Below are 53,227 nucleotides of genomic sequence, written 5' to 3'. Positions count from 1 at the left end.
GCACGGTATCTGGATTAACTCATTATTTCAACCCTTGAATGTTGGGTAATTTCTTTAGGTAGAAAGCCACGCCAGTTTACATGGGTAGGATGCTCGTTATCTGATTTAAGCAATCAGATTTCATACAATTAGCCCCTCCAGGTGAAACCTTAAAGAAACATGTAGCAGGATTTACCTGAATGGATTATTAGATTAAATGACTACACAATACAAATTGTGTGTGTGTGATTTGGATTTTTAACGTAGTTTTAACATAAGTATGATAGTTTGTAGCGATATCTAGCACTGGGGCATCATACTGCAGACACGTAGCATGATGTCCCACCCAGTCACATTATCCTGACACCAAGCCGACCAGTCCTAACACTAAACTAATAATGCTGAGCGCCAAGCGATGCAGCTGTTAGTACCATTTTTGTAAGTCTTTGTTATGACTCGGCGGGGGCATCGAACCCACGACCTCCCGCATCTGGGGCAGACGCTCTAACCATTAGGCAACCGGAGTGGTCCATTTTTCATGAGAAAAAGTACGTTTTAATGAATAGCATCTCTCCTTCATACAACAATAGCATTCATGGTGATGATCACCCTTGAGAAGAAAGCTACGTTCTTCATAGAATTGCACTGTTCTTCAAAACAAGGTTATTTTCTCAAGAACGTTTTGCATGGGCATGGCAAGGCACATTTTTGTGAAGAAAGTTACTTTCTTCAGCCTTTCAAGATTACACTTTTTCATGGAAACAATAGCTTAGACAAGTTCTGTAAACAATTATTCTTGCAACAAAATGCATCATTCATCCCGCGGTTTTTCACGAAGGAAGTAACATTTGTCTGATTATAAAACATCTTACTGTTTCTGGGTATATTTAGGTTGGACTGTCAAAATGTTTTGCATTTGCAATGCAGTTTTCCTACAGTATATGAAATATATGAAGCTTTCCATAATCAGTGAGAAGTTTGTACGATGTCATTATTTTATAAAGTTGTCTATAAATCACTTTAGTAACATCAAAGATCAATGATCAAACTTACCTAATTATTTTTATTAAAATAATCAATAAAATGACACGGAGAAAAAGTTTACAATCGAAATAGTTGTTTCAATACCATTCACGAAAATCTTGCCATATGGAGCAGAATTTATAGCTTCGAACTGAAATAGGGGATGAAATAAACAAAATGAGCGATTTAAAACTGAACTAAACACAGATATGGGTATAAACAGCATTGCATTACATATTGCAATTGATGAAATTTGAAATATTCTGAGTGGTTATAAAAACAGCTTAAATTAATTGGATGATAAACTAGTACTGGAAGTATACATGTGTTTTCTCATTATATCTGGACTTGATATTTATAAAACAAATAGAGCCCGTGCTTTATCACATTACGCTGAATGCAAGTTAAACAACAACTAAACAGCAATATGTAGTTTAAATAACGTAATTGTTCTTCTGTGCAACTATTATAAACTTAAACATTAAAAATGTAGGTAGTACTGAATTATAAATTGTATTTGCTGCAAATGTAATTAAAAAGGTAATTTTCCCTTCAATGTTTTATGGAGTGAATTATGGTGTAACATTTCAAAAAGTGACCTCGCTTTATTGGATAAAACTCTGAGGTATTTTGCCAAACATTTACAAGGTTTTCCAATACATACAAGATCAGAGATTGCCCTGGGAATGCTAGGATGGATATCAGCGCAGTCCGAAACTGATAGAAGAAAATTGATGTTTTTACACAGATTGTGTTTGATGCCTAACAATGTACATACTAAACGTGTGTTTAACGTTGCGTTATTTCACTTCATTTTGAGCGGATGCATGTCAAGCTGCGGGTTAATTTCAAATTTATATTATACCTCAAAGAAGTTTGACTTGCTCGGGTATCTAACTGATTATTTGCATCATTCTGAAATTCCAGATAAACATAATTGGAAAGAAATTGTAAGGTCAAAAATTGTTGGTCTTGAAAATAGCCTCTGGAGATTTCGTATGTCTAATCAAGCAGATTTTGATAGATTCTCTTCGATACACGAATACTTACGACCTGCCTCAGTGTGGCAGTCGGCTAAAACCAGACAACACACTAAGGTATTTACATATGTAGCTAAACTATGGGCTGCTGTTCCACAAACACAGCTTGATATGTGTATTAGATGTGGGAATGTTTATACAGACTTGATACTTCATTGTTGTGTTAGTTGTCCTTATATGTCGAACTTTCGAAATTCTTTCTGGGATTTCCTTACTGATAAATTTCCCCTGAGCCTGCACATTACGTTATTTAATGCAGAAGATGAGCTGCAACTACAATATCTTTTAGGTAAAAGGTTACCATCAGGAGTAATCGACAAAGAAAACTCCAAACTATTCGTCCTGTATGCAGCATACTTTGTCATGCAGTGTGCAGCTATCTTCTGTAAATAAGGTACTGAAACTTGCAACTTATGAGTTGACGAACACTTTGTTGATTGATATTGTGTAAGAATTTATATTCTAATATAGAATTTTATTTTTTATTTTTTTAAATATTTATTGATTGTATTCAGATGATTTATTCTTATATCATGTAATCTTCCATGGAAGGAAATAAAGATGATGATGATGATGAACTATTATAAACTTAAACATTAAAATTGTAGGTAGTACTGAATTATAAATTGTATTTGATTAATAGGATAATCGGTTTGTTTTGCTTGTTAAAGCCCATTAAAGAATCTTACGACCATGAGACCAATCTAAAACTTGTTTCGATGAACATGAGACGCATTTGATCTGGAAAATAGCAATATTATAGTCTGCAAATTAGTAAACCTTCCACTTTGGATAATAGTTTGATGTCATTACCATTTCGTGACGGCAAAGGATAAACTATTTCGTATCTTTAATAGCGTACAGGTAGCAACAGTTGCAGTATTATAAGAAGATAATCGCTTCAATTAGTTGTTCCAAATGATGCAAAATACAATAACAAATACATGACAACCTATTGAATAATGAATTAAAGACGATAAGTAAAATGAAAACCCTCTAGACTCTCTCAAAGAAACATCTAGAAGTGTTGGACCTAACAGCATGATTGTACATGATAGATGATTCATGTCGCTGGTAATAAAGATTAAAAGAATCACTTATCACGATATTTCCCTACACTTGGACAGATACGTAATATATGGGAAGGTTAATATTTTGCACAGGCGATAATGACTCAAAAGACCAGGACAAACAACGAAAAATTACAGGAATAATATTACATTTATTTACATATAACGCTAATAATGCACACACTGAAGCATTCCCACTAACATTACCTTTCGTGACGATATAAAATTATTAAATAAAATGAGATTAATATAAACTGATTTTCAAGTCCTGTTATTCAGCTCTCTTTTAAATGTACGGTTCTGTCATTGTACTACATTAGGAACGCAGTCAATTTTCCACTTGCATGATGGTTTGAATATAACTCCACAGTTATGGCCATAACATTACACAACTTTTCATCCATACGTCACCCTCGACTTCTATCTCTGACTGACTGACTCCTCTATATTTCGAAAACTCAATGATGTATGTATGACAACTTGCTTTCCACGCAGCACGTGTATCTGGCAGGTACATATTTTTGTCCTCAAAATCGCAATTTCAGTATAATTCAGTGAGTATAACCTATGTTCACTCTTGGCAACATGTTACAACATCAATAAATTAGTTGCTAACAATTTGGGAAGAAGACTTATTAATGGCAACCATTTCTTGAGGTAGTGGTAAGTTTTTAAGTTGAATGTTGAATACATGTTTATGACGTTCAAGGTTTACGAAATCCAGCGTCTGTGAGAACAAGACAAATATAGCAAGGAATAATGATTTTTTTTTTAATCTGTGAAAGTTAAGGCTGGTAGGGATAAGGCGCAAAACGGTTACGAAGAATCTAGTTTATTTCATACGGAAATACAGTTTGGAATACTATTTGGAGTTCCAAACCCTGACATATCACTGTCCCATATATTCCTTTGTTCTATATTAGGAATTGAAATGTAATATCATACTGGCACAATTGTCTGATGTGCATTGTGAGTAGGATAGTATTGACATTACTTAATAATTGATTATGGTATATAAAGGGTAGTTCTGTGGAGAAAAAGTAGATTAATGGAGTTACTTTCTTATATTACTACATCACAAGCGAAAAGATTATTAATGTGTTATACAGATATTATAATTAATTCACCAGGAATTATTTTAAAGGGAATATAATTGCTGTGTTAAAAAAAAGAATAGAAAACCTGCTCCAGAAAACGTATTTTAATTCAGCAATATAAAAAAATTTATTACCGTTGAGAGAGTGCCCAATATATTGTATTCAATCACATGGGTATAAATTTAAGTAACAATTTACAGTAAAAACAAAAGTACACCGAGATGAATAATGTTTGTGGTTATGACATCTGTATGATATGCCATTATTTATGGCTTGATCTGAGAAGCAAACATGTTATCATACTGAACGGAATGGGGTATAAATTAACCAAATGGTCTGTCAGGAAAAAAACCTGCAGGCAAACAGAAAAGGAAACAAATAGGTAACCAAATGTATATTATTTTGTGTCTGTTATTCATGTAAGTATTAAGCACAACTATGTTATTGACCATGTATAATGTTGCACAGTGTCATAGATGCAGTAAGAATGGTACAAATGAGCCAGACGGTATGAGAACGTGTGCTATATGTTACAGGCAAAGCCCTAATAATTTTAAGTCCTGAATAAAATTCAGTACAAGTACAGGATTAATCCAAAAACTGACGGCGATGATATGTTTGTGGTAGATTGTAACACGTTGAAGTGCCAACAGTCTTTTGTTTAATTATAGTAAAATAATTCCAGGTTTGAATTCACTATAAATTCCAGTGAATGTCTCTATCCAAGAATTTTATCAGAGCACTTTTGTATTTACAAAGCAAAAATTTAATTAAATTCAATAATTCGAAGAAATATATTTTCCAGCCCAAAAATGACATACTGGACACAACATATAATACAACTTAAAAGTGCAAGGTCTAAAAGCACGACTTACAAATCCTCTCAGTTACAAGATTATATAGTTCTCTACTTTACCACAGGTCACAATTAACATTTTCTAAAACAAAACATTACCTAATGGAACATAACCTTCTAGAATGATCCTGATGTTTACAAAATAAAAACCATAACCTGACTTATGTAAGATACACTAATGAAATTTCAAAACCTTGTTCTAGACCAAACTAAACATATTTACTTCTATTAATAATAATTCTGATTGTAAACCCATATACAAAGAGAATAATTTAGCTATGTATCAGTTGTTTACACAGAATCAAATTTAAAAAGATAAATTCAGGTCAAGCAAAAATGAACTCTTTTGTTGACAAGGTCAAATCCAACATATAATGTTACATTACAATAACATGTAATGAAATAAAACAAAATTAAAATAAAACTAACAATCAAAGTAACTTAAATATTAAAACAAAATAGATTATTCTGCTAACGTTGAGGCCCCCCCCCCTCCAAAAAAAAAGCAACCAACCTAACCAAGATATCAGTCAGTTGTAGAAATTACATACTATTCCTGTTCTTAATAGGACAAAAATGTAATCCAGTCATACAACACCTTTGTGAGAATGTTCGAATAGTGAATATTTTATATTAAAGACGCAATGCCTATTTCAGATTGTAAACTGTGTCTGAGGAAGCCACAGCATTGCGTGTGGTAATGAGGAAACAAAAATAGCTGGAAAAATTCAAGGAAAATTAAAAAATAAACAAGAACAACTTTTAATGCTGTTAGAATATCGGCTTAGTTACAAGGTGGTGGAGAACGACCGTAAGGTCGAACATAGACATATAGAAGTGTGTCTATTTTGTCCACAAGTCAAATTTTGTCATCGTAACAACTTAATGCAACCTTATTTATTGCAATGTCATATATTTCATCATGGGATGGAGGATCTAATCAAAAGCATTGCTTAGTGGTTTAAAGTTTGGAATTCTATGCAGTCCTTATGCATATATAGTTTTGAATCTTTTTTATTGACTGATGTTTATTATTGCTATGCACATATGCACACACGCACGCATTCAACTGAAAATAAATGACCCCCCGATGTCCAGTACAGCAGCCAAGATGTCCATCTTGAACATCTTGTTGTCGCTACCCCTCCTGAAAGGAATGTCATATAGTCGCGGGGCTTTCGCGGAAAGATTTCTCTTGACGTCTAGTTAAATTCAAAATGCACAATGCGTACTAATCAACGTATACAACAGAGACAGTCCGTACGTTTCAACAGTACTATAAGATGATATAGTTGAATTTAGAAAGGATGATATAATTATTGAAAGAGATTCCAGTTTAGCTATTGATTCTTGCAGAGATACGTATAATTTCATAGCAATACAAATTCAAAGTCCAAGGCAAGCAGTTCCTAATCCATGTGGAGAGCATAACTTCATTGATATTTGGAAGGATTCAGTCTGGCATTCAGAGATTTATTTAAAATAAAGCCAGCCTAATTAAACATGATAGACGTCATTTTTGTTTAAAGCAGATATCGATTTTACATTTGAGAATGAATCTTGCACAGAAGTAGGATATAGAACCGATCGCTCCCTAGTACGGAATATGATAACTTTCTCAACCAAAAATATGTGAGAAAAGCAACAAGTGTTCGGAAATTAAATAACTCTTATTGCAGGATCAAGAATTTGTTACTGCAGTCAGAACGACACATCGTTGCTGTAAAAATCAATACACTTGTCACGAACATATTCTAAGATGAATTTTTGCATTTATTATCGATTACGTTTGGAGGCCATACTTTTGGAAATTATAGGGTAGATTCAAACCAGCTGGATAAAATTGTTAATAAAGAAACCAATCTTATCTCTAAAAAGTTACCAATTTTAGAGAAAAAAGAGCAATTGATGGTACTTCAAAGAAAAGAAAGCTAGAAGGTGTATATATATATATATATATATATATATATATATATATATATATATATATATATATATATATATATATATATATATATATGTGTGTGTGTGTGTGTGTGTGTGTGTGTGTGTGTGTGTGTGTGTGATATATGGAGCTTTAACAATTTTTCAGTCATGTCGCTACGATGTCTGCATTGTGGCATTTTATAGTGATGTAAAGCACTGAGACATCATGCGGCAAACATGTAGCATGATGTCCCACCCATTCATATAATTCTGACACCAGGCCGACCAGTCCTAACACTAACCTCTTAATGACGAGGGCCTTAGCGAGGCAGCTGTTAGTACCATTTTTGTAAGTCTTTGGTATGACTCGGTCGGGGTTCGAACCCTATAAACTCAATACTCAAAGCTTAACTTAGAAATCAAGTATTATTTGAAAGAAATATAAATATATTACCAAAATATATATTCATAAAAACATTCTGGAACAGATGAATTTCAATCTTTTTCAAATTACGTATTAATTCTTAAACTGGAAATTACACAAAGAGATTTATTAGAGGGGCCACTCTCTTTTCCAGAAGCAATCAAATAATAAACGTCCAAAACCAGATGTATTTAGAATGGAATTATTATTGCAGTGTTCATGAAATCACATTTATCACTTCTTAAAAAGCAATACCTTTTTCTTACATTTCCTCCGTAGTATTCCTTTTATGTTTCTGATAATAATATTATATCATAAATAACAGTAAATGAGTCAAGCGTAGTCTGTGTCTCCAAACCCGATATAAGGCTTTTTTTTTTCTTTTGGCAACATTCCTTTCAATATATTGAGCCTAGATACCTACACCTTTGTATTTCACTTGTCCTTTCACTTTGAACTATTGGAATGCATACATAAAGTTGAAATGCACGTCATCGTAATACTGGGTTTATGATACCAATCAAAAGGTAAGTTCTACAACTAGTATTGGGTTAGTTTTGAACTACACTTTTAACATATTACTGACAAGATTATTGGGAGGAAACAGAATCTAAGTGCCTTTCGAAAGGGCATATGCGGCAACCGACACATGTTGGCTTTGCCTGGTATCGAGACCGCGCTACCCTTGGAATACGAGTACGACAATATACCAGCTGAGCTATCACGACTTCGTAAAGATAAAGAATTGTAAAAGAGACTTTAGGAGGGTAAAACTGTCCCAAGTAACATAAACATAAAATATTCCAGGACATAATATAGAAGCTGAAGATATTAAAATCAAAACAAAATACAGAGATAAAATGCTGAACTTCTTTAAATGTGGTATAAACCTTTCTTACATACATCTCATAACAAAAGTCAGTGTTTTCTCTGCTGGTACATCATTATGAGGTATCAGTTTAATTCACGATGATCGAGATTCACCCTGCAAGAGATTTGTATTAATCAGGCGTGTGTATCCTGTACGTGATTGGCATAAGACCATCTCATCTCTGCGATTTTGTTCACATCTTCACCATCGTTAGTCTTAATTTCCTCTTTTCAGATATAATGATACAAACATAAGAAAATCTAAGAGAGAAAAAAAATGCATTAGTTATATATAATTAACGTAGATGAACATGAAAGATGTCTCATAGATACGCAACTTCCAATTTGAGAATTCGCATACGAGAGCGCTACTTTTATTGTAAAGTAAGGCGTAATTGTGCGAAACGTGATACTTAATTTTTGTATTCATTATTTTTGTACAATATGTAATAATTGTTATGTAATGTATCAAATAACTTACAAGAAGTTTCAACTACTATGTTTTCTGCGACTGCGTGTCTCCCAAATCTTGATAATTTGAAAATCAGTCTTATTAGTAAGAAAAGAATCCATGTAATACGGATGCAGGAAACATTAAAGGAAACGTAAAAATTACTGATCTGAATTCAATGCCAATGATTTGGTCACTTTTGCAATTTACTTCTTTTACTAAGTAGGCCAAGTGATTAAGCTGTTTCTAGTATTATAAATTTTTTTGCAAAATATGTAATCACCGTGTAGTATATCAATACATTTGCTTGTTCGTTTTGTCAGTTTTTGTTCACACATCACGGCAATATCACATTCTAATAGATCAAGTAAATTACTGACACGTAATGCAGGGGATAATTCGCCTGACGTTTCAAGTAAGATTATTGAGACTTTGTCATGCATGAATAGATGTATACATCAGTCATATTGCAACAGTCATTTGTGACATTTGAACTAACATAATTCTATACAGTAAATAACACATGTACAATAATCAAACCTGCTTCGTAAAGATAAAGAATTGTAAGAGATACTGTAGTAGCGTTTGACCTTCCAAAGAAATATACGCATATAACATTCCAATATATAATATACAAGCTGAAGCTGCTAAAATTCAATAAAAAAACAAAAGTAAAACAAGAGATGGACTTCTCCAAATGCAGTATGAACAGTTTTATTGTACAACGCATTCAAAAGTTCGATATGCAGGGCCGACAAGAGGGGAGGGTCCTGGAACGACAAGAGGGGAGGGACCCGGGGATGTAGCGCGGGGCGAACAACACTTTTTAATTTTATAAAAGAAACATACTGTTGGAACAAGAACTATGATAGGCCCGGGTGTTTCTTACTCTAGGGCCCGTGACCGTTCTCTACGGCCCTGCAAAGATGTTATCTGGTGGTGTAGCATCACAAGGTGTCGTAACTTAATTCATGCTGATCGAGGTTTACCCTACTAGAGATATGCATTAGGCACGTGTGTGTTTCCTGTACTTTGAAGTTGGCACAAGACCGTCTCATTTCTACGATTTTGTTCTACATAACACTTCCGACCGATAGGATTCATCTTCGGACGCTTGTTTGTGGAGTTTTCGTTCTATATTTTGCCAGTACCGCCATGTCTGCCAATTCTGATCGTCGGGTAATTCTGCGCATCGATACGTCATTTCTGTAAACATTGGGTCACGTGCTATTTTGGGTCAAAAATCCATTTTGCATCCAGAAAGAACAATCGTACATTAATTAAGAAAAGTGATATTCATAAAGTGTACAAAAATATCCCACATTTAGACTCTAAATGCACATACAAATGTGATTTCTAAATGGCAACGTGAAAACCAACTCCATGACCTTCTTGAACCTGTAACCCAGAAAATGCGATTTACTATGCATCTTTTAGAATAATACAAATAAATACATTATATAAAAGATAGAAATGTGTACCTTAAAACAAAACTGTATTTTAATCCAAGTTTCCAATTTTGCAAGAAGTTGTCCCACACGTACAAAATCGTCTGCTACCTAACGTGTCTACTTGCCGCTAGAACACAAATTATCAACAAATTCCCCGGCCTATAGTCTGTTTCTAAATTCTGTAGTAATTTTTCCCCATCAACAAGACGTTGTAATCACATTACATCATATTCATTGTTGTTTCTCTTCCACGTAATAGCTTATTTTTCATAAAATGTTGAACTTTACTAACTTTTTTACAACATCGGTTTAGTTTGCTTAATACCTCTTGCCATTTATTGGCATTTTTACGTTGAATTTGTAAAACAAGCTATAAACCTGACCTAATTACTCGACTGAACTGCTTACAGAAACAGTCCAAAGTAATATATTTCATTTCTGTAGCCCAAATGGATAAACATGACATCTTTTTAAAGCTATGCGCAGAATAGGCCGATATATCGCGAGTCAGGAAAACGGGGGGTGGGGAGTATCCTCTGTGTCCAAAATTGATATTATTTTGAACAGAATATTCTGGTGACCATTGCATCTTTTAAAATGGTAAGCATTGCTGTATTTTATTTTAGTCAATCGCTCGAATTCCGTATGCGTTTTGCTTAAATATTGGAAACGAAAACCTTAGGTGCGCAGAAATGCCCGACAGCAGTGTATATCTAGAACATGCCGATTCATATAATATGTAATTTCGGTTCATCAGCAAGTTACTGCAGCGCTACTTTGTCTGCTTGCTTTGCTCTTTCTTAACCGTAATATCATTGTGGCTAGGTAGGCAAAAGTGTATATTTGTTTTCCAGATTCTATGGGCAAAACATGGTTTGTATCATCTAGTTTATTAACGATTTGTAAAATTAAGGCCTCTCAAGTCTTTCAGTGTGGAATGTAAATCTCTGAAAAGCTGATGGTATTTTTTTGCTTGCAAGATTTCGATGTGGTTCAAAGATATGGTGTAATTAATTTCTGCCGTAAAAATGGAGGCTTTATATCCAGGTAATCGGCTCGAGATGGTGCCACTGGGTCTTTGAGTGACTCCTGTTAACATTGAACAAATATCGAACATCAATCGGAACCTCAGCTGTAGTATATAATATTCGCACACCATTTTAAGTTTTTTTCCTTACACCCTTTCAAGCTAACTGAGCATAACAAAACGTTTCATTTAATAAGGATGAAGAAACCAAGATACAAGAAGGCATCTGAGTCTTGTTACAGTTATCTTCGTTTATTTATTTTAATGTAAAAAAAAGTTATATATGCAATAAGATTTTATCCACTTTATTTTCTTTTTATCCTAAAATGGGCGTTATCTTCGTAAACCTATCTATTACTATAAATGCGTGACCGATTGTTCTAGAGTGCTCGCCTTTACCAATGACTGCCATCACAAATCACTCTTCGTAGGTTCTAGTCTAATGCTCAATCTAGTGGGCATGCGAGACAGCTCGCCAGTAGCTTCCCTTGGGTCTATAGTTCTTAACGAGGTTTTCCGAAGTTTTTCCTCCACCATTTATTGTGGCCGCCAAGTATAGTCTATCTTGCGCTGAGAAATGGCGTTAAACTTCAAAACAACACGAACAACTATCAAGGTCAATATATCTAGCACGTGCATTCCAACGAAATCCGCAACTTTTTCTTATTTGAAGATAACGGTGTTTTGTACATGATATATGTCTAGACCTATCAATCACGTATATTGGACTCTATTTCGATTTCTTATTTATACAAGAAAAGAAAGCAAGCTGCATATTAGATAAATCAAAGAGTGCAACAGTTCCAATATCAAACTTTTGTCAAACTTTGTCAAGGTACCGTATTTCATTTGTCAACGATCAGGATATACAGTATATGCCATCTTCCCGTCTATCTAGTCTTTCTCCATTGACCTTTTCACATCAGAAAGGTTTGTTCCGAGATTGTAATGATGACGAAAACAAGACACAATAAGGAAAAGCTGCGTCGTGTCAGAAGCTTTTAAATCCATGTAATTGATCTAGCGTTACAACCTTTCATGTAAAACACAACAACAACCCACTTGTTTTCTTATAGTGACATGACTTAAACCTTTGTACAGCAAAAAATCTGGACATTTCTTGTGCAATAGTTAGGAAATCAAAGATTTGACGAAGTAAATTTCAAAACCCGATATGCCATATAATCAATTGCATACGCCTTTGGACTTTTATACGTCTTTACTAATTAAAATTATTGACCCAAAGTGTTTCCATATTGTAACTAAAATTGTGTTTGCAATGTGACTCTAAGGGTAAAAAGCGTTAGGTTACTGTCTTATGTCGAATGTCTAACTATGAAATGCGAACCCACTGATGAAAATCCCACGCAAAATCTGTCAGGTTTTATCTGTTGCTTTTAAAACCGAGCCATTTCTGGGATTAGTGTCAAGTTATTGATCTGTGCTGCTTCTGTGGAATACTTGGATGAAGTTATGTATTTTGTCGCTTTACATGTGTAATTGACAAAGGCCGTCTTTAGATTGTTTTAAATGTCCACGGTAGGAATATCTAAGCAGATCTGATATTACTGGCCTGCAAATCATAATATTTCTCGTTTATTTAACACTGCTAACTCAAGTCACAAGACCGTGTTAAGTGCAGCTTTAATGGGGTTACCATAGCAACCGCTTCCCGTCAGAATGCGTGGATGGACGTCAGAGTATATAATAACAGCATTTATGTTGCGATAAGAACTGACTACAATCAGAATTAGACAGGCACTGAGCTGACCACGCAGCTGTTATTGTACGTGAGACCAAGGGCTTAGGAGAACCGTTTACGGTCAAATTGAGGATAAAAGAGAGAGTGAAGTGGCACCAAGGTTGTTCAAGTAAAAGTGTAGCTTACAATATTGAAGAAAAGATTTTTCTATAAACAACTGAAGGCTAAATTAAAGAATGTGCACACAAACATTTTACATCAAATTGGTAGTGGTGGCCAGTTTGTACACAGCATGGACCGCACCTGTCAACGAGAAAAACATAGGTATGTATATAATATTGTTTTCAATTAACACGTTTTAGCACATTTAAGCTAAATTGCTATCAGCTCAAGAAAAGAAGAAACATAATCATGAACATATACTATTATATCATAACATGCTGACATGAACTTTCATGAATATCAAATCACAGCAAGACATCTATCATCCAAAGTCATTATTATTATTATTATTATTATTATTATTATTATTATTATTATTATAGGGTATATAAATGAATTTATATAAGAGTAGTGAGCTAAGATCTACATGTACACAAAATGTGCAAATGAAGTAAATTGCTTGTTCTTATTAAATAACAAACAAGAAGGTTTCTATCCAATTAGAAGGACCACCATTGAAAATTCTTACCAGCACAGAATGTATTATTTTCCTATTTAAGAAATCAAACATCGCCGATGAAATTTGATTTGAAATTTTCGTTTCTCTAGCTTGATTGTTCTCGATTGTTTTTTACATGGGCGAAGAAGCAGGGTTTTCCTGGGTAGTAATAAACGACTTTATTTATATACAAAATCTATTACATTGGTCAGTCGTGATACATTTTCCTCTCACTACGTCAGCATTTTCAAGATAGGGCATTCGGGCAATTTAAATGTGAACTTCGAAGTATTTATCACCCCTGTGATAAGAAGCACTATCGAAAAATGTGCGCACAAAATTGATCATTTCCGTCATTAACTGTACACGACTTACTGCTGTTTCTCTGAAATATAAGCACATTTAATGACAAGATGTGAGACAACAATGTCGCAGCAACTTTGGAACTGCGTAAAGTGGCATTAAAAGTGTTGATACTGCCGTTTTATTAGTTGCTATTTTGACTGTTAATACAGCTAAATAGATAGATAGATAGATACTAAAGCGTTCTAAGGCTGGGGTGGGGGGAGGACCGTTTGCCCTGAGCACCAGATGTCTTGGGGCGCCAAAACATTTAATTGCAAAAAAATCTTTTGCGGGGTCATCATCGTCTCCACGGGCGCCATTTACTATTAGTAAACAGACATACAGATAAACATGCATACATACATACATACATACATACATACATACATACATACATATGTCACAGACGAGGGAAAGTTACGAAAGTATGAAATTTCGTGTATTTTTAACCTGGTCATGAAAGGTAATGCCAATAGCGACAACAACAGTTGCTATGTAACCGCATGCAAACGTGTCCTATTTTTAAAAAAATCGAATATCGCCGATGCAATTGGATTTGAAATTTTTGCTTCATTAGCTTGATTGGTGTCTTGCAGTTGATGTTGTTTCTTCATGCGATTAACACTTTTTGTACCTAATTGATTGGATTTTAGGAATAAACTAATTCGGGCAAATAAAATAAACTTTCAGAACCGACCTTATTGCTAATTTTACTACAGCATTTAATGCCTGCTTGATTAATCTAACTGATCTGTCTCTCCGTTGACGAAACATTTTGGTAGTCTTCAAAATTATATTCCATTAAAGAATCGGTATTCCAAATGCATAATTAACTTCTAGCAGAAATACACGTTATGTGTATATATAAATGGAGTTTGCTCTGATACTATCCGTTTTATCGGGATATTGTTGTTCCAGTAATCATCGATAATATCGTCTCGCTTTCTGACAAATCAGATGATTGGTCGGGTGGTTAGGTTTAACGGTACATTTAACACACGACTGGTATGATGACGAGGAAATGGGAGCTTAAATATCTTTGCAAATGACACACCGAGGCAGCCGACCCGAATCCAGAATGGCCTGGACGGACTTTGAACCCACGACCCTTGGATTACGAAGATGACGCTCTAGCAACTTTGTTACCACTGCATGAGAATGCAATATTGTCCACTATTTCGATCATGAGCGTTCGAAGTCAACAGTCCATACCGAGTAGTTATACAAAACATGTACAAAGCAACGTAGAAAAGACTGCTGTTTATGTTTAACGACCCACGTGTTTTCTCCGAAACATACACGTATCTTTGAAGATGATATAATAATGAACTTCGTATAGATGTTAGTCGACACTTGTTTCATACACAAGGAATTTTAGTGAAAGATAATATAATCATGTGAATTTTATTTTCAACGAGTCTATGCAAACTTGCGACGTGTAAGTGACATCTTATTATTCTTTAAATAATGAAAGATTTCATTGTGGGCATATATTTTAATTTCCTGTAGACGCCTCTTGTGATTTAAAAAGCTTTTGGTGTTGCAGAATGAAACAGTTTCTAGGTCGTTCAATACAACCGTCGAAGTATGGTGTCCTGAGCAAACAGCCCTATATATAACGCCTGCAATTGTTACTGAATAATTTGGATGAGCGTGTGCTATCATTGTCTCAACATCTAAATCTTCATTGTGTAGACGTTTTTGTTTTACACAAAAATGCTGAGCCTTCCATCTGACAAAACATGTTTCATATTGTATCATATACATTCTATACTGTGAAATTTATCATATCAAGTGAAATTATTTGACGTCAGATGTACAATTTCGTACATTTTTTTAAATGTAATCTATACAACATTTTTAGCATTTCGGGCTTTTTTATTTAAAAAATTGCATTTTATTCACTCGCACCAGTTTTGAAGAAAGCAGCGGCAGAACTGATCCATTCCAGCACAAATTCGTACGCTTTTCATTTACTGATGAAAGTTCAATCTCTTGGTCGACGACGAGGGAATGAGTAAATTAATTTCTCCGTAACTGTACTTCTTTTTTCTTTTGTTGTTACATAACAATGCGTAGGGATAATTCGATACAGTTCAGCCGCTTCATTTTGTGGGAGACTAGCAATTGGGTCTACGATCCATTATGATAAAGGAATCCGTATACGTCTTGCATTGATAATGCCAGACGTATAACGCTGATGAGAGATATTCCGTTCACTCCACCACCAATGTTAATATAGCATTTGTTTTAAGCAAAGTTGCAGTAGATGTCAAATCCCCAAGAGACCCGGGGATGGGACGGGGAACAAGCTTTTTCATAACCTTAGCGGTGCAAGTGCGGTGAACGTAACATTTCATATGGCCCACTTTTTCGATCATTAGTTACGGACAACTCTATCTAGTTTGCATTATCTTCAAAGGCCTCTACTTAGAGTACACTGCGGAAAATATTATCAGTAAATGAAATAAGGCATTGTACTGTTATTCCTTTTCTATTCACAATTGAATATATATCGAATCAGATCGGAATATCGAAAAATAATGCCGATTTGTTTTGAAATGAACGGTTATAATCTACAGATGTTTTCTAGATTTAAAAAACATTTTTCCGAAGAGAGATTTCTGAATAAGTGCTGAAGGAAAGCTGTATAGTGATAAATATCTGAGGTATGAATGAACTGGGCAAGATTTTGTTTCAATCCAATATGCAGCAACCAGTTGCCAATTATTGTATTTCGGGACCGCGAAGTGAGCTGAAGAGAAAGAGAGAGAGTGTGTTCAAGCCGTCTGGATATTATTTTTCTAATATAAAATTAAAAGTCTATTGCGCCATGTTCCACCCAACCACGTGTGTCTGTATGTGTGTGTGTGTTTGTTTGTATGTATGTATGTATATATATATATATATATATATATATATATATATATATATATATATATATATATATATATATATATATATACATACATACATACATACATACATACATACATACATATATATATATATATATATATATATATATATATATATATATATATATATATATATATATATATATATATATATATATATATATATATATATATATATATATATATATCAGATGCAGTCTTTGCTACGGACCATGCTTTTAAAATGTCTTAGTTTCAGAAAGGTTCACATATTTTATGTATGTTGTACATACCACAAGCGTTTTTTTTTCTTCATCGGATTACTTGATGAAAGTAAATTTGGTGACATTCAAACTAGCTGTTAGAATAAGTGTTCTCGCCTAATGCCTCCGACGGAAACCTGTAAGGTGTTGTGCAATCTTGCTATCATGTATTGTAGTGAAAGGTATATACCAAATATATGACTTATTGGTTAGAAAAAGATAGATGGTATGCTTCGTTCCGCGCCGACTTTTCATATATGTTATTTGCCCAAACGTTATATTCCACCTAATTGCATCAGCTGAAGAAACAGATCCAGTCAGAATGCTCGTTACATTTACACTTGGAGTTACTTTGAAATAATCGTATCTGCTTCAGTAGATAACAACATATATTGGATGTAAGTGTTTCCAGTTTAAGCTTTCCACCCGTAAGAGTTAAATCACGTGGACTGCTTGCAAATCGTCAGTAGTCATGGGGAACAATATGGTCACAAGGAATTTAACATTGTGCCGCCCTTTTGGAAATATGACCCATGGCAAAAAGGAAAATATAATCTTGAAAACGTCCATATGTTCAACAATGGGGAATCGAGAGGAATTTGAACGTATGACCATATGGGGTCTATGGGAATTTACTAATAATATTCATAGGCTGAATATCTTGGAATCAATAGATTTATCCAGTCACACCTACATATGATATTACATCAGACCTAGAACGCATCCGGCCCTTATTAAAGCAGTTTGCGCATGCGTTACTTAAAACAACAATTAAAACAAAGAAAACAAAGCATTACCTTTCTCCCGCCAACCCCATTTTATATTCAAATGGCTGAAATTGTGTGCAATACCAAACTTACAAAGCATATACCTAATTTATCTGAGAATAATGTATTAAAATTGCAGGGGCTAAATGTTGCCGAACCATGATGAAATATTGCCAAGGCTACACAATTCACATTTGTATGCTGAAGTAAACAAACTAAATCATATACATAAACTCGCGATCATAAAGATCTTTAAATTAAAAATGTTAAGCTCCGAAGTCGGTCGGGATATGATCGCTCTGTGATGCTTCTACAGTGAACCTACCCAAACAATGTACACTTTACCGATCAGCTCACGAAATGTATAAACAGAAATAAGAGATTTCCATTTATTGACTGAAAACAGTAATTAATTTGACAAAATACACAATTTGAAACTTTAGATGTAGGAATTAATTATGCAGAAAGTAATTGTTCTAAAATTAGAGTAAACCTTATTATTGATATAGTAATGTAGCAGTAAATAGCATTGGTACATAATAGATCGAAATTTTCGTGGAAATCGGCACTTTGTGCCTTACATTTACAAGTATTGATATTTTGTACTGGAAGTCGTAGCTTCGCCATTTGTGTCAATATAATGTTTCCACTTCACTGCATATCTTTTTCTTTTTTTAAATTGCTGTAAGGTGCGCATGGGCAAACATTAAAAAAAATGAAGCGCGCATTTTTTTTAAAAATGCACTTGCACACTAGGTGTAATGCAATATCTTACCTAGGCCTGACCGGAGAGGACATCACTATGGACTCCACCATGTGAAACAAATGAATGCTTCAATATTAATTCTCATTTGACCGTATAGGATCATATTTTAAAGCATGGCGACTCATTGTTAAATTCTCATTCGTCCCATAAGACCATTGCGCGCCGCTATCATGCCCATTTAGTTATGTTGTAATATTGCGTACTTAACATGTCATTTAACAGCTTCTCATTTGTAGACTGATTCAGCATAGTAAGGGAAGAAGCTTTGTCGAACGAAATAGTGCACTTGATTAAAACACTAATTAGCTTTATGCATAATAGTTATTATTGTGAACGAGTCAATGTGGAAGAAAGTGAATCGACGACCTTACGCTATCGAAGCCATACATTCCGGGAATAGAAAATTAATTTCAAAATCTTAAAATCTGAAATTTTATTAATTACTGATTTAAAAAAGTAAATGATTCTTTTCTTTACGGTCAAGTCATACATCATTTCTTAAATCTTGCAAGGAATGACATAAATAATCTCCCAGCAAGATTTGTGTGTGTTTGTGTTTTTTTTATTTTTAAAGTAGCTGTAACAATTGTTTAGTCATATCGTTACGATGTCTGCAGTGTGGAAATTTATAGTGATGTCAAGCACTGGGGCATCATGCTGCAGACATGTAGCATGATGTCCCACCCAGTCACATTATCCTGACACCAGGCCGACCAGTCATAACACTAACCTATTAATGATGAGCGCCTAGCGAGGCAGCTGTTAGTACCATTCATAAAAGTCTTTAGTGTGACTCAGCCAAGGATCGAACATACGACCTCCCGCAACCGAGGGGTGCGTTCTAACCACTAGGCCACCGGAGCGGTAGGAAGAGTGGTCTTTCTGTCAATGCACGCTTATTTAACATTTGAACTATCACCCATCAACCTCTATTGAGTTGCCTGCAAAGTGTTTTAAGAATCTTGTTGCAGATCGGTTGGATATATTAATGAAACTCAAAAATGATTGTCAGAAAATGTTTGAAAATTTAGTTGTTTTTCTTACAAACCGTGGCAAAATTAAATGAACGCGTTTTTTCCCATTAGCAATCCAAGAAAGCATCCACAAAACAAGTGTTACAATCCTATGAATCATCTACTATATGGCCATCACGTGATACCATATAACTACCCAGGTGACACCAAGAGAGAAGAAGGAGAATGGGTATTTGTAGAAGTGACGATCATTATTTTATTAGTAAATGAATGACAAAGACATACAACAATAAAAAGCCGTCTTTTAATTTCTCCATTGCTTCAAATCATGCACTTATTTCTTTTGCTTATGTTTCTCAGGTGCTGAAAGGAGTTCTGATTCGTCAAAGGTATTGTATTTAAATCTGAAAAATATATATGCACTCTCTGCCAGTCGATACTTGTTTTAATATATATATATATATATATATATATATATATATATATATATATATATATATATATATATATATATATATATATATATATATATAATTTTATAGAACTTAGGGAATCCAAATTTACTGAAATTCTACCTTCACTTTTTAATCTCTCTCTCTCTCTCTCTCTCTCTCTCTCTCTCTCTCTCTCTCTCTCAATTCTTGTGATATATGTCGTTGGGGTGCTTTGTAGTTTGTAGGCTATACTCTTGTTTTATTACTATGTATTTATTACTATTTATTCATCAGATCAAAAATGCATACTCTTGTGTTATTACTATTTATTTATTACTAATTATTAATTATATCAAAATGCATACTCTTGTGTTATTACTATTTATTTATTACTAATTATTGATTATATCAAAATGCATACTCTTGGGTTATTACTATTGATCTTTTGCTATTTATAGATCAGATCAAAATGCATACTCTTGGAATATTACTGTCTATTTTTTGCTTTTTATAGATTATATCAAAATGCATGGCCATGTTTCAAACGTGAAAAACACCTACATATGATAACTGAGACAATCATTTATATTAATATGCATTGCGATGCCAATGGGATTGTGCCTCTCTAAATTCTGTGAAAATACAACGATTCACAGAGCGCGACTTATTACAAAATCCAATCATTATTTTTTATCATCTCATTTTATTATATACGTTTCAAGCTAACTGAGGTGACTGGTTCTATAGCCTGTTTTTGTTCCTTCAGATGAGTTTACAGCAGTTGCGAGAGCAGGAGCGGGAATTGGAACGTGTCGCCTTATTGGCAGGTACGTCATCAAAGAAAGAAATGGCGACCCAGACCAAGTTTGCTTCCGTTGCCCAGTTGAATAGCATTATCTCGAGGTGGAATAGTGAATAGACAAATTCAATTTTATTTAATCCCTTATTCTCTTTACGTTCATACGAATGCACAAACTAAGTCACATTTATAACTATTTCTTGACAATTTCTTGCTCAGACGACACAGATTAATTTTGTACACATACAATCCTTTTTGGAACAAACATAACGGAGGAAGCTTCAGTCCTACGTGAATTAAGCATGTTTCTATTACATGTGGTTTATTCACTTAAACATGTAAATTCTTTCATTTAAATGCATTGGAATCTTTAATTCTCACCCAGATCTTTAGATTTTATACAAAGGAAAAGATGACACACGCACAGACTAACGATGGAAAGGCACTTAACTAGTAAAGATTTGATAAGAATTTTTGATGCTGTTGTTATTATTATCATTATTATTATTATTATTATTATTATTATTATTATTATTTTATAGCGAGACCCAAAAACGGTGTGGAAATTGAAAACAAGCACATAAGCACTTTCTCCAATGTGAATGGTGCAATATCGAAACATGAGACAAAGGAACAGAAAGGTAACTAGAGGTTTCCGCAAATTTAAGATCTCACATTGTTAGTTTCCTCTCAGTCTCAATTTACGAGTGCTTACAACTTCATACATTAATGAATTTTGAGATTTTAAACTAGTAATGGTAAAACTGTAAATTGTGTTTGAATATACAACAATGATACATAAATGTCCATCTCTCGGTCTCAATCTCGACCGCCTTCAGTCGGTCTGACTTACAATTAACCAGTTTATATGTGAAGGAGAAAATCATACAGACGCTTTCTATCTGTTATTGTCAGTGATAGATCCAGCGTCAGCCACGTTACTATCTGATGTCAAGGAACATATTCAGGAGACGCAGGCCAGTCCGGACAGCAAACCAAAAACTGAGATCCAGGCATCAGTGGACATTCCAGCTGAGGGTATACACCAGACGCTGACCAACAATCAAATTCAAGACACTGAAGATGAGGCTCAAACTCAGGCTCGTACCGACCTAGTGCGAAACCATTTCTTCTTCTCCTTCTTCTTCTTCTTCTTCTTCTTCTTCTTCTTCCTGCCAGGAGCAAAAGTGTGCAGCCTTTATTGTCTTCATGGTCAAATCATACGTGTGCTCTTTTATGTCTCCAAAGTATCGTCTCCAAACAAGCTAACTTATTACGTATCCCGACGCTTATTTTTCCAGATGAAATGAATAAAATAACAAATAACAAAATTCAGGACTAAATAACATCTATTATTAACGGAATATTTAATTGTGAAAAATAAGCTCAGTAACGGCATTCTATAATAACCCAGCTTATCAGTATTACTGTAATCTCCAGTATCGTAAAAACAACAAAACTGGGAAATACTTGAAGTGTACATCATCATGTTTAATACATGTAAAGACATCCAATATCACAGAAACGGTTATTAGCAATCTGCAGTATTTCAATTATAATGGTTTCACATTTTACCAGAGATCTATTTTTTTAAATAAAAAAATTAAAAAAAACGTAAGCAAAATACATTGATTTGCGTTTGCTAATACGCTAATACTGTATCGTGATAACATGAATGGCACTGGTATCATTCCCCAAGAAGGCACGATGGAAATTATGGTTACTACATAAATGTTCATTGTTGGTGGATGGTTGTGTCTAAAATATTAAAATTGGTCCCTGATACATGTTGAATATTCGTAAATATTTGTAGTGTTGTGTAACTAGAAAATCTGTGACATAGAATCACCCGGGTATTTTGCTTATTCAAGTGTGATAAAGTGATGTATATCTACTCGCCTCTTATCGATAAGTTTTGTAATATTCTAAGCAAAATAATCCTTTCTTGTGTCGTACACTTTCTATCGAGAACGATGAACGATTGCAAGCAATCTAGCAGTCGAATTTGTTTAGTTTGTACCGTTGTTTTGTGAATGCAGTAAAAACAAAAACAAAATACTGGAATGTGGATACCAATTAGAAAGGGAGGGTAGGAAGGGACATATATTGTTAATTAGCTGCGAATGTGTTCTTTAGAATCGACAAATAGTTTTGGGGTGCTGTCTGTCTTCCGATATGATCATGGCCTCAAAGGTCGCAGGATGCTAATAAGATGACGGATGAACCCGCCTATGAAGCAACTACACTAGTGACTGAATGAAAAACTGGTGTTAACGATCCTGTTGTTTTCCTCTACTGAAGAGGACATAAAGAAACTAACAGGACTAAATCAGAGAATGGGATTTTGCATCAAGACTGGTTTATAAACGGCTTTAAAATCAAATGTTATAAACTCTCTTAAATGTATACCAAATTTAGACAATTCACTTAATTAATGTTATCAAATATCTGATTTAAACAAAAGTTACACGCAGTGCATATTATTAATCACCTTGAACTCAGTTTCATGCTAAATTTGTAAATGGAATATCAGCTGAAATTAAATAATTAAGTTTTTCCACACAGAAAATAATCGTTTTCAATTCAACTCATTAGATATTCTACACTTTAAAATTTGATCACGACGATTCAGATGACATGTAGGGTACACAGATCCGATATAGGGTACACAGATCAAATATAGAGTACACAGAATAGATATAGGGTACACAGATCACATGCAGAGTACACATAAAAGATACTGATTACACATATCAAATATAGGGTACACATGATATATATATAGGGTACAGATTGACAAAGAAAATGAGTTAAAATGGGTTGTATGAACAGCAACTTCAGAATGCAGAATATCAAAAAGATGTCAAAGTTAGCAAAATCAGTTTATCGATTCCGCATCTACTCTCAAATAAGGAGACGTTCATCTAGACGTAAAATACCGTTACCTGATGATCAATGTTTCAATCCAGCAAACAATGATATTAATTTTTAGAAATAAGATATAATTTGTATACCAGTTATCTTAACCATAATTACAAAACAGAGATGAAATTTGCTTTATATGAGTAAACAACGAATGGGTGAAACGAGTTAATCTTTTTTTTTTAAGTCAGTATTTTACAGGCTACGTTTAACACCACCCGATACAGTGGCTTAGTGTTATAAATAATTCTTGTAAAGTCCTGATTCCTCGATATTAACAGATATAAATGCATACACACACTGGCACATATACATGTGTGCTAACGCAAATCAATAAAAATACGGTGTTGCTCAGATTGGAAAATAAAACCTAAAAATACAGAAGGTTGGCTGTAGTATTATAAAAGCTCCAGAAGATCAGATAACGAGTCCTTTTTTTTCTCAAACGTAATACAGCTTTGCTAAATATATTTTCAGGTTCTTGCAGTATAAATTATACTTTTTAACTTGTAATTTACTTTAATTTTAAATATGTAAACAATAGCTTCAACACCATTATGTTGTGATGCTCTGAAATGGATCGATTTTTTGAATGCACCTTAATCAGCTGCGACATATGATACAGCCACGCATATTACACACACACACACACACACACACACACACACTCACACACACACACACGCACGCACGCACACACACACACACTTACACTGAAAAATATGAAACTGTAGCAGTGTAATGATTGGTCATTGACCGTTTGGAAGCGAAGTTCCCAATAAGCCAGATCCCCCATCAGCATCACACACACTAAAGTGTTGGACAGAAACTTATAACCAAAGCAAACGATGTGAGTGGGAGTTGTGGTTAAACCTTACACGTGTATCGTACTTATACCCACATCGCTACACACACTTTCTCTGCCACAAATCTCGAGCGCGCCTCCTCTGAAATTTCTTACATATTCTATATGTGTAAAGAAAGAGTTCTTGTCTTCAAAGATATAGCTACAAATATCGTAGAATTTGTTAAATGTTTTTTCTTCAAACAATTGCTTTAACCTCTCACCTAATAATGCATTTTCTCTTTATGAAATGAATTTTATCAATACTTTCTCTACGGTTATTTTCTAAATCTGTTAAATGCCCGACTATTTCTGATCTTTATTTTCCTATGGTTGCAATAAGTCTTGTATTCTAGCTACGGCATTTGCATTTTCTTAAAATATATTGCAAACATGATTTCTATTTTTAATTCCTCTCAGTGTATGTGGTACATTTGGACTTCTAATTTCATTGCAATTATTTTTCTTTCTCTTATTTTCGCTGTTTCTTGAAATGAAAATCTATTAAAAGGTTTCAGTCTTAACTTTCTCTTTCTAAACCTTTGTCTTAATTTATTGCCACTTTCAAAGTCAATATTTCCGTAGCTAAAAATGTCCTGCAATTCTATTGCATCATTTAATCTTTCCACTTCTGCTTTAGCTATAATTGTAATTCTTTGCCCTTGTCTGCTGAGTTATTGTATATTGCTGCTTCAAAACAGTGCTAACTCTTTTGTACCTGTGAAAAATACGAGACCAAACCATGAACAAGTTCAAACTTTAAAAACTTATACCTGTAAATCATTTTCAAGAATGCCAATATCAAATAAATATCAGCTAATGGTTATTAACAGTGTAGTAATTATTAACACTATTTACCATGTAGTACTAAAAGTTCAAGTGTTGCAGTTGGTAACAGATGGGTTTTAATAGGTTACCTAAATTGTCATCCCATTTAACATGACGTTTACTATTGTCCATGCATTTATTTATAATCTAGGTTGTTCTTCAACGTTAGTTTATTAATGCAATTTAGCGTTATGAAAAGGTTAGTTCGTAGATGATTTACAAATGTAATCTAAGTATGAAAAAACGCAATCGCGTAAAAAAACGAGATGGATTTCATCGCATATGCCAAGAAGAGAACTACATAAAAGAGTTTTATTAAACTAGCAGCTGCTACAACTATTTCCTTTATAATAGGACAAATAAATACGTAGATAAATAAAATAATATAGAGGATACTAAGCTGGAGACCAGAAAATATAAAGCACTAAAAGGAATAAGTTTGAGGAAAGATACGTCAGCTGAACAAGTCATATTAATTCACATAACGAGAAATGAAATTTGATAAGCACTAAAACAAAGCTCAAAATCATAAATGTAATAGAAAATACTTGGTGTGCAGTCTGCTGGGTTCTGCCTTCGAAGGCAAAGCGTTACAAAACCTATGAGCAATGATTTAGACATGGATCAAGTTATTCAGTGTGCCTCGTGTTTGATTTGTCTGATCCTGTGCAACATACAAAATGCTTAATTCACAAAACATTAGGCATATTATAGCGCGGAAAAACATGTCCAACAATGACAAAATACCATCCACAAAAAGAGACAAAAGATAACAAGGGAAATGCTGAATCAATCAGAATAACAACCTTAGTAATTGATGAAAGCTAAAATAGTACTATCTTGTTAGTTTTTAATTATCATCTTTGCTGCATGATCGACGGGCACTCTTAGCATTGGTCTTATCACACTGTGTGGTAAAAAGAAATGTTTAAAGAACAAATTACGAGTTCGCATATATTCCTCAATCATTTTCCCCCAGTATTCTGCAACGCTCATTATTCAGCACTTTTAAATTCTATTTGCACTGTTGTGCATGGGGTCTGCAATTATGTTTCTTGAACATTTACATGTGAAGGTTTTCAAACTAATACCCAATTTATCTAGACTCTTGAGGTAATTCGAATTAGAATACAAAGTGATGTATCTGCTTCATTTTAAAGATGCACATCTATCTTTTACTTCATTTTACAAATTAATAATTTTTCAGTACAAAGAATTTGCCTTTTGTTGATGTAACAATGCGATTGCTACACCTGACAATGAAATTAAAACTTTTCCAGAATTGACAAAAAGTTGCTTTATCTTCTTGATTTCTTTCTCATCCATTTTTAAGAATTCTGTTTGAATTTAATTTGTACAGGTTATTGTTTTAAGTTCTGTTTTCAATTGTTTGGTTAAATTAATGTTGCGCTCGTCAAAGTGTGCAGAAATGGGGTTAATGCTGTTTTCTTTGACAAATCCCATTTCCTTGATAGTTTAACTTTAAAGCGCTTCCTTTATCGCTTGAGAAAGATGGCAACATGTGGTAAAAAGTTGTAAAAATAAATGACTTTGTAAGACCTTTATATGACGTTTAAGGTGTAGTGCAAACAGGTGATCAAATATAAGCTGATGATACATCAATATTTGCCAGAGGTTTTGATAATCAATTTACAATAATAGCTGGCATTGACATTTGTCTTGGGATAGTAATTTCAACCTTTACTCTGCATATTCCTAACACCAATAGTGGTGCTGGAAACGAATGGTGGAGGCACAAGTGCTCTTTCAACAAGAAGCAAAGATGATTCGTTTCCTGACAGAATTTAAAACGATGAACAAATATTGAAAATCATTTCTTTGAATTGGCGAAAAAAGCAACATCGCCATAACCTGGCGTTATTTTGAAGTATTATACGTTAGTTGCTTCATTGTGCTGGTCATATTTATTTCCTTATAGGCGGAATATGTCACGTTACCTGTTTTAGTCCTATTTGGTCTGTTAATTTGATTGTACGTGTAAGCAATGTATGTAGCTGAATTCCGCCAAACAAGGTTAGAGGTTTGCATTAATGCATTGAGCTTCTTACGTGTTATTGGACTTTGTCGTGTATCAAAACTATCTAAAAGAGTAACCTATATTAGTTTCTACAACCATTAGTATCAATATAAATTAATTGGTTTCTTTTATTTCACGGTCAGTGTTGTATTTTGCTTTTCTAAATTTGTATATGTCATTTGAACGTCTTGCAATGAATCGTGATGCGCATGCGTGCTGAAGACGAAATCGAAATAGCAGATCTGAATTTAGTGCTTCATCTTCACAGTCCTTTCTCTCCACGTAACTTATGTTCACTTTCTCTTCTTAGTCGTCCTATACAACTTTTTGAATAATGTCCAATGATACATTAATAAAAAAGCATAATGTCCAATGATACATTAATAAAAAAAATAATGTCTAATGATATATTAATCAACAATATTTTAATCAATAATAATAATGTACAATGATAATAATAATAATGTATAATGATATTTCAATCAATAATAATACATTGATCAATAAGAATACATCAATCAATAATAATACATTAATCAATAATAATACATTAATCAAAATAATACATTCATCAATAATAATACATTAATTGATAGTAATGCATTGCTCATTAATAATACATTATTCAATAATAATAATGTATAAATTAGGTACATTAGGCAATAATAATAATGTCTAATGAAACATAAGTCAACGATAATAATGTCTAATCATAAATTAGTCAATGGTAATACTAATGTATAATAATCAATAATAACAATAATGTCTAATAATACAATAGTCAATAATTATAATGTATAACAACACATTAAGCAATAATAATGTCTAATGATACATTAGTAAATAATAATAATAATTATAATAATAATAATGTATAATGATACATTAAGAAATAAGAAGAAGAATAACAATAATAATGATGTCCAATGTTACATTAATCAACAATAATAATAATGTATAATAATACATTAATCAATAATAATACATTAATCAATAATAATAAAGTATAATGATACATTAGTCAATAATAATAATGATACGTTAATCAATAATAATAATTAAAGACTGGCATAATTATATCGACAATGGTTTAGTTTTTGTATTATATTTAAAGTCGTTTTTTTCCATGGAGCTGATCTTCAAAATAGAACTTTCCTGCAATAATAATTTTAATATCAGATTTTGGGGTATTTTTGATAAATATTATTGAGAATGAAATCATTGGTATTGTCATTTAAAAACAAAAGAAAGATATATCTTACCAACAGTTTTATTTAATAGTGATAACACAGTATCTAAACCAGTGTGAACAGCGACCGCACATTTTCCCATCTTGAGTCAATACACTTAACATTAGAACGAAAGATTTGAAGAAAGAACTTGTATGCGTTGATAATATTTATGTACTTTCATTATACCATTTTCACGTCGAAAATGATGTTTGTTTGGAAATATCGAAATAAGGAATAAAGAACTGTTCGCATTTTTTTCCTTGCGACTGTGCAAGCAAAATTATCAGTATGTAACACCTGCCACGGTCTTTTACAACTTTTTAATTTTCTTAGTGTTGTGACAAACTAAAAATAGCAGGTTACTTTAATAATAACGCAAACTGTAGAGGGTCCCTAAATGCGCATCAACGCAAAAAGTTCACCAATACTCTTACTGTCTGCTTCATACTCAGTTTTAACGTCGGCGCAGGATAGCCTCTCAGATGGGCAGGATACTGCCTACCGTGCGGGCAAGATAATTGTCCAAAATTTCCAAGACATGGGCAAATCTTGGATTTTCTACATAGTATGAATGGATTTAGTTCACCATTTATTATTATTATTTATTTTAAATGTATCTCCATTTTTATTTACAAGTTATCAGGTAACTACCAACATGTAATATGGAAGTTGCAAAAGATTCTCTTGAATAATGAAGATCGGAATAATATCTCTATTATCAAGAATTATTTTGGCCTGAATATAACTGATAAAGGGTCTAGCCGGCATAGATCAGAATTAGAAAGTTCGTCACTCATTTCTCGGTCAAAGATTTTTTTCGGTCATCAACATTTCCAGCTTTCCAAGGGATTACTAGTACTGTGTTGTTTTACCCAATGTTCTAATTTTATAAGTATAGTAATGTGAAAAAAAAAAGAAAAAGATAAACAATCAATAACAGTGTCTTGGGTCAGCATAACAACGTACAAAATAATAATGAGCTCATATTTTTTTTAAAAAGTGATTTTTTTTCAGGATCTCAAAACTATGGATACGTTTTTCAATCCCATTAGGTTTAATTGCAATTTTGCAAACGAAGTGAAAGGTTTTAAGTTGATTCCATGGAGTAACATTTTGGCTCATGTTTCATATACAGTTGATACACATTCATGTACAAGTTTTAAAATCAGACCAGAAGTGATAATACTACCTCATGTGGAGCAATTGCTGTATAATACTACCTCATGTGAGGCAATTACTGTATCTTGTCATTTATGCGATCTCGCGTGATTGCACCATAAATCACAATTGTTTAAACCTTGGCTACTCCGAATATGGAGAAAATTATTAAAATGATTTCATAAATTCAACACATTTTAATTGTAATATTGAAAAGTTACAAAATATCAAGGCTAATTCAGACAATGCGTTTTAAAATATAATTTTTAAAAGCGTTCTTGAGAAGAAACAATTTAATTGGGATGTCAAAGTTTTAAATCTTTAAAAAAAAAAGCTATATCATGATCTTGGTGGAATATAACGGAGACGTACATTCTTGGTAATCTATTTATGAAAAAAATGACTACAAAAATACAAAAATTAAATATTAAAAACGTTGGCACTAGGAAATTTTTGCCCCAAACTAAGGAATCCAGTAGGTTTGAAGAGGAAAATATTTCAGTCATTGAACATTTCATCTTCAATTGACGGTGGATGGAAGTGGTTTGACATTTGTTGGGGTTGTGAAATTGCTGTAATTTACGACGTGATATATGGTGGTGAGGGGGTGAAACCAACTAGGAAACATTTTATGTTGTACCGGATAGTAAAAAGCTAAAACATAACGCATTGTCAGATGCATTGTTGCAAACACATCTCAGTTTTTGTTTTTTATGCCTCGACCGAAAGTAAGCAGTACTGATATCCGTCTGTCCAGCGGTCTGTTCTTACCTTCATCTACAGTCGAGGTGGTTACCGCAACCTAAATAAACACTTTCTCAAACCTTGTACACCCTTTACCCATGACTCTTTTTGGAAACGGGAAATTTAGGTCCAAGATTAAGATTGCTGAAGCTGAAAATGTGATTTTTCTTTTCTGTAGTTTCCTTGACCTAATTCCCATCAAACATCACATGCTACGCTTACGCAGAGGTTGTTCCGTGTTGATTCCGAAGCCGTGATGAAAGGTCAAAGTGGCTGGAGTCAGCATTTTTTTTCTTTCTTCCGATCAAAAAGTCAAGATTTCTGCGTCTAATTTTCATCAGAATTTGGTAGTCTACACATGGGTAGAGTCACTTCCTTTTGATTGCCGGGCTCTGACTTCATAAGTAAATGGTATATGATGACTACACTTTTACACATTCCTTACACTACGTTTGGACATTAGCCGCTTTAGTCAGTTCTGGGGACTAGTGGATCTATGGCCGTGGTCAAGGTGCTAGAACTGAAATAAGTTTATATGACTGATTATTGTATATTTGACAGTTGTAGTAAGAATGCTTAGTTCCTTGCAGGGATTCAGTCAAATTCATGGGGACTACGTATGGTAAATTGACACAGAAAATCGTTTTTAATGATCGCTGATCGCTGACTCATCTCACCTCTGTCCCCGTAGATTAGAGTCCCGGCTCGGCTAAGGTCAATATGTGAAAAAGCTTGCCAGTAGTTTTCAGTGAGTCGGTAGTTCTTCCCGGGGTTTTCTTCGGATTCCTCCTCCACTAAATATACTTGCCCCCATCTATAGTCTATCATGTGCTGAAAATTGGCGTTAAACCCACCGACACAAACAAAAATCAGACACATTCCTGAGTTTTTCTTTAAGACCTTAAAATGAAACAGCTACTCTTTATTCAAAAGAAGTAGTATTGACAACTGGAGTAATCGGTATATTTATAATTGAAAACCACTAATGAATGATACATGGATACAAATACAATCTGCTGGACGATAGATATACTCATAATCATTTGTTATGCGTTTCTATGAAATCTTTTGGCTCAGCTACTTGGGTAAAAGATCACGGAACGATGTGTGTGTGTGTGTGTGTGTGTGTGTATTTTCTTAGACACTGCAAATACATACGGTGGTCGTCATATATATATATATATATATATATATATATATATATATATATATATATATATATATATATATATATATATATATATATATATATATATATATATATATATATATAATCACGTGTCCTTGAAGGAAACAAAAATCGTTATGAGTCTGAATTATTTATTATTTGTAAGTCCCTTGACGAGATGAGTCTACTAAGGCTTTATCGATGCAGACAAAATGTATTTTTTTTCTGATTTGTGAGAACAGAAGTCGAACAGAAGTCGGAAACTTTGGTCCCCAGCGTGATGATAATTCATGCTTTCTCGTTGATATATGCAGCAAATATGCATAATTCAGAGGACTTAGAATATTTTTCTTTCATTGACAGGACGGCGAAGCTGACGAAGAAACAATACAGTTTTCACCTCGAGTAGTCGCCGAGTATCTGCTAAGAACTGGGGAAACCCAAGAGTTCAAAGATACTCTAAAAGAGTTGGTTGTAGCAAATGAGGTACGTATTTTTGACAACAATAATTTAAAGCTAACACACAATAAAGCGATTACGTAAGTTTGATTGAAAAACATATTAGAAGGCAACTTCTAATGTTGACGGAAATAATTTCTAAATATACAGATATCAACTTTACACCGGACAATACGTCTTTCCCGAAGCAAAAGGAAATAGTCGAATGCGTCTGTTGTACTTTCTCCCCTACATCTTTTAGAGAGAACATGGAACATTGCTGACATCACTATACTAGGTACTTATACCTCATAATCAAAATAAATAAATAAATAAATAATTCAGCAGATTCGTATAGATTAGATTAAATAGTCTGCCTGTCTCACCCACGCTCGGACCGTCGCAAAGCTAATTCCCTTTAGGACTTAACATATTTATGTGAATTGCTTTTGGAGAGAGCCAGTATCCGGCCTACTGTTATTGATCTTGGAAACTCTCCACTAAATTAGCGATTGCTTGACAGAATCCATTGTAAAGCGCTTTCAGACTTCTCCATTAAATCTATTTTAGTCTGCTTCTGACGCCACAGCCACGAATGAACGATTGAAAAATTACTTGACTATAATCTTGTGTCCGAAATTAGCCAAAAGATGCAATCAAAGTGAAGCTCAGTATCACGTGGAAATCGCTCAAGGTTTTATTAGGATATCACATCCTTTAGATCGAAGGAAATGTCAGTCAAGAGATGTATTTAACAAATCAAGATCGTCAGAGCGTCTGACGTCACGATTGTTACAGCATTTTTAGTCAATATATTTAAAACGACACAGCTTCATATTTCCTAAAATACAAACGCTGGCCAAGTGTTATATTGCATTTTAAACACGATAATGTCTGCTTATCAGAGAGGTTCATTAACGGAACAATTGAAGGATTCGTGTTCAAAAGTCTCAACGAATTCTCATTTCATCTATTATGGTTACTTTTGTCCAGTCTTTATGTACCATTGTCAACAGAATTGTGGATAATACTCATTTTATTACCATTGCTTGCGTGTTTCCTTGTCTAGTCAAGCAGCTCTAAATAACGTCAAGATTTACAATAACATGGCCATGTTAATTTCTTAGAATATATTCTTCCCTTGCTTACGCCACGCCCATAATGATTGTAACATCTATTATTATGAATGATTGGTTATCAAAGGCAAATATGGCGATTATTTACGAGGATGAAGAATTACTTGGAAGAAAAAAAGAAACAAAGTGAACGAAAATCACAGCTTCTGACTGACAAACTTGACATGACAGTTCCTACGTTGGTTTCATGCACTATTACCCTGGGAAATACTCGCCGTAGACCAACATCCAATTGTATCTCTTCCTTTGATTTTGTCAAATTTACACTATTTAATCTGTACCGCAGGTCTAATGGCTTCACCGAAAATGAAGATAAAGTTTTATAATTGCGCAAATCCAACAAGAAAAATTACATACTTTGAGAAGTTTTCATTCATAGGGTTGCTTTTAAATACTTGTCGAAAGCAAACATTTGAGGCATCGATTTTGTTGAAAACTGAAATCGATATCGGGTAGTTGATGGAATAATTAACTGAACCATAGCAGGAAGCTAGATGGGTGTCTAGTGATGGAACTGGACTGCATATAAAGACATATTATTGATCGGGTTCCCTGTTTAGTATCTAAGTAGACACACTATTGGTCGGGTTCTCTGTTTAGTATCTAAGTAGACACACTATTGATCGGGTTCTCTATTTAGTATCTAAGTAGACACACTATTGATCGGGTTCTCTGTTTCTTATCTATGCAGACACATTATTGATCGGGATTTCTCTGCCTTGTATATACCGCCTACTCTTTTTGATTTCATGCCGAGCAATCCCTTAAATGGTAACGATACTGTCTTCACTGGAGTCAATGTTAACCGTACTTTCATTTAATTATGATAGTTGGATTCCACCATAAAGCTTGTGAATAGACCTTATCTAGACTGTATATCTAATTATGACAACAACAAAAAAATCCCAATCAGGATTTGTCAGCAGTATGTCGGTATCGTATTAAAGCAACGGTCTAAATCAATAACATAAACTGATTTAAGGTTTATGTTCACCTTTAGGGCATTACACAATGCATTTTTGTCGTATGACTTCCAACGTGCACACTAAAACTCGTTCTATCAGATGGAAGTAACTAGATTACATGATGGTAATTACAAATAGGTAAGGATATTCAATCAACTTTCACTAAACATAATTAAGTTTCAATAATTTTGCACAAACTTTACCAACAATGTACTAGGTCCAAATATTTAGATTCAATTTGTAACCCTTTGAACGTGCATTTGTACTATTAAGGATATTCATGTGTATAATCAGGGACTAGTAAGGTTCTAATGCACGACCAATATAGTTTGAAGTCATTTTGCATCTACTCGCTTGTATTTTTATAGTTGTCTGTGTTGGAGGGTTATATTTTTGTTGTTGTTTTTTTTTTCTTCTTCAAAATAGCTTTCAGGTATTTTGGACTTAATTTAATTGGAGGGTTCTTCCTCCACCAGTTATACTGGCCGCCATGTATAGCCTATATTTTGCTGAACAACAACTATATATATATGATAAAAGTTGTGCAAATATTGTGTGCCTTTTAGATTTTACCATACCGCATTCCTTGTTCTCCTGGCAGTAATTGCACAATATAGTTAGTGTATTGTTAATTGGAAGTCATATACACGTAATATCTTGTCAAATAACTTGAATGTGAAGATAAATGTTCAGATGGTAACTACTTTTCTCTTCTATCAATAAGCAATGAAGCATAATTTCAATAAATGTGAAGCCATGCACCTATTTCTCTGCAGAGCATCATTTTCAACTTTCTAGTTAGCTTGCTTGCCTACGTACTTGATTATCTAATTCTATTGTAACAGAGTTTTTGGTGTGGTGAATTGGAAATCGGACAAAAATCACTTGCATGAAATAATAACTGTCTGGTGAAGCAAGTACGGAAAATGGACGCTAATTGATTGTGTGGGTGTTGGTAAGAGGCATCTTATCGACCGTTAACACGCTAGATGCCTATCCCTTCAAACGAGAGCGTCAGTTGACTATATCGATCCATTCAGAATCGACAAAACATCAATAACACTGGAGTGTCTGAGATGATAAAAATCATGGGGAAAACGCCTATTTTCAGATTCTTCAATTGCTCATCGCCGATCATCGAATTAAATATGTATGAACATTGTAAGGGTTGTTAATAATTGTGTGCAATTATCGTGAATATCAAAGGTAATATAATGATACATACAAACGGAAAAAAGAACTCTCAGGGTAAAAATAGCGGAAGATGCCATTTATAGCAATTCTGCTGTCATGCACTCAGATATTCTTTCCGATCAATGCCGTCATTATAATGAGGCAAACACAATCCGAGAATTGTGATGTGTGATGTGGTTTGGATTTTTAACGTAGCTTTAACAATTTTTCAGTCATATCGCTACGATGTCTGCAATGTGGCAGTTTATAGTGATGTCTAGCACTGGAGCATCATGCCGCAGACATTTAGCATGATGTCCCACCCAGTCACATTATCCTGACACCAGGCCGACCAGTCCTAACACTAACCTCTTAATGCTGAACGCCAAGCGAGGCAGCTGTTAGTACCATTTTTGTAATTCTTTGGTATGACTCGGCTGAGGATCGAACCCACGATCTCGCGCATCCGAGGTGGACGCTCTAACAACTAGGCCACCGGAGCGGTCTAATCAGAGAATTAAATAATGCGACAAAATATAATAACGACAAGACGATCGTTTTAGGAAGATGATGATAACTATCCTGATTCGGTGGTGGTTAAGATGGTGGTTTTGGTGGTGGTGGTCCTGCTGCTGCTGCTGCTGATGATGATGATGACAGTAGCAGGGGGTTGTGCCACTACAAAACTCTTTTTCGAACAAGCTGACAATCTCTCATATACACTAATTAACTGATAGCAGAAAGAAGGCGTGTCCACCACCCACCCCCCTTTTCCCGAAAATAAACACTTGACAGTTTTTTTTTGTCTTTGTCATATCTGTGGTGAGGGTAGACAGTGTAACCTTTGCCTACTGTCCAATCATTTAGTCAGGTCGCATCTCTTTTCACAAATTTTGTTTCCACTTAGTGTTTTTAAAAAATTACTTACTGGATTGCAGTCAAGTCTAGAATGAAACTTTGCCTTCAGAAGACGGTGGTCACGTTCGCTTCTCACCTGTTTGATGCAAAATGTTATAGGGTTGTGTGCTACATTTGTCTTAACACTTTACTCTCTAGTTTCCGCGCAGTAAAATGTGAAGCATTTAATGCATGAAAGCAAGATTTGGTTTGAGGCTTTACACTATGATGACTTGGGATAGATTGGAATTGCACTATTATCTGGCAAATGATTATACAGTATAGCCCCATATTTAAGTTAACAATATATATATTGCAGTCAAATTGGTTGAATACGAGGACCTTAGTCAAATTTAATTTACACAGCAATCTGACAAAAATTGACAGAGTTATTGCCTCAGTTTGAGCCATCAATGTCCACTATAACTCAATTTCCACCTAGTAATTCAATTTCCACCTAGTAATTCAACTTCCACTTTAGAATTTCGAAAGACTTCATGGATTGAGACCAAAAGAAATTATATGAGGTTATGGATCAGGTTTGAATATATTTGCTTTCCGACAAATAAATATTACAGAGTTATGTTTCCTATTTGACTTCAGATTTTATTCTATCAAGTAAAAGCGTATGTAATTGAATTCACATAAATAAATATTTTCTTTTTAAATGGCAGTGGGTTGCCTTCCTCCCTGCAATATCGTTAATGATATTTAGACCAGCATACTCAATCCCTGCGATATCGTTAATGATATTTAGACCAGCATAATCAATCCCTGCGATATCGTTAATGATATTTAGACCAGCATAATCAATCTGTTCAAAGACCATGCCCCTGTGTGACTGCAGTACTCTTTTCTAAGATCATCGTTCTATAGCATATAGTTAACACTGAAAACATTTTTAAAAAGAAAACAATGTAATCTTTGCAATATGCAATTCATTTAAAAGTGCAATATGTGTTTATATATATATATATATATATATATATATATATATATATATATATATATATATATATATATATATATATATATATATATATATATATATATATATCATTACGAGGTTAGTTAGGACTGGTTGTACTGGTGTTAGGATAATGTGACTGGGTGGGACATGATGCTACACATCTGCGGCATGATGTCTCAGTGCTAGACATCACCATAAACTGCCAGACTGCAGACATCGTAGCGGTAGCGATATAACTGAATAACTGTTAAAGCTACGCTAAAAATCCAAATCACACACACACGCGCGCGCGCATAATTTTTTTTAACGTTAATATCGGATATCTAGTGGTAAAAAACCACGATTTTTGAGAGAGAGAGAGAGAGAGAGAGAGAGAGAGATATTAGGGAGAAAAGGAAATCATATGGTCAGTCAGTAAAAATATCATAATGACTTAGAGCAATTGCAACGTTTGAATTACGTCGTGTTTATTTATTAGGGACCAACCATTTAATTCTATGGGGATTGTTGTTTGGAGAAAATAAATTCCGGTCCTGAAATAGTCTGAGAAATATATTCTTGCTATGATTTATAGCAAAGAATAGAGTGCCTATTATAACCATTACAACTATTTGAAAAATTAAATTATCTTGAGGTGAAAGAAACAAGAACATCTGTCTTGAACTAGAATTCCAGGCTTCCCATCCCACCCCACCCCCAACAAAAAAAAATGGTCATTACATTAATTCGCGTGTCCTACTCCAATCAAATCTTTCGTGATCGACGATGTTCAGGATGCTACTAACAGTTACAGCCGCATACCTACTATCACCTTTGACACTGTATCTCGAGAATGGACGCCAATTGACTATACATACCTTCGAAAATGATCTTTTATGGATATGCATAATAAGGAAAACTGACGTCAGTTCGTGAGATATTAGCACTATGGCGACAATGGGTACCCTGCGAGAATCAGTCCTCAGCCAATACTTATGACCTCTTGCTGAGCTAAACGTTCTTTATTTAAACTCATTTTCATGATTAAATCCTAAGCGTTCTTTTAATCTACTTAATAAATATGAATTAAAAATGGTTAGATAATTAAGTAAGCATTTCCAACAAGATTGTACTGCAACAGCTGCAGAACTATATTTTGTAGCCGATACACTCTGCAGGGATGTGAATAATTAACTCCCAACGTCATTAGGCAGCTTCTTGTAGTCAATCTTAACTCCGTTGGAAATTATCTATGTTTGTTAATAATTGGCATAAATAAAATATACACATACTCTGTATGATATTTCTTTGATATACCAATCGTGTAAAAAAAAGTTTTCATGAAAAGGAAAGCATGCAAGCCTCGTTTCCTTTTAATAAGTGTGTGTGTGTGTGTGTGTGTGTGAAGAGGATGTAAACCATTCCATACCCACATGTTCATTAAAGACTAAGTTGAAGTTGTCTCCTGCTGTAAGGTGTATATTTTTTTACAGTGCTTCTGTTGTTTATTTATGAATTTAGATGACGGAGAAGGAAGCAGTAGAATACGAATCCAAAGTTTGGGAAGAGTACCTCAATCTGGTAAAAGGAGAGAAAGAAAGCAACGACCAAGCTCCGGTAAGCAGTTTCGACTTGCAAGCGAAATCAATCTTTTTTTTAAGAAAAAGAATTCCCATGTTTTCCTCGCCGGTTATCCTGGTCATTTAAAATAGACCTGGTATATCTTAAAGGAGACCAGAAACCAATGGAAATATAGAATAATAATAAAAGTACTATAGCAGAAAACCTTATTCTGAAGTATCATCTGCGACTGTAATGCCAATATTTAAATATTGGCCTATCTTCTAGGAGCTGAATTTCCGTGACCTCGTATGCAAAATTTCCGCGCCTATTCGGTTACTTTCGGGATGTGACGTCATAGTAGCGACTCCAGCAACCCAAGTGGGAGTTGCCAGAGTAAAAGACAATACCGTTTTGCGTTGCTTACGGGTGTAATAGAACATTAAGAAAAGCCTGTGAACATATTTTTTTTTCTTTTCCTAAAGATAAAGGCATCATGAAAGAATGGGTACATTATTACAAACGAGTCGATTTCAAAGCAACACCATACAGCACTATGTGCTCGTTACATTTCTCAAAGGAATGTTACGATCATGAAAAAATAGCAGCTCAAAGAAATGCTAGGCCTAGACTAAAAGTTGGCGCTGTTCCAGACATACCTTTGAACATTTTAAATCCTGGGAAAAGAGTTAAACGTGTGAGTTACGAAAATGGGCAGAAGGACGAGTAAGTGACCACAAAATGCAACAATCAATCCACATATCTTTTATCTAAAACAGCAGTGCTAAAAACAAATCTGATAGCCTGACACCCTGGGTCCCTTCTGGTTTTAGTTCCGGCCCATCCTGTATTCAAAGTGAGGTGCCCGTCAGGCTTGTCGAAACAAAAAGTGTTTGCCTGAGGAAACTTTGATCGCGCTGGTGAAATGAGTAAATGTATTTTCAAGATGTTGACATACATGCCTTAACACGGCACAATCTAAATCAAATCACCACTGTCGTAGGTGAAATTTACATTTGATTTTAATCAGATCTAAGCTTTGCTAAAAATAAGATTCTGAACCTGTCGTGTTTCAAGAAAACACAATTTTCAGTAATCTTATAAAAATTAAATTAAAAAAAAACATGCATTGTATACATGTAGTATGCATAAACGGTAATCTGTATTAATTGGAACTGATATAAAACTATTCCTTGGGCAGTTTAAAAAGGAGCGATTAAAAAAAAAGGTCAAAGTTTCACATTAACTGTCTGACAATAGAACGGGGGAGGGACTATTGACCCCCCCCCCGCCCCAATGTGCGACCGCCCATTTGACGTGCCTTTTCTCGCTGTGATACGCCTTATTATTCCCCCATGACAAGCCCCTTTTGCATATTCTGGTCAGTTCTGGCTAAATTGCAAAATAGCTAAAGTTTTTTGATTTAAGTACGCAAACAATAAAGCCTATGTGACTAATGAACAGAATCCTTATCCTTACATTAATCTTGTGAAAAGGACTGCCCTTCGGACATACTTCCAAGAAACCATGTTCGACAGTGTGTGTAAACACCAGCAACTGATTACCAAATAAACGATGCCTATTTTGTTGTTACTTACGATGCCATGGACTTCATTTTAACAGTTCAAATCTGCAATCACAAGTTACCGTACATCTGGCAACTGTTTTTCTCAAGTTTTATGCACAACCTTATTTTCTTAGGTTTAAGTCTTAATGCATGTAACACTGTTTGCTGATTAAAATATTTATTCAGAATTAGTTCTTTAGGGCCACATATACTGCATGGTATATTTTGTTTTATTCCTTGTAATTTAATCATGGTAATTAAACTTTTCATATACGGTAGAGGAATGTCAGGTGTTAACTGGCCGAGTTTCTTTGGCGGAAATGGAGATGCGATTTTGTTTGCAGAGAAAATTTCAACGTGATCATTCATTTAAGCTAATTGGTGACAATTTTATTCTTTTAATTATTTTTTTTTACTATAGTACTGTTGTAGTTGTTTAAAAAATCTGAAATTTACTTGAATAATGTTTAATCTTCACGTTCTATTTACTGAAGAAGAAAAAAAGAAGAAAAAAACTGTTGTATGATATTAATTATTTCGTCCAGTGCCGGGTTTAGACGTGTGTGCGTGTGATTTGAATTTTTAACGTAGCTTTAACAATTTTTCAGTCATATCGCTACGATGTCAGCAGTGTGGCAGTTTAGACTGTGGATTGCATACGTTATATTTAAAAATGGTTTGGGGTTGCGTTTTTTCTTCTGACAAATGAAAATTGACAGACATAATGTAATAATCGGGACTTCGCTGCGCAAAATTGAGAGATATTACGAGATCGGGATGTAGATGAGGAAATACCCCCCCCCCCCAATCGGGAGGTTTTTCTCCCGGCTTGAGAGTTGACAGGTATGAACTGTCCGGGCTTGTGGAATTTCATTCAGGACTTTAGTTTATTTAAGTCACCAGCCCGGGGCCTGTGCCTAACAAATTTCTTTTAATACTTACCAGTACAGTACATAAACTATTATATCAGACTGCAGATTCAACTTTTGAATGTGCAACCCAAATGTGGTCTCCTGTCTGCCTCGCTCGCCAATGTTTATGTTTGTATTCGAGGACTCGCTAGTATAGCGTCACGGTACCACGTGATCTGTCGTCTCATTAAAACTCGGAAAAACTCGGCAATTTACGGAATCGTGGTATCTTCCACGCAATATAATCACTACCCGCTTACGATATTTCATTTATAAACATTGCAGTCGAATTAAAATCTGTAGAGAATTACATACGTAAAAGGAAAATTTTGATTTCTAGTCTCCTTTAAGCATTTGTATTAAAAAATATTCCATTTATGTTGGTATATGATTGATGGGGGTAACTTTGTTATAGAGGAAACAGCTTGGCGATGGGTATAATTTGGGTTATAATGTACACAGCATTGCTGGGTGGGTGTAATTTGTGTTCTAGATTATACAGCTTTGCTTGATGGATGTAATTTGGGTTCTAGAGTATACAGTTTGACACTAATTCAGATACGCATGAAAAGACTTCTTGCTCCGCATGGTCATTTTCACTTCCTGGCCTTCTGAGGTAAATTTAAGAAGAAGAAAAAACTAGCCGATAACTTTTTCTATTACTTTTGTTGTATTTTATAATTGATTAAGTGCACATTCAGAAGTTAATAGTGTCTACACTGACCCCCCCTCCAAAAAAAAAAAAAAAAAAAATTAACATTAGCGAAATTTGGACTAGTTCAAGTTCATTTATTTAAGCAAATGGAAGCATCCATTTCGAGCAGCTCGTTATTTATCTAATGTCATGAAGACATTTCAGTCACAATACATGAAACTAGCATACAGGTATGCCAATATTCTCCATACTGCAGGTGCACAAAACTTTAACTTGTACCTGTCCATCTTTCAGAAGTACTTAATGACTGTAGAGCAGACCTATTATAATACCTTGAATGATTTTGATTTCAAGTTTTCTTTGACATCATCTGCACACCAACTGACTGGTGTCCACATCATTACTTTACCAGTGAGTTTCAACCAAATTTGACCTGAAACTCTATATCCTCACGAGCCCTTTAATGAACTATGTTTAAAGCGTTCTACTTTATCATTTAGACGAGTTATGGCCCCTGAATAACCATCCTTTTGACTTTGGTTTCTGCAGCGTTCCTTTTAAAAGGATTGTTGGATTTCAACCGTATTATACATGCAACTTGGATAGATTAGACTGACAGTATTTCATGTAATCATTTTGAAGAGTCATATGCCTGAATATCTATTTTGTTTAAGGCCCTGCCGAGCAAGTAGTAGTGAACGATGCCTTTTATGACGTATAGTATCAATCGCAGATAGCTGCACTATTTGATTTTACAATTTCACATTCTCCTTCCCTGAAAAATTTACTTTTGTTTTCAACTGGTCCTATAGTGGGCCCATAGGTCCCATTTTTCGTCTGAAAAGAGAAAGCCTCCCTATGTGTAATATGGAACACTGGGATCATTAAGGCTAGAAGGAAAATCCTAACACCCACAACAATCCTCCGCATGTAAGAGATTTAGTTTAAAGGGTAGAATTTTCTTGCACACTGGTCTAAGTTATACAGCAGGGATTCGATTAATAAGATCATTCGTATTAACTCGAAATTTTAGAATGTATGGTTACTCCATACCCACCTCCTCTTGAAAAGGAAAATAAAAATACAAATGCACTGAGCGGACCTGAGTAAAGTTTAGTTGAAAAGTTCAGAACGTTGGTGTAAAATTTCTGTCCTATTTCAAACATAATGAATATGTCTGTACTAGTATAGGAACCATCAACTCTTTTTTCCATTTTTTTTTGTTGTTGATGAACAGCTGAGCGAGGAGGTGTACCCAATTTATGGTCTTGAGAACCCGCCTATCCCTAGCAGACAGGACGTTGAAATGAACAGCTATCTCAACTACCTCATGGACAAACCAGTCACACTGGATGCGATAATTAACACTCTCCTCGACGAGTGGATGACCAGAGCAATCGTCACTGGTACTGTCTAATTACTACCTACCTACCTACCTACCTACCTACCTACCTGCCTGCCAGCCTACCCGCCTACCTACCTATCCACCTACATAAATACCTGCATGCATATGTTCTACTTACCTATGTACCCAGATGTCTCACTATCTTCGTACCGTCATATATACATATACACCGGATGTCGAACGTACGTGCGTACATACATACATGCATATAGCTATGACTACCAGCCGACTTACCTTTATGCATACATAAATGCTTGCATTATACACGTGACGGTAGATACATGGAAAATTGCAAACATGTCTTGTGTAGCTCTTTAGTCTGAAAAATTTAAGGTATATTATTTGCAACAAAAAGGCAAAAACACACAGATGACGGCTGTGTACAGCTTTCAACACACAAAAAAGAAACACTGGACGTTGATCTAAATCACCTTGCCAATCCGGTTAAATAATTATAGGGACACGCTTCCTGATGAGTGTGAAAGTAATGGGATAAGAACTGATTATGATAGATGATGGGGAAACAGGAATAGGTATACAATTAACGTGATGTCCATATTTTCCTATGACAGAATAGAACATATGCATATGCTAATAATTTATATATTCCTATGATATCGACTATATAATAGAATCTATGTATATGCCAGTAGTGTATATCTTCCTGTGATACCGATTATATACTAGAATCTATGTATAGGGCAGTAGTGTATATCGTTCTAAGATATCGATGATATAATAGAATCTATGCCTATGCCAGTAGTGTATACCGTTCTAAGATATCGATGATATAATATAATCTATGTATATGCCAGTAGTGTATATCTTCCTATGATATCGATTATAGAATATAACATATGCCTATGCCAATAGTGTTCTGTCTTGAATGATATAGTTGAGGTGAACAAACACTAATGTAAGACAGTTTTGACGCAGTGTTTTCAAAAAAGTATGTATGGAGCAAGGTAAAAATACATTACAACTCGTTGATCAGTCATTTGGTATCTTGCTAGATTAGAAAGCTAGAAATCATCAACAGCGACATTAGAAGTGGGTCTTTAGATGAAAACATCGCGAATCGGATTAGCGGTTATTTCAACTCAGCAAAGATATGGAAGCGAAAATTCCAAGACTTAAATATAATATTAATACAAGTGTCAGAGACTTTCGATGCTTTAGGCGATGAATATTTAGAAATAATTATAGCAGTGTTACGAGCAGTGAATTTAGTGATCAGAGCTAATGGAGGAAAATACAACTATGTGTGTTATGCAGACATAATTTGCTAACTATGTAATGCTGAAAAGGAAATGAATATCACTTGTCCTATCACTTTATTAAGACTTGTCCTATCACTTTATTAAGACTTGTCCTATCACTTTATTAACACTTGTCATCTGTGTATTCAAACGCCAATATAGAACACTTTGACTCGTATGTGCATAATAATTCAAGTCTGCTTGAGTCAAGCCAAGCAATCGTTATTAGCAATGTCATGAAGGTGAGAGAAAACGTCATGGAAAGTTAGTATCAGTGCTGCTCTATATACATGAGTGATATCCTTTTTTTCTGATATGTGTGCTTAATAAATAAAAATGTACAATCAGTTATGATAATGCATTATCAATGTCACCAATAGTGAGCAAAACACACACACACACACACACACACGTGTATATATATATATATATATATATATATATATATATATATATATATATATATATATATATATATATATATATATATGCAATTGTTTGTCAATAGTAAATTTTGGGACGATGTCCTGTATTAGAAGTAAAGATTATTATTATTATTATTATTAAAAGGGGACCCAGAAGCAGAAGCAATCGTACGAAACATCGTCGATTATGTATCACGTGACCAAAATCCAAATGATGAACAACAGGTGCAAGAAATTCTAGGTAATATATTTGCTGAATAATGTTTACTTTCCGTGAGGCAATGATTTATGCATCTATTTTTATCAAATTGTGTATCTGTGTATCTATATGTATCAATAATTATCTATATATGTATGCATCTATGTCTCTATATCTCTCTCTTTCTCACTCTCTGTTTCACACTCTCTCTCTCTCTCTCTCTCTCTATCTATCTATCTATCTATCTATCTATCTATCTATCTATCTATCTATATATATATATATATATATATATATATATCTTGAGGCAATGATTTATGCAAATTGGAGACTGTGCAAGATTTACATCTTGTTCACTACCGGTATATATTGCTGACTTTGATGCTTTAGCTGCAAATGTTAACATCTTTTTTTGAAAATTTTAGTTTTGTAGGACTCATGCTATGTTAAGGAGAGTCTTTTAATATCGACAGTTTGCGATATATTTTATTTGGTAGTGGAAACTTTCTTATTGGCTGACACAGCGTACATTTGCAATATAAAATTTAATGTTTTTACAGCCGATCTTTTCGCGGACGCAATCATGGAGGACCTTTCTCCTCGCATTGTGCCGGAGGTTGTTCAAAATGAAGAGTTGCAAAGTTCAGAGGTCACCTCGTCTGAAGCACAAAACAGTCCCCACAAGGGAGATGGGACCATAAAAGAAGAAGAATCCATGAAGAAAAAAGAAACAGACGCAAATTCTGAAAGCAAGTAACAGACAATTGATTTAATATATATATATATATATATATATATATATATATATATATATATATATATATATATATATATATATATATATATATATATATATATAATAGTTTAGGGAAATTGTTTGAGATAATGAGATTTTTGCATGATTCATCGTACGCTACTGTCAGTTATTTGCAATGTTCGATTCGTAGAATTTTTTTCATAAAATCATGGTGTGTGTTTACTTTTTGATACAATAACGTAATAGCATTACCTAACCTATATTTGTTATTGTTTCCCTGGGAACATTGTGATTAAACGAACATCACTGAGTTTATCTATAGGCACTAAATACTTCACAGGTCTTATTCTTTCTGAATATGTCGCTGCCGTAGCAATGTCTTGAACCCTGGTCATCAAGCGCTAGCAGCTCGTCTTAGTTGATTAGCACACAATAATCTTGACTTGTTGTTACTAATGATTGGGGCCTTTTTGTGCGTGCATTGAAGCCACATCAAGAACAAGGCTGAGGAACCAGACAAAATGCGGTGGATCAAACGCGTTGCCTTGCTGTTTATTAATTCGTATTCTAAATCTCTTATCTTGTTACCTCGTTGACCTTGTGTTCCGTTATGGAAAATAAGAATCTCGTTGTTTTTCTTTAGTACGTTATGAACTACAAAAATACTTTTTCCGAAATGTAGAAGCCAAAACAAACAAAACAGTATATTTTCGGGTTTGTTAGCATTGTAAAGTATTAAATCGATTTTTTTCCAGATCACATTAAAAGCTAATATATGAGGGAGCTGAAACACCTGTTAAAATACAAATTATTCTTAACTTGACGCACAACAACATAATATACTGAATTGCTAATTAATTGAAATTACTACTAATTTGTGCTTATATATTATTCAAGTTATCACGAAAAGATTGCTCAAAAACTTTCCTTACCCTCTATGAAAATCACACACACACACACACAGCTGGCACACTTTCCTTACTACTGGATTTCAAAAGTATGGTGTGTAAGCTTTACCTTTCTCTGCTTAAACTCTACCATATTAGAGTGACATCCGAAACACAATTTACTAATACGAAATGCTATAATTGCAGTTCTTCAAAATCACCAATCGAGATGGAAAATTACAAATAATCGATATCAACGACATAAGGACTCTTTGTTTAAGAAACAGCTTGAATGGGAAAGGTCAAAGGGCTATCGTACGTACTCGAAGAGTTTCAAGAATTACGTGTATATATGATAGTACCAAAACATACATATAGTTTAATCATGATATTAAAGCAAAATTACACACAAAATATAAACGGGCTTCTATTGAAGTATACATTCAAAGCAAGATGGAAGAATGAGAACCAGAATAATAGAGAAATGCGATGTTTTTGTCAACCAATGCAAAACAAACTAGTAAGCCATCTACTGACAGTAAATACATAATGGCACATAATCTGATTTACTTGAGCGAATAACTAACTGATTATTTCGTATTCCCTCTATCTTCATCTATTTACATACCATGTATATCTATCTAACTATACGCGAAATTGTTGCTTAGCAACAAGCTTGTACCTCCGGCTCACCAATAGGCCACTCAGCCTTATACATGTGCAAATTCTGTGCCTAAATGAAAATCAATAACTAATTTGGGTGTCGGCTGGAATTACATGCATTATCCCATGTAAAGTAATGCGTGACTATAGTGAATACTTAAAATGCAGTACTATTTTTTTTGCACAAATACTTGAAATACAGCACAATTGTACAATGAAACACAGACAAAAAAGACTTCGAAGAAAGTAGTGTTTTACACTGAAACACAAACACACAAAACATTGAAATAAGTACAGTTTTATACTGGAATACAGAGAAAACATAGACATCTCGTCCATTAATTAATTTGCAGTGAGATGCTGCAATTCAGAGAAACAGAGATTCAGTATTCGGAACAGAAAAAATATAGATATCTCAATCTCATCAATTAATTAGAGAGATACGGCAATACAAAAGGCAGTAATAGTCACTGAACAAACATTAATCTCTGATACAATTAATTCCGCAGAGTAAACAAACAGGCGGCAAATATCAATCTTCAATTGAACTACAAATCACAAGCGTTTTATCTCCAAACCAAAGGGCCATGTTCGATCCTCAAGATCGCCAAATTATGTTGCATGTTAAACTTAGCTCATCGAAGTACATAAAACCAGATCAAAACACAAAGCAATTGGTTTAAAAAAAAACGCGTTGGTGTTTCCACCTATAAGCGCTTGAAACTTATGAAGTGAGACTAAGGTTGAGCTGAACTTTTGCGGTGTACATGCATTGGGAACGGGAAATGATATAGAAAACAAAGCGAAATGAGCCACCATGTATAGAGATGAAACAGCACTTTTCTGCTAGAACTGCCCTTGGAATTGGTTTACTATACGACTTGTAAGAGCCGCATGAAATTAACAATACCAAAAAGAATCCTAAATGAGAGGACGAAGTCCTATCGGCGTGGTAAAGGATCTGCAATAGGAAACGTACCCCCACCCCTGTGGTTTCTTTCGTATGTACTACCTTCAGAGACAGAGACAATATGTTTTGTTTTTGAGGTGGGCATTGTTGTGGGTATATGTCTGTGTGCACAAGTCTTTGTGCAGGAGGGAGTTTAATGATTTTAAGTAAACAAATACATGTATAGGTCATGACACAAAACATTTAAGGTAATGCCACATGCACCAGTTCAATGTGTGTGGTAGGAGAATATGCAAACCAAAGGTATGTAAGGCCAAGGGAAAACATTTTTAAAAATGCGAAAATACCGTCCATTGAAGAGATATGAGATCATTTAATGTCGCTAACTTCATCATTATTTGAGATTTGGACATCATATTTTGATATATTTCCCACGTTCAACTTCACTGAATAGTAAATAGTTACTCCTCAAGTTATAAATGTTATTACTAGGCTGGTTAACATCACGAATGTATCGGCAATAAAGAAAGCAGTGTCATTTTATATGTCAAATGTATCTGTTTCAAATCGTTTATGTTTTCGTCGCCTTCTCTTGTTCTATTGACATTCTCATGTTTAAACATCAAAGGAGCGCTTAACGCGGCAAAGCTAGCTTAAAAGCCAAAAATCCAGCGATATATCTAATTCACTGAATACCACGTACTCATCAGTCAGGTTGTTTGTTTGGTTTTTATGGGTAAAATATCCAAGTTGTCAATCGGCATAATTGTGCCCTATATTATGACATCTAAAAGTGGTTTAGATATCTTGGCGGCTTTGGCTTTAGCACTAATTTCATACGTCTTTTTAACTCTTTTCTTCTGTAATTTGTAATAAGTCAAGCTTTTGCCAATCATCCCTATGCATATTCGATTTGCACTTCAGACAGATCTTCTAAAGCATGTATTTTATATTGCTCTACAAAAAATTTATTCTGTTTTAATGCTTTATTAACTGTGAAAAATGATTGCATTAAAAATATTTTATGACTAGCCGAGAAACCGTATTGACTTAAGGATAATTAGGTAACTCAAGATGTCATAAACACGAGTATAATTAGGTTAATGAGGAAAAACTAATTGTATTTCTGAATATAATTTCGACAAACACATCGCTCAAAATATATTTTGATAATTATATTTTGTAAAGAAGAGAAGAGTTTTACTTGTTTCTATTTCTTGACATGCACACCAGGACACATTTTGATTATGTGTCAATGCCGTCGAAATCCTACGTCTGCACAGCTCTAATTTTTGGAATAAAGTAGGGTTTACAGTGATCTTTAATTTGACAGCCATGATGCAAAACCTAAGTTTGCTTAGTCTTTTGTTGCTGAGACAGGTTGCTGCCGAAAGCAACAGTTCTCGGACCCAATATGGATGCCGATATCGGAAATATTAATACATGTATATCATTTGATTTCATTTGATTCTGAACAATAGACTCTGGTTCCAATTTACTCGTTTGATTTTATTTTCTCAAGACTACACAAATAATTGTACCAATGGTAAATGCTTCATTGATCAGGATTCCTACTGGACTCTATACTATCAGGCATATTTCTTTATTAATTACAGTGACGATATCATTTTATAAACAGTCAGCTGGACATATAGTGTCTTAAGAAGAACAGAAATGATATTTCAGAAATACTTAGTACATTATTTTGCAAGTCTTTGCAAAATGATCTTACTCTGATGCTTAGATTTTCGTCCAGCCGCCTTTCATGTATACAAAATGACCGCCGTTGTGGTTGTTTTTAAATGGCTTATGATAATTTGCTATGTAAAATACGTTGCCAGCGCATCAGCAACAAACTCAAAGTGCTTCATGTTTTAATTTTGTAATCTTGTACGGGAACTAGCTAGCGTATTTTGATGAAGGGTCTTATCATCACAAAGTGACCATAGTATGCTTTCAAGACTTGTTTACGTGTTCCCTCTATATATATTCTCTTTCCCGATGATGTGGTAGATATTGGATTAGTTTACTGAGTAATGTTTATCAACTTAATTTATTTTGCTTTTATATGATAGTTCCATGCATCTAAATGTGCCTTTTAAAGTTCAAAGACTTGTTTTGTTTTAAATTATATTAATATTCTCTTAATTTCCACCCTTTCAAAACCAAATTTGCATTTGATCGTTTAAAAACTCTTTAAGACAATAAATATTAGAAACACTGTCATGTATTGCTTTCCTCATTTGAGTTCTTATTTTATCAACAGACGGTGGAAAGCAGAAGGGGACACAGTAGATGGAGTGAGACCAGTCTCAGATGAATGAAAGGCGCGAGTACGTGTGCAGTGAAAGACTGGAGAATGTTGCAAGAGAGGAAGAAATTAAAAGGCTTTATTTTTTAAAACAATGATCTATATATTTTGTGAATTTGCTGTAAAAGGCGGACTTTTGTCTTTATTTTCAGATAATTGTTTAAGGATGTCACTTTCAATGTTTTAAATTGTACATGATTCTGAAATAGCAGGACTATATATGTACGATTTAGATTTAAATTATTACATTTTATCGCTTCTTGTACAAAATGACGATGGGATCGAATCATTATGTGTCACAGTATTTTCTAGGGTTCTCTCCCTTACAGTTATTATGTAAACAAAGTGGCAAGAGGCAATGTAAATTCTGAATTCTGAATATTTCCATAATAATATTAAAACTTAATGCTTGCAGTCCGGTGATGTGGAGAGAGAGAGAGAGGGAGAGAGAGAGAGAGAGAGAGAGAGAGAGAGAGAGAGATTGTGATTACGGTTATAGTAATTAATTTTCTCTAATAACAAGCAAAGTATTTTAAATAGATATATTCCCATGTAGAGATACAGAGACAATTTATTTTTACCGTACGGTAAAGTACGAGCTAATACAGACATTAACAGTCGAATATATTTGAAAAGACAGATAGAATTCCGGACAACCGTATTGTTGTGGATTCGAATGGAAACATATAGAATTCCGGACAACCGTAGTACAATGTAAACCGAAAGAGTAGTAGAAAGAGTCAATCATGACGATATCTTACTAATATCGTGGCAATTTCTTAAAATAATAATTAACATTTTCGTTCCAATAAATACCGTTGGAAGTTCATGTAAATAATTGGTAACCATATTATTTGTAATTTTATATAATAAGCAAAGTTTGATAAGCTTTCTTCGAGATTCCAGACTTAGTTTCAAAATAGGCATCTTCTTTACTTTCATATACTGAACGTCTAATTACATGTTTGCGCCCTAAAGTTGTAGTGCTTGTAGTAGCAGTTTAGTTACAGTTCTTTCGCCCTCAGGCTTCTGTACAAATATTGGCAGTCTAGTAACAATTCTTTCGCCCTGAAGTTGTCTGTACAAATACTGGCAGTCTAGTTACAATTATATCGCCCTTAAGGTGCATGTACATATACTAGCAGCCTAGTTACCGTTATTGCACCACCAAATTGTACAAGAATTTACTTGCAGTCTAGTAACAATTATTGCGCCCTCAAATTGTACTTTTCGATGTTGTTTTTGTCTTCTTCAAAAGTATCATAAGTACTTACATTATCCCAAACTTAGGCTGCATATTCCATAGAAGGTCTAAAATAAAACACAAAATACTTTATTTAAATTTGACTTTGAAACCGTACGATTAAGTTTGGTAAATAATTCTAGTTGTTTCATTAAAATTTACTTAAAAGAAGCGAAAAGAAGTAAACTAAGTTTTCAAATTTGACCAAGAAGAAATTATGGCTGAGGTTAGGATTCTGAATGATGATTAGTCAAAATGCTTCTCAGTCTTCTTATATTGAAACATGCTTGTACAAAAGTTAATTTTAAAATGTTCTTCGTGTTCTGTGTGAATTAAAAATAATGTATTAAAAGTTTTAAACACATAGTTGGTATTGTCTTCATCTCTTGATCTTTTCTTTTGAATGATGTAATGCGTCACGATATCTGGACAATGATTTGGATTTTTACTTTTTGAAGCATGTTCGTAAATTACACTAAAAGGGTCTACGGCTAACCATACGAGCCGATTTAATTGCAGTTGCACAAGCTGTATGGAATAATTTTCTGGAAAAATATCATATACACTTCACCCCCACTTCATCCCCGGTATTTAATCTTTAGATTTTATTTTAATTTTTGTTAAACGTTTAGGCATATAAACACCAATTTTAAAATAAAGTCACGGCATTACTAGAAAGACTGTTTGTCACGTAGATTACAACGTCATGAATGTATAATGTCGACCGTTTTCGCACACATGTACACTTTGGTACATGTAAGCAATTTGTGCCATTTATGAAAACAAACAAGATTAATTTACGCATTACCGTATAGTGTAAATCACTGTGATATCATTAAAATTAGTTTCCATCACCAAACATTGTACTTCTTTGACGGAAAATTCATTTCTCACTTCAAAATCAAAAGATAAAGTTACTAGCAGGCAACGTATATCAAACACAAAATTGTTTTCCTTCAAAACAAAAAGTGTAATAAATTTAATTTATTAAACTTTCAATTTCTTCGATTCCTTAAAATTATAATCATTATTGTCTAGAAATTACTTAAGTTTGTATCACGTGGTGAAATCACATGCTCCATTAGACAGGAAAGATTAGCAAAGTAAACTTGCACACATCAGTCTTCTTTGTCGCAGTCTTCCTTCTTTGTATTACGGGTA

At 34.1% G+C, this 53,227-nt stretch overlaps 1 protein-coding gene across 2 annotated transcripts; it reads left to right on the top strand.

Moving 5' to 3' along the window:
• Positions 1-12,771: 12,771 nt before the first annotated feature.
• LOC149794083 (uncharacterized) lies at positions 12,772-52,432 on the top strand. Of its 2 annotated transcripts, none has more exons than XM_089968042.1 (11): positions 12,772-13,240; positions 19,950-19,978; positions 20,790-20,850; positions 21,365-21,463; positions 21,738-21,922; positions 32,120-32,242; positions 38,836-38,931; positions 43,245-43,413; positions 45,242-45,337; positions 45,856-46,044; positions 50,779-52,432. In XM_089968042.1, the coding sequence occupies exons 1-11, from the start codon at positions 13,153-13,155 to the stop codon at positions 50,805-50,807; spliced, it is 1,164 nt and encodes a 387-aa protein (XP_089824168.1). In that variant the 5' UTR covers positions 12,772-13,152; the 3' UTR covers positions 50,808-52,432. The 2 variants fall into 2 exon arrangements, with proteins under 2 accessions (XP_089824168.1, XP_089824167.1); XM_089968041.1 differs by having other exon boundaries at positions 12,775-13,240; positions 21,738-21,937.
• Positions 52,433-53,227: the final 795 nt, after the last annotated feature.

Source organism: Sinohyriopsis cumingii, chromosome 8 (genome assembly GCF_028554795.1).
Source record: "Sinohyriopsis cumingii isolate HCF-2022 chromosome 8, ASM2855479v2, whole genome shotgun sequence".
Taxonomy (NCBI): Eukaryota; Metazoa; Mollusca; class Bivalvia; order Unionida; family Unionidae; genus Sinohyriopsis; species Sinohyriopsis cumingii.
Note: the sequence above shows the minus strand (reverse complement) of the source record. Positions and strands in the feature narration are given on the sequence as shown.

Coding starts and splice junctions, on each gene's coding strand:
- LOC149794083 (XM_089968041.1), top strand. CDS start 13,153: ATGTGCACACAAACATTTTACATCAAATTGGTAGTGGTGGCCAGTTTG. Junction 13,241..19,949: donor TGTCAACGAGAAAAACATAG/GTATGTATATAA, acceptor TATGTTTCTCAG/GTGCTGAAAGGAGTTCTGAT. Junction 21,464..21,737: donor TGAGACAAAGGAACAGAAAG/GTAACTAGAGGT, acceptor TGTTATTGTCAG/TGATAGATCCAGCGTCAGCC.